This window comes from Mustela lutreola, chromosome 14, assembly GCF_030435805.1.
Source record: "Mustela lutreola isolate mMusLut2 chromosome 14, mMusLut2.pri, whole genome shotgun sequence".
NCBI classification, from domain to species: domain Eukaryota; kingdom Metazoa; phylum Chordata; class Mammalia; order Carnivora; family Mustelidae; genus Mustela; species Mustela lutreola.
Window position 1 is genome coordinate 2680839 of NC_081303.1, and position 54525 is coordinate 2735363.

Consider the following 54525-nt stretch of genomic DNA (forward strand, 5'->3'; position numbering starts at 1 on the left):
ACAATAAAGAGTAAAATCAGTAAAATAGAAAAGAGAAAATCAACAGAGAAAAAGTAAAACTCTAAAAATAACTTCTTTAAAATACCAAGGAAAATTATGAACACTTAGCTAGTTTGATTAGGAAGAAGAGGCATAAGAAGAAGAAGCAGCAGCAGCTTAGCCACATTGAGAAACCTGGCCTGTGATACTTATTTCAAGGTAGTGATTTGTTGTGAGACACATATGGTTAATTGGCTTCTTAGGAATTAGAGTAAGATATCAAGGAACAGGTAACAAAAGATAGTTGCAAAATGCCCATAGAAGGCCAGTTCTATTGCTGGTAGACCCTTTTCTTCACTCAGTCCCATAAGAATTCATCAACAAACATTGGTGGTAGGAGCTAGGGTGGACATGAATTGTTCCACTGAGTCCTCATGTTTCCCTCTCCTTGTTCCTTCAGTTATCTCTTAGATGTCTCTTTACCAGAGAGGTCTTCCTTAGCCTCCCTATGCAATTTAACAATCTTCCTGGATCATACACATACACACACACACTTTCTGTCTTATTAAGCCTTAGACTGATACATTTTTTCTTCTTGGCACTTACCATCACTGACATCTGCCATACATACCACCTCCACCACTTGGGAGAAAGTAAGCCCCACAAGGGTAGGGAGATCAGGGATTTTGTTTTGTTCACCATGATATCCCTATTGCCTGGAATGTATCTGTTCACAGTAGGCAAATGACAGCCTCACAGTAGGTCCTCAACTATTTGTTGAAAATTTGGAGAAATAATACAAGATTATTATTGAGTTTGAGAAGAAGAAACCAAACCAAAACAAAGCACACAATTCCTGGAGAAGAATTAAAATGTCTACAGGAGATATTTGTTAGCTAAGAGTTGTATTTAAATTTTTTTGCCATATATTTATGATAGAAACACAACGCCCACCTCACATTCTCTACAAAATCTTTAGTTAAATGTACAATGATTCGGTCTTGGATCAAATGTGAAATGGGATGAGGTATACTACAATTCTGACAAGGGAAATAAAACCAAACAGCAGATTTTTTAAAAGTACTTCCTGATTGCTTTGTTCTTAACCATAGATAAAGTTGTAAAGAATGATTCATGAGTGGTGAGGACAGTCTCTTCAATAAATGGTGATGGAAAATTGGACAGCTATATACAGAAAAATTAAACTTGACCATCTCATACACCATACACAAAGATAAACTCAAATGGATGAAAGACCTTAATGTGAGACAAGAATCCATCGAAATCCTAGAGGAGAACATAGGCAGTAACCTCTTTGACATGGGCCACTGTAGCTTCTTTCAAGACAAGTCTCCAAAGACAAGGGAAACAAAAGCAAAAATGAACTTTTGGGACTTCATCAGGGTACAAAGCTTCTGCACATTAAAGGAAATAGTCAGCAAAACAAAGAGACAACACACAGAATGGGAGAAAATATTTGCAAATGACACCACAGACAAAGATATCCAAGATCTATAAAGAATTTCTCAGACTTGGGCGCCTGGGTGGCTCAGTGGGTTAAGCCGCTGCCTTCGGCTCAGGTCATGATCTCAGGGTCCTGGGATCGAGTCCCGCATCGGGCTCTCTGCTCAGCAGGGAGCCTGCTTCCTTCTCTCTCTGCCTGCCTCTCAGTGTACTTGTAATTTCTCTCTGTCAAATAAATAAATAAAATCTTTTAAAAAAAAAAAAAAAAAGAATTTCTCAGACTCTTTCCACAGTTTGGTGACTGTGGCCATTGCTGCTATAAACACTGGGGTACAGATGGCCCTTCTTTTCACTACATCTGCATCTTTGGGGTAAATACCTAGTAGTGCAAATGCAGGGTTATAGGGAAGCTCTATTTTTAATTTCTTGAGGAATTTCCACACTGTTTTCCAAAGTGGCTGCACCAACTTGCATTCCCACCAACAGTGTAAGAAGGTTCCACTTTCTCCACATCCTCTCCAACACATGTTGTGTGGAAAGAACCAAGATGCCCTTCAACGGACGAATGGATAAAGAAGATGTGGTCCATATACACTATGGAGTATTATGCCTCCATCAGAAAGGATGAATCCCCAACTTTTGTAGCAACATGGACGGGACTGGAAGAGATTATGCTGAGTGAAATAAGTCAAGCAGAGAGATTCGATTATCATATGGTTTCTCTTATTTGTGGAGCATAACAAATAACATGGAGGACAATGGGAGATGGAGAAGAGAAGGGAGTTGAGGGAAATTGGAAGGGGAAGTGAACCATGGGAGACTATGGACTCTGAAAAACAATCTGAGGGTTTTGAAGGGGTAGGGGGTGGGAGGTTGGGGGAACCAGGTGGTGGGTATTAGAGAGGGCATGGATTGCATGGAGCACTGGGTGTGGTGTAAAAACAATGAATACTATTATGCTGAAAAGAAATAAAAAATTAAAAAAAAAAGAATTTCTCATACTCAGCGCGCGCGCGCACACACACACACACACACACACACACACACACAAAGTCAAGTCAAAAATGGAAAGACATTAACAGACACTTCTCCAGAGAAGACATACAAATGGCTAACAGACACATGAAAAATTGCTCATCATCATTAGCCATCAGGGAAATTCAAATCAAAGCCACACTGAGATACCACCTTACACCAGTTAGAATGGCAAAAATTAACAAGGCAAGAAACAGAAAATGTTAAAGAGGCTGTGGAGAAAGGGGAACCCTCTTACACTATTTGTGCGTATGCAAGGTGGTAGGTACAGCCACTCTGGAAAACAGCGTGGAGTTTCATCAAAAAATTAAAAATAGAGTTACCCTATGATCCAGCAATTGCAATACTGGGTATTTACCCCAAAGATACAGATGTAGTGAAAAGAAGGGGCACATGCACCTAAATGTTCATAACAGCAATGTCCACAATAACCAAACTGTGGAAAGATGCCCTTCAATAGAGGAATGGATAAAGAAGATCTGGTCCATACATACAATGGAACATCACTCAGCCATGAGAAAGGATGAATACCCAACTTTTGCATGAACATGGACCGGACTGGAGGAGATTATGCTGAGAGAAATAAGTCAAGCAGAGAAAGTCAATTATTATATGGTTTCACTTATTTGTGGTACATAAGGAATAGCATGGAAGACACTGGGAGAAGGAAGGGAAAAATGAATGGAGAAAATTGGAGGGGGAGATGAATCCTGAGAGACCATGGACTCTGGGAAACAAACTAAGGGTTTTACAGGGGAGGGGTAAGGGGATGGATAAGCCTGGTGAAGGTATTAAGGAGGGCATGTATTGTATGGAGCACTGGGTGTTACATGCAAACAATGAATCATGGAGCATTACATCAAAAACTAATGTACTGTATGGTGCGTAACATAATAATAAAACAAAAACAAAAACTAAGTTGGGATATGAAAAAAAAAAAGATCCACTACCCGTGATTAAGAGTACATGATTTTTCACTTACATACATTATAGACATAGTTACTATACTTTTCAGTGTCACACAAAAGATGTAAGAAGAAAATGAATTTTATCACAGCATACACTATAACTGTAAAAATAACCAAAGGTACTGAAAGTAACTGAATAATAACTTAGGGTCTTAAAACTCATAAACCATTCAAGTAGTAAGTCTACAAACCCTTGAAAACCATGTTGAAAATACTAAGCTAAACCCATGATTAATGAAGACAATTTGACATGATTGTATTTCCTATTTTTAAATTTTATATTAAAATCAATTCAGTTCCCAGACTAGGTAAGGCTGAGATCACCATAAAATGAGTATCTTTACAGTGAGTAATTTTTTTACAATTTTATCATAATAACACATTTTACAGATTCCTAGATTATGGTGGTAATAAAAATTCTAGTTGATTGCTTATTAGCTCAAGGTTGATGTCTAATAAAATCAATAACTACCATTTTTCTGAATTTTAAGATGCCTTGACTGTCATAGGCACCATTAATTTAATAGCAACTGTGGACAGAAAAACAAGTAAGCAAACTTACTAAATATTCACACTGAATATGAGATGCATTCCAACCATGAAAAAATAGTCAAATATGGGCAACACACATCTTAACATTGAGGAAATACTGTACTTTGAAAATAGAAGACTTGAATTCAGCAAGTTCATTGTTCACTGGTTTTGAAACCTGTATTTTGAAAACAATCTTTTGGCTCAGTTGTCCAACTCTAGAAGACCATTCTGGTCTTCCTCATGAGGCAGAGGAAGGGAAGGGCTGAAGAACGGAAGAGTAGAACGGAAGAGCAGACCAGATGACCTCTGAAGGAGTTTCTAGCCCTTGGGCTCTAAGGTTGTGGTTCCATGTTTCTTGATGATACAGTTATTGAAAAGAAGAAGATCCGAATTTGAGTAGTTCATGCAAACACTTGTGTTGATTTTCATTCTCTTCCAAATCTCAATCACAGTTCTCAGGAAATTCCTACCCTTGTAACCCTTGATTTTAAGAGGGTCCCTGAAGTTGTTGATTTTAGGAGTTGGTAAGTCATTCTTTCTACATAAAATCTTCGACGACAAGCTCCGATAGCTAAAGTAGACACAGCTTCCAATGAGCAGGACGGCAGCTCCACTTCTAATAAGTTAATCCAATGGTTTTTGTCATGAGCAAAACAAGAAATCATGTTTTTAATCATACTAAAAGGTCTCTGCATCTTGTTAACATCTGGAGTTCAATCACTTCTGTGCTAAAAACTGGGGACTGCTTCAGCAGGGCATAAATCTTGCCCCTCATTGTACATGTGATCCAGATGCTAGAGGAGAATTAATGTTCGTTTGTAACACATCTGGTGTCGGCAGCTTTGAGTAAACTCTAATAGAAAGAGTGCGGAACTAACGTGGCATTACACCTTCCCTCGGGCCAGGGGTTCTAGGCTGAAGGTAAAAGCCTGCAGGTGTCCCTTGGGGCTTAGCAATAAACCGCACTAATCAGCTCTGGCATTGTGTTAAGTGCAGGGTGTTTTGAATTTTCCACAGAAATTTCACAGCCCAGTAATTCTACATTCCACCTGTCTGCTTTTGACAACTCTTTAGATTTGCCGCCATCTTGGAACTCCAAATAAAGGGAAGGTCCAGAACCACCGTCAGGGTTGGGCTACCCCAAAAGCTGCAGGAGGGCAGATTATGACCAGAGCTGTCATGAGCAAATGACAAGACTAGCCTCACTGTAGTGTAAGTAGTGGCTGATATTCTGTGGAGAGAGGCAGTCTGGCGGGGTTGGGAGAGCATTCCCATTTGAATTGGGACATCTGAGCTTAAGTCCCATTTCAGGTGTGTGTGCAAAAGTCCAAAATTATCCGGGTCACAGTTTCTCACAAGGATAATTGAGAGGTGATGGCTTTCTGTAACAAAAAACTCAATCCTAAATTCTCAGAACAGCCTTTTCATTAACTTTGTAATACAGCTTTCCTTTCCAACCTCCTTTATCCTCAATATATACTTAAGATGTAAATTACCACAAATATCCTGCTTTTTAAAAACCTATTGCATACTTTTGTGCTTTGGGTTCTTTGTACTATACCCCAGGGTAGAGGTGGTGTCTAGTGGGAGCATTTAATAAACTCTGCGGGATACATCTCACGTCGTCACAGACGGGCCTCAGATTACATCACATGTCCATGAGCAAAGTATTGGTGATAGTCAATGATAAGGCATGCGAATGCTAGCGGGTAGCTGGAGGGTTTAACTTGGGATTTAGAAGAACATCTAGTAAACGATGACTGTGTTTGTATGATGGCATTGTGCTCTGTTGGGGATCAGGCTCCGAGGTCAGGGAAGTAGAATGCTCACCCCAAAAACATCTAAAGGAAGATCAGATTCACATCTCCCCATTCACGCTCTGCCTGGCTCCTGCACTCATTGAGGGGAAATTGTGGGTGAAACCTTTCACCTTATACTAAGTGTTCTTTATTTAAAGTTGGCACAGCCCGTATGGTTGAATTTTATGAGTTAAATGTGCATTTGATGCGACTTTGCCAATCATATGTTTCGAATTTGGTATTTGTAACTATAAGTAGAATGCCAGAAGAAGCTACTTTCCAATTTAAACTTGAAAACTGCCACACCACCAAATGAATCATATAGAATAAAAGAGATAAGACATGAACACTGATATACGTTTATAATCTCATTACAAGAAAAAATGTGAATGAAAAAAGTAGGGTTGACAAGAGTATTAATTTCTTAAAGAGACAGATCTCTCTCAGTGTTAAGATCCTGATAACTTCCCTTTGCTTTTTTTTTTTTAAATGTATTTTCTGAGTTCTTTTTTTTTTAAATATTTTATTTATTTATTTGAGAGGGAGAGAGAAAACATGAGCATGAGTAGAGGGGAGAAGACAGGGAGTAGACTCCCTGCTGAGCAGGGAGCCTGATGCGGGACTCGATCCCGGTATCCTGGGATCAGGACCTGAGCCAAAGGCAGACACTCAAAACTGACTGAGCCACCCAGGTGCCCAACTCACCTTTGCTTTTGGTTAGCATGCATGTTTTCTGCAGTACTTTCATATGTGTCATTCATTCACTCATTCATTCATTTTCTCTGCCTATCTGTGAAATCACACCCCACATCAAGCTTAGGGAAGAAGGAAAACCAAAAAAATGATCATATCCATCTAAAATAAAGCCAGACAGAGAATTCTTCAGTTGTTCAATGGAAAAGTTTTCTAATATTAACCCCTTATTGGATGTGCCATTTGCAGATATCTTCTCCCATTCCATAGGTTGCCTTTTAGTTCTGTTGATCACTTCCTTTGCTGTGCAGAAGCTTTACATTTTGATGTAGTTCCAATAGTTTTTTGTTTATTTGTTTGTTTTTGTTTTTGTTTTTGGCTTTTATTTCCTTACCTCAGGGGACATATCTAGAAAAACATTGCTATCGCCAATGTCAGAGAAATTAATGCCTGTTCTTTCTTCTAGGATTTTTCTGGTTCCAGGGCTCACATTTAGGTCTTTAATCCGGTTTGAGTTTATTTTTGTGTGTGGGGTAAGGAAATGGTCTAACTTCATTCTCTTGCATGTACCTGTCCAGTTTTCCCAACACTACTTGTTGAAGAGGATTCTTCTCATTGGATATTCTTTCCTGCTTTGTCAAAGATTAATTGGCTATTTAGCTGTAGGTTTATTTCTAGATTTTCTATTCTGTTCCATTGGTCTGTGTGTTTATTTTGTGCCAGTAGCACACTGTTTTGATTAATAGAACTTTGTAATAGAACTTAGAGTTTAGAATTATGAGACCTTTTTTATTTGTCTTGTTTAAGATTGCTTTGGCTGTTCAGGGTCTTTTGTGGTTCTTACAAATTTTAAACTGTTTGGTCTATTGTGAAAAAATGCTGGTGGTATTTTGAAAATGATTGCATTAAATCTGTAGATGCTTCGGGTGGTGGAAACATTTCAGCGATACTTGTTCTTCCAAACCATGAACATGGAATGTCTTTCCATTTCTTTGTGTTGACTTTAATTTCTTTCATCAGTATTTTAAACTTTTCAGAGTACATGTCTTTTACCTCCTTGGTTAAATATATTCCTAGGTATTTTATTATTTCTGGTGCAGTTGTAAATGGGTTTGTTTTCTTTCCCTTTCTGCTGCTTCATCATTACTGTATAGAAATGTGACAGATGTATGTACATTGATTTAATATCATGAAACTTGACTGAATTCATTTATCAATTCTAGTTGGGTTTTTTTTGTGTGTGTGTGGCATTTTTAGGGTTTTCTATATATAGTATCTTGCCATTTGCAAATTGTTTAAGTTTTGCTTCTTCCTTACCAATGTGGATGCATTTTATTTCTTTTCTTATCTGCTGTGGCTAGGAGTTCCAGTAATGCGCTGAATAAAAGTCGTGACAGTGCACGTCCTGTCTTGTTCCTGACCTTAGGGGCAAAGCTCTCAGGTTTTCTCCCTTGTTTGTGAAGTTCACTGAGGGTTTTTCATATTAGGCCTTTATTATGTTGAAGGATGTTCCCTCTACACCTACTTTGTTGAGGGTTTTTATCACGAATGGATGCTGTACTTTGCCAAATGCTTCCTCTGCAGCTACTGAGATGATCCTGCGGTTTTTATCCTTTCTCTTATTGATGTGATACACCATGTTGATTGATAAGCAAACATTGAACCATCCTCGCATCCTGAGAATAAATCCCCTTTGATCCTGGTGAATGATTTTTTTAAATGTATTTTTGAATTTAGTGTTTTTTAAAGTATTTTGTTGAGGATTTCTGCATCTATGTTCATCAGAGATATTGGCCTATAGTTCTCTTTTTTTGTCTGTTTAGCTTTGGTATCAGGGTAATACTGGCCTCATAAAATGAACATGGAAGTTTTCTTTCCTCTTTTTTTCTTTTTTGGCACAGTTTGAGAAGAATAGTTATTAACTCTTCTTTAAACATCTGGCAGGATTTGCCTGCAAAGCCATCTGGTCTAGAACTTTTTGTTTATTGGGAGTTTTTTGATTGCTGATTTAAGTTCATTGCTGGTAATCAGTCTGTTCAGATGTTCTATTTCTTCTAAAAGCATTAAATATACCAAGATGGACCATACTAAGCTGCTGTGTCTTGTAATTTTTAGGGTAACCACCAAAACGAGGACATTAAAAATTATAACAAAAGTCCAACTGAGGAGATAAAAAAAAGAATATTTTTTAAATTGATTTTTATAAAGGAAGGCAGGGAAGGAATAATTAAAAAAAAAAAAAACAGAAGAAGGGGAAAATAGAAAACCAATAGCAAAATGGCAGACAAAAACCCAGTTTTATCAGTAATTGCATCATATATAAAAATTGAATATACATATTTAATATATATGAGTATATATATGAATGAAATATTTCAATTAAGATTTTCAGACTCAATTTTAAAAAATGTAATTACAGCTAAGTAAGAAATAACACCATAAATATAAAAATATACAATGTTTCAAAGACTAGAAAAAAGACATACCAAGTAAACATGAAGTTAAAAAGCAGTTGATGGGGTGCCTGGGTGGCTCAGTGGGTTAAAGCCTCTGCTTTCAGCTCAGGTCATGGTCACAGGGTCCTGGGATCGAGCCCTTCATTAGGCTCTCTGCTCAGCAGGAAGCCTGCTTCCCCCTCTCTCTCTGCCTGCCTCTCTGCCTACTTGTGATCTGTCTGTCAAATAAATAAAATCTTAAAAAAAAAGCTGTTGCTATGACTATACTGATATCAAAGTAAACTTTAAGTAGAGAAGAATTAAGAGAGATAAAGAGGTGTATTTCATCATATTAAAGAAGCCAATTCATCATAGGAACACAGAAACCTGAACAATCACTATCAAGTTTGACTTAAAAAACAAAAAGGGAGGGGGAGGGAGGGAGAGAGACAGGTAGGAGGTAGGGCTGGCCAGGGACGGGACAAGCTAGGAAGAGAGAGGAAGGCAGAGAGAGAGACAGAAGTGCCCAACGTCAAAATAAAACAAGATATGTCATTACAAGCATTAAAAGATTGAGAAGTATTAGAACAACTTTGCATCAATAACTTAACAACTTAGTTTAAGTGGACAAATGTCTTTAAAAACATGGCATTAGTAAAGCCTGTGATCAGGCGGAAGAGAACCTTCTTGGCCATGCTATGCTCAGTACCTCCCAGCAGAGCTGAAGGAGCTGAAGGCAGCTTACATTCTTCCTACCCATACAGACCCTGGGACCTGCAGAGCCCCTGCTGCACCGAGGCTGCCTTGATGTAGGGTGACAACATTCTGGGTTGCCTAGGACTGAGGGATTTCCCAAGACAAGGGACATTAAGTTCTAAAACCAGGAAAGTCCCAAACAAACCAAAATGAATTCATCAGCCAGAGCCCTCGCTCCGGTGGAAGGGCCTAGTCTGTATCTCGTGGCAGCCTCGAGGGCTGAGCTGGGCAAATCTGCATCTCCTAGCACGACCACGACCAGCTGGTAGCACCAGCTTATCCTGTGGTGCAGCTTTGGGGAAGCGCTGCTGTGATAACACCTGTAAAATATTTCTCACCTAATTTACATAATAAGATGGTTTAATTATTGTTAATTGTCAGTAATGATGGTATTCTCTATATTAACTCAGAATATCAAGAATATTTTACCCTGCACCCATGCCTACATGTATTTTCTAAATGGAATTTTGTGTTCCTATTCTCGGTTACCTACAGCTACTCTAGTCTTCCTAACTTGCATCCTCTACCTCTCCTAAAATGGGTACCTCCAAGCTATATATTGTTGTTCTTAAATGTGAACACAAACAGCTGTAGCCCTATGCAGTAGCTACGCATTCTTGCATTAAATCAGATGAGAGAAGATAATGGTGAAATCCAAATTCCCATTTTTACGCAGGTGGCATTTTAAAAAATTTATATATAATGTAGTATTGGTTTCAGGGGTACTGGTTTGCGGTTCATGACTCTTACAGAATTCGCAGTGCTCACCCTAGCACATACCCTCCCCAGTGTCCATCACCAGCCACCCCATCCCCCCCAACATCCTCCCCTCCAGCGACTCTCAGTTTGTTTCCTGAGATTAAGAGTCTCTTATGGTTTGTCTCCTTCTCTGGTTTCATCTTGCTTCATTTTTCCTTCCCTTCCCTTATGACCCTGTCTGGTTTCTCAAATTCCTCATATCAGAGAGATCATATGATAGCTGTCTTTCTCTGATTGACTTATTTCATTAGCATAATACCCTCTAGTTCCATCCACATCATTGCAAAAGGCAAAATTTCATTTTCTTGATGGATGCACAATATTCCGATATATATATCTCACATCTTCTTTATCCATTCATCTGTTGATGGATATCTAGACTCTTCCCATAGTTCAGCTGTTGTGGCCATTGCTGCTAAAACACTGGGGTGCATGTGCCCCTTTGGATCACCACATCTGTATCTTTGGGGTAAATACCCAGTAGTGTGATTGCTGGGTCATAGGGTAGCTCTATTTTCAACATTTTGAGGAACCTCCATGCTGTTTTCCAGAGTGGCTGCACCAGCTTGCGTTCCCACCAACAGTGTAGGAGGGTTCCCCTTTCTCCGCATCCTTGCCGATATCTGCAAGCTTTTTTTTTTTTTTTTTTTTTTAAGGAAAAAACTCACAGCCCCTACACAGACCTTTCATTTCAGTTTACCCTAGCAATCTTTTTCTTCTGTTATCCATTTAATGTTTTCCTTTAAACAAGAAACTCAATAGCTAACCTCAGCATGATTGCATGAGAACTAATTTGGAAAACATTAATAAAAACATTAAGGTGTTTGGGCCCTCAATTCAGTGGTAGGTTTCTTTCCATTAAACAAGGACAGGACAGGAAAGGATGGGCTTAATCCTCTGGGCATTAAGTCATTTAAATTTCAAGAGTCCATGTCTTCTGCCAATATTTTGACTTGATTATTTGTATTTTGAGTGTTGAGTTTGAGAAGTTCCTTATAGATTTTGCATATCATCCCTTTATCTGTAGTGTCATTTGAAAATATCTTCTCCCATTCTGTGGGTTGCCTCTTTGTTTTGACTGTTTCCTTTGCTGTGAACAAGCTTTGTACTTTGATGAAGTCCCAAAAGCTCATTTTCGCTTTTGTTTCACTTGTCTTGGAGACATGTTTTGAAAGAAGCTGCTGTGGCCGATGTCGAAGAGGTCACTGTCTATGTTCTCTTCTAGGATTCTGATGGATTCCTGCCTCATATTGAGGTCTTTCATCCATTTTGAGTTTATCTTTGTGTACGGTGTGAGAGAATGGCCGAATGTCATTCTTCTGCATGTGACTGTCTGATTTTTCCCAGCATCATTTATTGAAGAGACCATCTTTTTTTCCATTGGATATTTTTTCCTGCTTTGTCAAAGATTAGTTGACTATGGAGTTGAGGGTCCATTTCTGAGCTCTTTATTCTGTTCCATTGATCTATGTGTCTGTTTTTGTGCCACTACCATGCTGTCTTGGTGATCACAGCTTTGGAATATAGCTTGAAATCAGGCAATATGATGCCCCCAGGTTTGTTTTTCTTTTTCAACATTTCCTTGGTGATTCAGACATGAATAGACACTTCTCCAAAGAAGACATGCAACTGGCTAACAGACACATGAAAAAATGTTCATCATCATTAGCCATCAGGGAAATTCAAATCAAACCACATTGAGATAACACCTTACACCAGTTAGAATGGCAAAGATTAACAAGACAGGACAATAAATGTTGGAGAGGATGTGGAGAAAGAGGAACCCTCTTACACTGTTGGCAGGAATGCAAGCTGGTACAGCCGCTCTGGAAAACAGTGTGGAGGTTCCTCAAAAAGTCAAAAACAGAGCTACCCTATGACCCAGGAATTGCACTACTGGGATTTCACCCCAAAGATATAGATGTAATGAAAAGAAGCAGCACATGCACCCCAAAGTTTGTAACAGCAATGTCTACAATAGCCAAACTGTGGAAAGAGCAGAGATGCTCTTTCATCGACAGATGAATGGATAAAGAAGATGTGGTCCATATATACAATGGAATATTACTCAACCATCAGAAAGGATGAATACCCAACTTTTGTATCAACATGGACAGGACTGAAGGAGATTATGCTGAGTGAAACAAGTCAAGCAGAGACAGTCAATTATCATATGGTTTCACTTGTTTGTGGAATGTAAGGAACAGCATGGAGGCATTAGGAGAAGGAAAGGAAAATGAAGGGGGGAATAATGGGAGAGACAAACATGAGAGACTACGAATTCTGGGAAACAAACTGAGGGTTTTAGAGGGGAGGTGGTGAGGGAATGGCTTAGCCCAGTGATGGGTATTAAGGAGGGCACGGTTGTGTGAAGCACTGGGCATCATACACAAATAATGATTCACGGGACCCTACATCAAAACCTAACGATGGACTGTATGGTGACTCACATAACATTAGAAAAAAAAAAAAAAAACACAAAAGCTTCAGGAGTCAAAAAACAAAAGGTAAGAATTGCCACTCAACGGGGAATCATCTCTGTTTCTGGAAATAAGGCGAGGATTCATTTGAACATAAGCAACACTTACTTCCCCTTTTGCTTCCTCTACAAATTAAATCCCTCTAGTGATAGCAAACCTTGATTTGCTTAGAAGCTGCGGAGGCATGGTCACACCCTAATAAACGCTCCGTCTCCCAATGCGTAGTTCAATACAGACACTTAAACTTGGATCTGAATACTTACTCAAATAAGTTGGGATTCCCTAACTGCTCCTTCAATGGGGCTTCAGAGACTTACGTTGTCTCCAGCCAAAAGGAAGAGCCTCGGTGTCACTGAAGGCTATTTCCTTGAGATAAAGGGCCATTTAATTTTGGAAATCACCAAAAGACCACGCCGAAATGGTGCAGAAAACATTGTCTTAACCCTGAAAGGAAAAACCTCCATGCTATTGTACCACATATCCTGGGTGAATGTTTTTTCAGTAAAAACAAAGTGGGAAGAGGCACCAGGGAGAGCTGAGCGGGCGGAGTGACTTCCGCGGGACGTGAGCTTTGAAAAAGTGACAAAGGTTCTCTTTAATCCAAAAAGGGGAAGACAAAAACAACAACAACAAAAACGGCCTAAGCTTACAAAAAATAAATAACTAAAAGTATACAGGATCCCCTCCTAACTTGAGAAAATTAGCTTGTAATCAATATTTAAAGGTTTTTTTTTTTTTAAATAATAGGTCAAAAGAGAAAAATTCCTCTAAATGCACATCCCTGGTTAAACGTAAAAAGTTGCTTAAGGAGCCCTTACATAAATTTATAGATGATGGATTCAATCATTTATTAAACAAAGTACATTTATTAAACAAAAAAATTAAATTTATTAAACAAAGTCGAGTCTGGGAAGTGTGGCATAGGGGCCACTTTACGTTTTCTTTGATGCGATGCAAGTACAGTTGTGCTCTCTGAGCTGGTGAATCTTGGCCTGGTGTACTTCTATCTCTGATTTTCAGACTTAAGTCAGTAGGTTCCATTTTGTAAACAGCATATCATTAAAAAACTCTTCTTTTTGAACTCATTTACCTTTTGCATTATATATTATAGATATGGTCAGTTTTATGCTAATTTATTTTGTTTTATTAATCATGAGCTTTTTCTCTGCTGCCTCCTTTCCTGGCTTCCATGGGCTACATCACATTTCTCTTCATTTTCACTATATACTTTATTATTTTACCCATGGTCCCTGTTATTTTTCCTTGAATGCATAAATTTTGCTTCAAAAAAGGGAGGAAGAACTAGCATTTGTATTTGTGCCTAAGTAAAATGAGATCAGTATTCCTAAAAACCTGAACGCCTCCCACCAGAGTAGAAAGTCAGTGTTCTCTAGGTTTAGATGTATGTTCTAAAAACCAAGAAGGACTGTAATGAAATGTTTACTTGGAGGGATCACCGTGTTTTACTGATGTTGACAGTTGCTTCTTGCATTCCACTCTCTACAAGAAGACACAGCAGAACAGGAGCCTACGGGGAACACAGGCTCTGCCGTCGCAAGCCGGCACTCCCACTCTTCTATAGGCATGACCTTGAGTGGATGATTTCATCTCTCGAAATTTCCACTTCTCATCTGTCATCGAGGGATCCTAATGGCACCGACTTCATCAAATTTTGGGGAAGATTAAATTCAGTGAGATATTGAAAACTAAAAACTAAAAATAGTGTATTAGGCATTAACATTGACTGTTGGTATGGTAACAGGCCTTTGCGTGGACCATTTCTTTCAGCAAAGGTATGGTGGAAGTAAAATTTCGGACACCTGATCTGTTTGAAATAACTCTATTTTGTCCTCACTCTTATAAATGTTTTTTTGAAGGAGTAATGCAAAGGACACAAAGTTCAAAAGGCAAAGAAGGAAACACTGTGAACAATGGCTCCGTGTTCTGCCTCTGTGTCCCACCCAGACAACCAGCTCTCCTCCGCAGAAGCAATCGCTGTGAACAGTCCCTAGCGGTCCTTACAGAAAGAACCTCTGTAGGTGCGAGCACACGGTGCATTCCCGTGCTCAGTGGAGCCTGTGCTCGTGCGTCTGCACATCTATTTTAAGAGTCTCATGCTCTACCGACTGAGCTAGCCGGGCTGCACATCTATTTTAACACTAAATCATAACGCACCACTCTTGCTCTTTAAACTTAAAAATGTACTTCAAAGATAATGATGTGTCGACACCTTACTCCTTTTAAGGGATTCCTATTATTACATTGTGTTTACCTGCATAACGTATTTCATTGGGGCCGTAGTATCAAACACGTAGACTGTTAAGAACTCTTCCATTATAAACAATACTGAAACAGATAACCTCAGAAATACACACATTAAGTGTGTTCATAGGGTAAATTTCTACAAAGTCCTATATGCACTTGTAATCCTGCTAGCGACCACACGTCGGGCTCCAGGGAGGTTTAATAACACACACGCTCACTAATTTTGTGTAAGTGTTCCTGTTTCACTCACCTTGACCAACATATCATGCTCTTAACCTTTACGATTTTTGCCAATCTGGTGGGTAAAAGGGATATTTTAGTATTTTGTGTACTTCTCTTGTATGGGTCAGGTTAAACATCATTCTTTTAATTATTATTTTTTATTATGTTAGTCACCATACAGAACATCGTTAGTTTTTGATGTAGTGTTCCAAGATTCATTGTTTACGTGTAACACCTAGATCACTTTAAAGGAGATATAAGGGTTTTTAAAAAATTAACTATTCATTTGAGCTCTTCCAGGACAACTATTTTCAGCATAACTCATACAAAACATAGAGTTGGGCTTTTTGTTTTGACCAAACGTGTTTTTTTTTTTTTTTTTTTTCCTGGTAGGTAATTTATCTACTTACATTTGTGGAAACTAGTCTTGATTAGTCTTAATTCTGTCATTTATGTCATGTTTTCTGTTCTTACTGCTTCTACTAAAACACATCATACTACATGATCTATTTTCTTCCTGTTGTTCTCTGTTTATGTGTTCTTGATTTTAAAAGCTCTTAATAAAATTAAAATGATAGTTATATTTTTTAATGCAAGGAAGCGTATATCTCAGACATTATCTGACTTAATGGGATATGTCTACCAAATCTTTAAAAAATTGAAAATTCCAAAACAAAATGGGGTCGGGAGGGAGCCAAACCATAAGAGACTTAATCTCAGGAAACAAACTGAGGGTTGCTGAGGGATGGGGGAGGAAGGATAGGTGGCTGGGTGATGGACACTGGGGAGGGTCTGTGCTGTGAAATATGTAAGCTTGATGATTCACAGCCCTGTAGCCCTGGGGCAAATAATATGTTATATGTTATTTAAAAAAATTGAAAATTCCAATGACATTTAAACTGTTCCAGGGGAATTTTTTTTAAGTCACAGATAAGACATAAATGTTTATTACCACTGCTTTCTACTTCACATTGTCCTAGAGGTATTAGCCAACACCATTAAATAAGAAAAATAAACTAGGGTAATAAAAAGGATGGAAAGTAAAATTATCATCATTTGCAGATGATATGATTGTATAATTGGGAAAACAAAGGAATTAATTTAAAATAGTATAACTCTGTAAGGTGTCTGGGTAAAAAAATTAACATACAATGTCGGTCCCTATACATACAAACAAATCCCACTTAGAAAACCTATAGGAGAAAAGATCCCACTTAGCAAAGTAATAACAGCCCCAAATCCTAGCAATGTGCTTAACTAGAAAAAAAAAATAGGATCAATGTGAAGAAAGTTTAAAAATTCTCTTGAGAATCACAAAACACACTCAGACACACATTCACATACATATATAGAGACACACATCCACATACATATATAGAGACACACATCCACATACATATATAGAGACACACATCCACATACATATATAGAGACACACACCCACATACACACACTTACACATAAAGAAAAGTAAAGAATGTGCTTGGAACAGAATATCCAAAAATATTTACAAAGTCAAAGTCACCTAAGCTAATTCATAAATTTGATGCATTTGTTCTAGAAGGTAGGTGTGGGACTAGGCTGACTTTAAAGATCATCTAGAAAAATAAACAAATAAAAGTAGTCAGAAATTTTCTGAAAAATTGAAGAGAGAAAGAAACTACTTCTACTGGGTTTTATAAATCTAATAAAAATTTAAAATTTGCAATTTGCACATGAATAGGCAGGCAGGCCTATAAAAGAAAAACGAAAATCCAGAAGTAGATCCAAATACGTACAAGATCCAAGAAACATTTCAAAACGGCATTGAAAATATGAATTATATAATAATTTGTGATGGAAATCTGGATAGCCTCCTGAAAAATACAAATTTGGATTTATAACTCTCACCAGATAAATTTAAAATTCATCAAAAATTTGAGTGTAAGAAATAAAATCATGAAAGTAGTAGAAACCATGAAAAAAATTTTACTCCTTTAAGTGTGAAAAGTTTAAGTACAAATGAAACCCAGAAGCTATACAAAATTGATAAATTTGACTATATGAAATTTACTTAATATTTTGAATAGCAATAGTCACAATAATCAAAGTCAGGGTCAAACAAAAAATTGAGAAAAATTGTTTGCATAAGACATAAAACTCTAATTTCTCTAATATATAAAGAATTCCTACTAATTAATAAGGAAAAATCCAACAATCTGTTAGCCTAATGAGCGTAGACTGTGAACAGACAGATCACAGAAAAGGAAATATAGACAACTCTCAAATACATGAGAAAATGATCAAGAATTGCCACTTTAAAGCACATTATAATGGAATTTTTTAGTCTAAAAGATTGGCAACATTCAGAAAGTGTGACACTTGGGTTTTGGCTGGTGTTCAGGGAAACACCCTTGTAAAGATGCTACGTGCACTGAAATCAATAAAACCCGTTTGTAGGGTATTTTGACCATAATAACCAAAATCATAAAAACACATACCCTTTAACTGGCAATTCCCCATTTAGGACTCTGTCCTAGAGATTTATTCACACATGTAGTAAAGGGATATATATATATATACGAGATTCCTCACTGCGGGCTGTCTGGAAAAGCAGACTATGGTAGCCACCTGCACACTTCACATAGAGAACTCCTCGTTCAACGGTAGCATTGCTCGTATACTCGTATATGATAACTAGTAGATAAAGGAAGAGTTTTATGTACAGATAGGGGATGATCTTCAATATTATTTTAATTAAAAAATTTTTTTATTATTATGTTCAATTTGCCAGCACAAGATGTGTTTTTAAAGGAAAAACGGGATAGAGGATGTTGCGTGTGATACATGAACATTTAAGTAAAAATTAACTGGTAGATTGGAAGGAACACATAAAATACATGTATCTGAACTCTGGCCACTATAGTCCACACTTCAGCAGTTCCAGACCTGCCGTCCTCCACACACAGCATTTTGTCCCAACCACACACACTTCCAGTAACGTTCTTCCCTGCGGAGGCGGTCCTTCATCTTTATTTTTCCTTGTCAAGGTTCAGCCCATCTTCAGATGCTCCTGTAAAATTAATCTTTTGCTTCTTTTCTTTCAACTTTACCATCTGAACCTGGGCTTTTCTCTAATAAATGTTGGTAAATTCTATTAACTCTACATCATGCTGGAAGAAGAGAAGGGGGGGGGGGAGGAACAGCTTAAATACCTGTCTGCCAGACACTTTAATGCCCCATGTCATTTAATTTTATAACAACCATAAAACTCAGGTTTTATTCCAGTTCCAAATGTTGAAACTAGCTTGAGGAGATTAAAGAACGTTCTCAATGTCACACATTAATAATTGGACATTCAGAGGTTCAAGTTCGGTATCTAGGATCCTAGGATTTCCCTTTTCCACCATAGAGACTTATCCTTGAGGGATTTTTGCCACTTTTCTGGAGAACCCAAACCTTTGAGATCATCTAGTTCCACACCCTGGATTTACAAATGAGTACAAGAAAGATGGAGGGTTAAGTGCTTTGCAAACTAGTTAGTGTCGTTGGGGTTGGATAGAAGGTCTATAAAAACACGTGTATGTAATTAGGACTAGGGATGTAAGGTCAGCCTAGTACTTTACACTTTTATACTGGAATTTAGAATTAACAGGATAATTGATGGACTTTAAAATTAAAATGTTGTCACATACCATGGACCGTGGAGGTTCAGGGGTGAAAGCATAAACATCTGAGAGCGAGTATCCACCTGTGAAAATTAATGTCTATGACATTTATAAATGTGCTTTAGTGTAATTAATTCTTTGCCAAGCATCTTTCTGTGCAAAGTGGGTTCTTGACATTCTGATACAAAGTCCATGTGCCCGACGATAAAATACCGAGGCCTCCAGTGTGTACTTGCCTCCTCCCTCTAATATCTGGCTCCTATCCCACGGCCTCTACCACTCTGGCTCAGGAAGTAGGCAATTTCCTGCCCTAGCTGAGCCGGATATTAAGACCTCTTTGTTCCTTATCTCTGAGAAATAACACCTCTCTGTAATATTTCAAACGGCTGGCTGACTCATGGTCATACCTACCGAGAAGGCTCTCTTCTGTTCTTTAACATTCATGTTGACTGGGGGAGAGCTCTTTGCCCACATTCTAAATGTAAGTGTTGCGGGGCGGTATGCAGCACGCTGGATTATTACAGTTTGTAGATTGTCTGATTTTAGGATAAACGAGATTTGTAAAAGGATGGTAAAACTAGAGCATCTTCCTTTCGGCCCCTCCGCTGCGCCCCAGCTCATCCACAAACAAACCTACCATTTTATGGCAATTTGCATCTGTGGAAGCATCCTCTCCCAGGAGACATAGTAAGTAAATTCATTCATATTGGTACAGACAAAACTGAAACTCCTCGGCGTGTAAGACGGGCAATTTGACTCTTCTCCTTGGAAGCAGTACACACAGAGATAACAACTGCTGACAACCTCTTGGTACATCCCGATGTGTAAAGACATGACGTATCGATCTGTACACGCGGGCTGTGTTCTCTGCTTCACTGATGGTTAGTGATACCATCTGCACATCCACAGCTTGTCCAGTCTCCAGGCTTCTTCCATTTGGTGGGATGTTCGTAATACAATATTCCTATTCAACACTTCAAAGCCCTTTCAAAACATTTCACTTTTCATGTAATGCATGCCCTACATTCCAGCTTCTTCTGTTGGGAGCTCTGATACGAGAAAAGCTAAAAACAGTTCATCATGACAACCGACCACAGAAAATACAATTCAGAAGTCAAAAGATAGGGAGCATAGTATAGTCTCTTCCTTCATTAGCAGGGTTACAGGAATCAAAATATCTTAAACCTGAAAAATCTTAAAGGTCATTTAGTCTCACCAGCTCGTTGTGAAATTATGCAACCTAAGCAGGATTAAGAGTGTTTTAAGTAGTGGTGTGAAGAAGTTCCAGGTAGAGGGAGTCACATCTACATGGACACAGCGGTGCTGAGTGGACCGCCAAGACACTCGGACTAGATGGGCCAGTCAGGAAGGAACAGAACCTAAGATTAAACAAGCAGCGTTGAACAAATTTACAAAGGATCTTGAAATGTCCACTTCCACATTTCCAATTTGGTGAATAATTTTCCACTTTTCTGGAGATTTAGACATTGAGTCATGTAGCTTAGATTTGGAAAGGAACTCAGGATCTCAGCTTTTATTTCTTTTCTTCACTACACTTAACTTCTTTAGTTGTATTTTTTAAATTTAATTTTAAATTAAATTGGCACAATTGGCAGGCATATAGTGAGTACGCCAGAGTTATCTGCTGAGTGGACGAGCTCTTTCATTCAAGTCCACACAGAAACGACATCCTCCTTAGAGCTTCGGGAATGGTTGGCTCCCTGACTCGGGTCTCTGTGACTCTCCTCGGTCACACGGAGCCCGGCCATCACCAAGGTATCCCAAACCCTTATCAAGCTGCCACGGTTGAGAAGGAACAACTTCTTCCGGAAGGAAGGGGTCAGACTTTGGATTATCGGGATATTGTAGGTCGGAGAACGAGGATGCTGAACGCTTCTCGTGTCTCGGGGCCAAGGGAATGCAACACACGGGCCTGTGCGCACTTCCCAGCCTTATGGGGCCGGACACTCCGATGCCCGATTTCCAGACGAAGCCGCCGAGCCTCGCCTTTGCGGACTTAATTAAGGACAACAGAGCAGGGACGTTGGTTCGAAACCGGGTCTGGCTCCGAAGTTCAGATGCTTTCTGGCTTGCGCCGCGGCCTCGACTGTAGGAAACAGAATTGGCGCCTGCGAACGCGTCGCTAGAGCCGAGGGACAGGTCTGCCCGCGGCCCCCGGACCGCTGTCCCCAGGGGCGGGACGCGCGGCGTCCGCAGCCACTCGTTGGCCGGAGCGCGCCGACGTCGGGGTCACCGCACCGTGCGGTCAAGGTCACCTTGAGGCGGAGGCCCGCGGACGCCGCAGGAAACGTCGCCCAGAAGAAGGCGTCGCGGAACAGGGCGGCCGGAAGGCTCCCTCAGGCCCGGCGCGCCGGGAGGCCGAGACGGGGACCTGCCGCGGGTCCTGCGCAGGTTCTGTTTCCTCGGCCGCGCCCGTCCGCCCGCGCACCAGCCCCGCGTCTGCGGTCGTGCCCGCGCGGGTCGCCCCAGCTTTCTGCACCCCGCCACCGCCTCGGGGCTCGGGACGGCGCGCCCGGGGTGGGCCGCGGGGGACCGGCCGCCGCCGACACGGAGGACTCGCCCGGTGCAGACGCGCGTGGGCACCACGTCGGGGCCGGGGGGTGGGGGGGGACGCGCACGAGCCCGGCCGAGGAATGCCCGGAACCAGAAACTGGGGCGCGTGCTCTGCAGTTTGCTTCTCGAAGCAGATGGAAGCGGCATCTCGCGGACACGGACCCCTTCCTGGACGTCCAGGGCACACTGAAAAGAAAACACAGCCGGAGCCTGGCCTGCAGGCAGCCGCACCGGCCGCCGCCTTCCCTCGCGGGGAGGAGACTCCGCAGGGAGCCCGGGAGTCCGGCCTGGGCATCACCGACACCGCGCGAGCCGGCTGGGAGCCCGCGGACCTGCCCGAGGTGCTGGACCGGCGAGCGGCTGCGCTGCGCCCCGCGTCGTCGGCAACCAGAGACACAACCTCGGAAGAAAACTCGGCTGCTCCTGAGCAACGCCCCCGGCCACCCCGTAAACTTGCAGCCTTTGGTGCAAACGATAAATTTTGACTTTCTTCCACTTGCCACAAGTCCACTCTGCAGCCGATGCGGCAGGGAGGGACTGTGAGGCCAGGATGGGCTGGGGTCACCCATTCCGTCGCTCAGCGGTGACAGCTGAGGCTGACGGTGGCCTTTGTCAGGGGCTGGGGCACATTCAGCTAAGCAGGTTAAGAAAAATATTGAAAAATTCTGGTGGGAGGGGCGCCTGGGTGGCTCAGTGGGTTAAGCCGCTGCCTTCAGCTCAGGTCATGATCTCAGGGTCCTGGGATCGAGCCCCGCATCGGGCTCTCTGCTCTGCAGGGAGCCTGCTTCCTCCTCTCTCTCTCTCTCTCTGCCTGCTTGTGATCTGTCTCTCTGTCAAATAAATAAATAAAATCTTTTTTTAAAAAAAGATAAAAGAAAAATGATGGTGGGAAATGGTATGAACAGTGTGTGGAAAGAAGTCTTAATTCAAGAGCGGACCTGATTTCCTTAGTCTTAAACCTGACATGCCTCAAATTCCCAACGCTCCACGGCTGGTGCAACTGGAGGGTCTTAATGAGGTCATGGGGATGAGGTGGAAGCGATGTTCAGTCCTTGCAGTGCGTCCCGTGAGAGCAAGTGCCACCGCCGGAGAGAACTCGGGGTTTTCCGATGCCCAGAGAGCTTTCCGCGTGTTCCGAGAAGCAGGATGCGCTTCTGAGAGAGACTCCTCGGGATGGGGAGCACAGCGGCCGGTCGTTAAAAAAGATGCCGGAAGCGCGGACCTAGAGTGAAGTGCATCAGGAAGGAAGGAGAAATGGCACATCTTCAGAAAAACTCAGTTCTCGCTGGCTTCCCAGAAAGAAATGAGACTATGAACCCAGGAAAAGAGAGTTGAGGAGGAAACTATGCCTCTAAACAGCATGACTTTGCCCCGGGTTGTCCCATTACTGTCCTTAGGGAAACCGCCTGGGATGTGTGGAGCTAGGAGGAGGATTAGAGGTCACCTGCCCCACCCCAGTTGTCGCACAGTATGGGACAGCGAAGGCCCGGAGGCTAGCGACTGACCCACGGCTGCACAGCTGGTAACTGGACGACCAGGACTAGACTCGTCCTCCAGACTCCTGCTTGCGATTTCTGTCCTCTGGTTTGGATCAGAAGAACCTGGATCTAGGATTGATTCCCACAACAACTGTTATATAATAAAATGATTCTACAAGTTCTCTGTGCTGAGTTTTCTCATCTGCCCTGTTTCATAGAATTATTAGAATAAAATGAAGATGAAGCATGTAGCATCCATTGTAAAAGGCGAATGGGACGATTCACAAATGGAGGGTTCCAACCAGATGGCATCTCCTGGGAGCTTAAGGATGGGGATGAACTGTGTATCTTTCCCAGGTCCTAACACACATGAATAACATTGAAATGAGCCTAAATACTTCCATTATAATAAAGTCAAAATAACTTAAGATTGTGTATAACAGGGATGCTCCCTAGTAGGGCTTCTTCCAGAAGGCTATAATATATTTTCAAAATAATAAATCTACCCTTTGGAAAAAAGCAATGTCCCTCTGCAACGTAGTATTAGATCTAGGAAGAATTTAGAAATATAGAGTTGGTTGGAAAAAATAATTTGATTACATTTCCAAATGTCAGAACTGAACAAATAACTTCTAATTAGTATTAAACTTATTTTCCTTATTCCTTTGTTCCCAATTTCTATAGGGAAAATCCTTCCTGAAACTAACCTTTCCTATATTAACAAACAAGATAAATGTGATTTAGAAATTTATACAGAATCACTCGGACCGTTACTTAATAATTCCATATAATTGACATCTACTTAAAAATATCATTAGCATTTATGAGCAAAATTACCTTAAATATTTCAGTTTAAACTTATAATTCAGTTTAAGCTTAGTATTTGAACTTTCTAAAAATAGAATTACTCCATTGATACAACCCAACATTCCATTTACTACCTAGTTTTAAGTGGAAGAACATGGATCAGATATTTGAATTCCTAAAATGCTGGCCCTTAAAAATTTATTGTTTCTGCATGGAGGTTCCTCAAAATGTTGAAAATAGAACTGCCCTATGACCCAGCAATTGCACTATTGGGTATTTACCCTAAAGATACAAATGTAGTGATCCAAAGGGACACATGCACCCGAATGTTTATAGCAGCAATGTCCACAATAGCCAAACTATGGAAAGAACCTAGATGTCCATCAACAGATGAATGGATCAAGAAGATGTGGTATATATACACAATGGAATACTATGCAGCCATCAAAAGAAATGAAATCTTGCCATTTGCAACAACGTGGATGGAACTAGAGCGTATCATGCTTAGCGAAATAAGTCAAGCAGAGAAAGACAACTATCATATGATCTCCCTGATATGAGGAAGTGGTGATGCAACATGGAGGCTTAAGTGGGTAGAAGAATAAATGAAACAAGATGGGATTGGGAGGGAGACAAACCATAAATGACTCTTAATCTCACAAAACAAACTGAGGGTTGCCGGGGGGAGGGGGTTGGGGAGAAGGGGGTGGGATTATGGACATTGGGGAGGGTATGTGATTTGGTGAGTGCTGTGAAGTGTGTAAACCTGGTGATTCACAGACCTGGGGATAAAAATATATGTATATAAAAAATATATGTTTATAAAAAATAAAAAATTAAAAAAAAAAAAAAAACTTTCACTCCGGAAAAACACTGTAAAAAAAAAAAAAATTTATTGTTTCTATTTGTCCCTGTATTTTCTTAAATACCTTTGTAAAAGTTTTTATTTAAATTCCAGTTAGTTAACTGTCAGTGTAATATTAGTTTCAGGTGTACGATATAGTGATTCAAAACTCGCGTACAGCACCTGGAGCTCATCACTGCAACGAACTCCTTAACCCCCATCACAGACTTCACTCATCCCCTCACAAACCTCCCCTCCGGGAACCATGAGTTTATTCTCCGTAGTTAAGACTCTGTTTCTTGATTCTCTCAATCTATTTCTTTCTCTTCACTTGTTTGTCTTGTTTCTTAAATTCCACATATGAGCGAAATCACACGGCATTTGTCTTTCTCTGACTGACTTCACTTAGCATAATATTCTGTAGCTCCATCCATGTGGTTGCAAATGGCAAGATTTCACTTTTTGGTGAGATATATGAAATATAAATGTCTCGTATCTTCTTTATCCATCTATCAGTCGACGGACACTTAGGTTGTTTCCATAATTTGGCTTTTATAGATAATAGAGCTGTAAACGTCATGGTGCAGGTCTCCCTTTGAATTAGAATTTTTACATCCTGGTAAATACCTAGCAGTGTAATTGCTGGGGGGTAGGGTGGCTCTATTTTTAACTTCTTGAGGAACCTCCATATGGTTTTCCAGAGTGGCCATACCACTTTGCATTCCCACCAACAGCACAAGAGGGTTCCCCTTTCTCCATGTCCTCATCAACACCTGTTGTTGATTTTAGCCATTCTGACGTGTGTGAGGTCGTCTCTCTCTGTAGTTTCTATTTGCATTTCCCTGATGATCAGTGATGTTGAGCATCTTTTCATATGTCTTTTGGCCATCTTTATGTCTTCTTTGGGAAATTTTCTTAAACTTCGCTGTTAACTAGGGTATCAGATTCTTTATGTTAACATTTTTTTATTCTGTCTGCATCTTTTCCAGAGGACATTCATCATTCAGTACATGAAAATGACACCCTCTCTCATTTCAGAAATGGCTGAATTTCAGTGGGCATATTTTGTGAAACTCAACTAACTTTCTGCCAGTACTGTGAGCAAAAAAAAAGTCCAGATTGCCACATGTAATTTTACTTTTTAGCTCTAGAGGATAGCAATGATAGCTATCTTCATCATCATAAAGTTCCAGGGCCAAATTTTATCAAGTGATCTGGTATTGTTGCCAAGGAATTAAGATATCTGAGAAACATGAAGTTGGTCCTCAAATTTGGTTGCCCTCACTGAAGAAACTCCAAATAGTGTATTTTAATATATGGAACTTTCACGGCCATCAATACTTTCTTGGGTTCCAAAATTCCTGTGTACATTTCTCAATTTGCAGAGATGGAAACGTGCTCTCAGGGCCTGGTCACCATTCTCACATCTTGTGACATCAGTGCCTCTCGCACGCGAAATCTGAATTGTCAAAATGTAGTCTTGGGGAAACTTTGCTAGCCCAGGAAAGAAAGCAGTATTTTAATGTCCATTGACAACTTCTTGAATTTTCAAGTTTAGAAAAAACTTTAGCCTATTCCTATTCTCCTAATTCAAAGGAGAAGTTCCACAAGGGGGGAAAAATGACTGTACAGGATAAAAGAAGACATCCATAGCATTTGGTCTGAGCAAACTATACCAACAGGGACTTGCTTAGCAATAGTCTAGCTCAGGGTCCTCAAAGGAAACCAGAAGACTGGGAACGTCGGCAAGTGACCTGCATATTGTCCAAGTTGGTATGAGATATTTATCAAAAGTTCAGACAAGACAGATCAAATAAAGCAACTGGCTCCAGAAGTCATTCAGTGAAGATCCAAAGAATGCTGGGAGAAGGGTCACGTATCACATCTGAAAACTAGATGCAGTCACACTGCAGACCACAGGCTGTGGACTCAGACAGATCTGGGTTTGAATTCTGGCTCTATTGCTTACTAACTGGTTGACCTTGTGAAAGTTACTTAGTCTCTCTGAATCTCGGTCTCTTCATCTAGAAAATGGGGATACCACTGACTATCTTAATAGACCACTGTGCGTTAGGGAGGCACAGGGGGATGAATGCCTAACGGTTTTTGGCTCATAGAAAAAAAAATGAGAAAAAAAAGTAGCTTCAGGGGATCACAGATGTAACCAAAAGATTTTACAAAAAATTATGTGGACTACACGGAAAGGAGCAGTGTCCTATCATCGGAAGTCAGACAGCATGACCAGTGCAGAAGCGCCATTTAAATCTTCTAGTTTTCTAAGTAAAATGGCTGATTATTAGTAACCTTGTAATTCAAATTCAGAACTAGACTAAAAGTAGATTTTGCTAATAATAGATGATTTGATACGGGTAAAAGATATCTAGATGTATTCTCATCAGACAACTGAAAAATTTACCAACAAAGACAAAAAGTGCTAAAAGCACAATACTCATCAGAATATTACTTGTTGGTGATTACTAACAGTTTGAAGATGTCCCCTAAGAATTCCTTCATTTGGCTGGATAAGTGTAAAATGACACGATAGTGTTTTCATTGTTCTCTGAAATTGGTTGTTGTCTATCTTGTACTAAAACCATTGGCTAAAGAACTAAAAAAATAGATTATAATTTTGAGGTATACATAAACCAGATTCATATTTTTATCCTCAGAGGGGCTAAAAACATATCCTGTGCTTCAAAATTTTAGTTTTAGCTTGACATTTTGAGAAACAATACTATTTCCATTTATTAGAGCACGTTGCTAGAGTCTTGCATATCCAGAGAAGGGTAATAGAACTGAGGTGTGGAGCATACATGGACTGGATAAAACGTGTTCAATATCATATCTTTCCGTATCTAAAAACAAGTAAACAAAAAGATTTTTCAAAAGCTGCAGGAGGAAGTTTGATGTAATCTTTGTGGCCGGTAAAGAAAACAGAAAACAAGTGGAAGCACCCCTCCCCCCACCCGTTCCCGTCTTCCCCATGAACAGGCAGGGCATGAAATAATTTCCAGAGAAACATGAGATTTTTCTTTATCAAAGAGGGGCAGAGGTTATAAAAAGGTTGAGAAACACCTTTAGAAACCCAGCAGCTGGAGAACTCTTTAAACATCACGAGGGACAACATACTCTCCCCGTGAGGCATGCTACAGGAAAGAGATGAATTGAAGCCTTTAATCTCCTCTGTGGTAAATGAAGCCCAAAAAATCAGATTATAAACATTGGGTTACTAGCTCAAGGGGTTCCACCAGAGATTTTATTGCAGTGACTATGTCCGACCTTTGTTGCTATCTGGTCTCTTGGGAATAAACTTAAGTCAGAGGAACAAGATCCCCGGGTGAGGATTCACTCTTCACACGCCGCCAATCCTACACTCATTTAAAGAGGAAAATGGCAAAACAAATATTATTTTTACCGTTGTCAGTTTTATACGAAGTTTTATGCATTGCTTTTGAAAATGACCTTTCGCTTAGCTGAGACAACACTGACACACATTTTCTTCTGTCAGAGCAGGGGCACTGTCGCCTACAGTCGGAGTCTGAGCGCACTCCGCCGCTCTCAGCCTCACTGGGATTTCTGCTCAGCATGTTTTCAACCCTGTTTCTTCAGTGTGGCTCCTCATAAAGGTCAGATTTTTTTGAGTTGAATAATATTTTACACAAAAGATAAACAGTTCCTCTCTCTCTCTGGGCAATAGTGAGTAGTTCAAGATGATCTGCGTAGCACTGAACAACCCCAGTCCTGGCAGGTCCCAATATCATACCTGCTGCTGAATTTCCGAATGTTTCAGGGAAGTTTGTTATTAATGACAGTTTGTGGTAATGAGTGCCTGTTTATATTGCCAAAATTACCAGCTGACACTTGAGCTTACATGAACAGAACAACGGCTGAGCTCACATTAAAGAGGGAGTAAGCAAGCTAGAGGTGACAGAACCGTGACAACAGTGGGCTGGGGGTGACTATTACGTGGGTTAAGACTCCCCGGGTCTTGCTCAGGGACTGGGCGATGATAATGCGGTAGAATAAGGACGGGCTCAAGCTGAGATCTCAGACAGCAGTGAGGTTGTTTGTGGCGTTGTGTAACAGAAACGTCTGAGCAGCTCAATAAACGTGTCACAACTCCTGCTTGAAGGGTGCTTCAAGACCACGTTCATTGGCCGAAGCAGCAGAGCAGGGCCACTATGCAGATGAAGGGCTGACAAAACAGTTGAGCTCATCCAGGGATGGGATGAAATAGGGTCATAAAATCAGTCACGAAAAACACAGAGCTTTTTGGATCATCTGTAGCAGCTGGGTCGATCCTCCCCCTCATGTCCAGATGGGCAACCCCAAACTCTCCTGCTGTACGCGCACGTGTTATCCCAGGGGACAGCTTTGGACGAACCAACTACTGTGCTAGGTGGCCTTAATGCCCGAGATTCTCCATGGGCAGTGGGTCCCTGACATCAAACTCAGAAGACCTCTTTGAAAACCAGCTGTGGAACCATGGGCAATGTGTATAAGCCATTGCTTTCGTAAGACTGACCACTGGATGTGTTCGTCCCTTCAGTGTCTTGCCAGCTGAAACAGGTCACTATGAGCCAGTTGGAGGGACAAAGAGAAATAGACACCAAATGTTAGAGGCCGTTGGTGACTGGATACGGATGAAGGAAGAAATCAGGACATGGACCTATACCACTAGCACTGCCCTTCAATGGAGGGTTAATTCCAAAGGACTCACTTTAGTTAGTCTGGTCAAGGAAACAAAATCCCAGTAGACCCTCTGAAGGTTCTAATCAAAACTCGGTTATTTGCTTCAGAATAATAAATTCAAAAAAATTACTCTTGGGTTTAAAACGATGATGTCTACATTTACTTTGGGACTTAATGAATCATTTGGGGTTGTCTGAGTCTGCATATAACACAAAAGTGACATAACAATTTGGAGATCAGAGAAACAAACACGCATATGTAGGTTCACTCTCAGTTAACATGTGCCGGATATATCTGACAGTATTTTAAGGATTTTGCTATCAACTTCCATACCCCTGATATGACTAAGACTGATAAGCCATTTTCTCAACCCTTAAGATGTCTTGATTTCAAGAATGTAAGTTCTATTTAACATCTGAACATCCAATACGTACCAGAGGCAATGCCTGCATACGAATGCCAGTTAACCTCAAACGGAAGTGGAGCTGCTCACCTGGGGCACACTTTCTTACCGACAGATACAGAGTTGTGCAAGGTTGGAGGCAAAATGTAGGGTTAATATGCATCTTTCTGGTGTTTCCATCAGACTAAAAATTGGTCAAGATTATTGTTTTGTAGCTTGAGTTGTAGATTTTATTTCTACATAACACAAGATGCCTATCACTTCTGAGATAAGGGGGTTTATAGTTTATGAGAATTATATTTCAGAGAGAGACTGCCTGAAGGAATTTGAAGTAATATGTAGTGATTTTAGTTTGAAAAATGGTTTCTCCTGGAGCAACTGGCCATAAACCTACCATTTGATGGATCTGATCTTTTGCTTGGAAAATGCAAGAGAGGGAAAGGGGCAATGTCTTAGAAAAACTTAGGGGTAAAAGAAAAATCTTAAAATACTGAAAAGCAATTAGAAATGTGAAGCCATGAGTAGCAGAGTATAATTCTTAACACAAACAATTGAAGTAAACTCAAATTCTCAACAAACTTAGGACTAACAATAGTTTTTAAACTATTTTTTGCCAAAGTCAAACCTCTTAAGACACTAGGTGATCTGTTTTAGGCTAAATATAGGCAGACAGACAGACAGATCATAGTTAGCAGATCACCTAAAATTCAAAGTCATGGACTAGCCTTAATTTAGTAGCTGTCTTTGGACAGCAGAACAGGCAATCTTAGCAGTATAAGTTTAAAAATGTTGTGAACAATCTGAAATAGCAGAAGTCAATATAAAATAAAAGTCACCAGAGCAAGTAGGGGAATTGAATAATGTTTGCCTACCAATTTTCAAGCAAGCCAGAATTCACTATTTGAAGTATCAAGTATATCATTTGGGACCCCCAGCACTGGAAAGGAGGAGCTATCTTGTTGAACATCATAACCCTAGAGTCCGCTGCAAGTACACAGTTGATAAATATTTGTTAAATGAATGGAGTATGAAGATTCCAGAAACTTGGCATCCTCAGGCCAACAGTATTGACATCCCTGCCATCACAAAACCTGTAGCACTTTTAAGTTTTATGTCTGGGTTCTGAGATGAATCCACAGGACAGAAAGCTTTTCGCAATATTAAAAATGTGGGACTCATTTTTCAGAGCTGAGCACTAAGGTAAGAATGACCTGAAGAACAAAGCATGCAGAGAGGGAAGACTTTGAAATGAAGTATATACATCACACTTATTAGAACACCCAGACCAGCTTACACATAAACTAGTATATGACCAGTAAAGAGGGTAGAGGTTCATTCACTCGTATAAAGAACTGTAGTGGTTCCTATCATATATCAGCAACTCTTGGCTTCCATGACTTAATAAATGCCCAAACATGGATTTCTCTTGCATAGACGTGCACGCTCAGTAAGGTGTGGCAGGCATAAATCAGAATCCAATCCAAAATTCTACTCACGAATAACAGATTTTCAGCAGTCTGACCTTAACCTTCAGTCAATAAAAGCACTTTTGTGTTTGAAATATACCTATTCATGATGTGCGACTCATTTTATCTTGTTTCCATACGGATGGGACTGGCAATGGAGGAAACAATGACAAATCTGTCTGCACTGGAAACGGTCTACCAATCCTCCCTCCTCTCCAATCTACTTCCTGCTCCCTTGCCCCCAGCTCCAAGAGAAGCTTGGCTCCAAGAGAAGGACAGCATGAAGAGGCTAACAGGGGTGACCAGCCGCATCTTCGTACTCTGGCACATACCTGTCTAGCAGCGGAAATGAAAGTCTCTGCCACCCCACTACCTAGTGCTGTGCTGCTCCTGTCTCCGGCATTCATCAGTGAGGCAACAGAAGGGCAAAACCTTCCATTCCTGTCTTCAGTCCCCTCCCCCAGCTGAGCCTGGGATAGGCATTAAGTAAGGCCGCCTTTGCGCAGAGCATTTCCCCCCTCGAACATGCTCTCACAAGCCCCCTTTGTTCCCTGCCCTCCGCCCCACTATACGCTACAGCAGCAGTCGCCCAGATGTTCTCTATCACAGCCTGAGCCGTGCCAGCAAACTTTGGCACACACGAAAGTGCACTGAGTACTGGCCTCCAGAAATACCTTATTCCCCCTCTGATTTCTGCAAATATTTTTAAATGTTAATGGGTTCCACTCACCCACAACCTAAGGAGAGGTTACAGAACAGGGCTCTGTGTGTCCAGCAAATTAGCAGCCCGAGGACACTGCTTGGCGCCTGGGTTCTGTCCCGCCCTCGGGCGTTGGCTGGGGTTCTCCAACCTTGAACTGCGGAGGCCAGTTTGCCAGCACATAGCTTTCTAGTGACAGAGGTTAGATGGGCGGTTGGCAGGAAAGTTACTCCAAGCTACAAAAAACAAAGGACCCTATCTTGCTCTGAAAGTTTTGAAAGCAGAGAGATCCTTTGAGTATCCCTGAAATAAGATTTTGAAAATTTTTTTTCCTCTTACTCAGCCTCTTCCCTCCCTCCCCCACCCCAAATTCAGTACCTTGGCACAAAATAGTCTGATGGGTGCTCTGGAACTTTGGCTATCATGCACCTTTGGAAGTACCTTAAAGACAGAAAATAGTACATTAACAGGAGTCTCCGTGCAAAATGTAATAGAATGGACATTTGGATCTCACATGCCAGGTAGGAAGGTGATAGGTATTTGGAGGAAGAAGAGTAGGAAGACTGTGTTTGTCACAGGAGAGACTTACTCATCTTACTCACATTGTGACAGCTGTTTAGGGCTGTAGCTGGGGCCTTGACAAAGTCTGTGGAACTGAAGCGATAACTGAAAGCCACCCTTAAAGAGCCTTTGTTTTTATTCCCATCCTGGTAATCTCACTGGTCACTCTGGAAACAAACTGCTTATATGTTACCACCGCTAGGCCCTCGTTTCTCCGTAGCTAAAGCTCTCTTGCTGCTTACAAAGTCACACATGTCCTGCCCCTGCCCACGCTGGGGAGGGGATGAACTGAACCTTGGGTCTTCTGTCTCTTGGATGTGGGCTTTGGAGAATCACGCTGTCTCATGCCATGATCCAAAGACTTCAGAATGTGCCAGGCACACCACTGGTATTCCTGCTTTAGGTGAAATTGAGGAGTAGAGAATCAGGAGGACCCTGAAAAGATCTGACCGCAGAGCAAATGCAGGGCTGTACAACCCAGATAAATCTTGAGAATCTTGAGAAGTAAAATCATCTACCCACATATCAGCTTGGGCACTGAGGAAGGAAATCACATCTTAATGCTTACATTCATGTGATTTTTCTATTCCTCAGTCTTCATTAGCACTTTTTTAAACTTTCATAGGACTGTCCTGCCCAACCAAGAAATGGTATGAATGTTCACTACAGGAATTTCCCCCAAGGACCCACCAATTCTTCCGTGGAAACCACCGACTGACAGGTATAGCCCCTGGATTCTTTGAATCCTTTGCTTCAAAACCTTCCTCTTGATCTTTTTACCAATTCTGGACTGCTTGCCTGATCTTAGTCAATTCCCCACATTGAAAGATCAGATTTAAGCAAAACTTACAATCCTCAATAAATTTTGACCTTTCCCCCAGCCCTTTCTTGACACGCCCAAAGCTCTGTAAGGCCATGCTCATTTCCCTACTGCACCAAGCAATGACCTCCGCCCTATCTTGCCCACAATCATATTGCATATTTAGGGATCCAACCTGAGATGGAACTAATCTTTTGAGATTCTGAGTTTTATACTTAAAACTGAGGGAGGTGGGATGATTTTTTTCAATTCTCTATCTTCTCAAAATTATTCTTCTCCATTATTTAAAAAGTTCTGATGTGATTTAAAAACTGAAATTATGAAGAATTTCCATTATGAGCTAATTCTAAAATGAAATTAAATAAGTTTAAGAAGTAAAACTTCACTTAATAAGCTAAAAATATAGGCAGGAACCATGACTTCCATCTCTAAATTTGAGTGATGACAAATTATTTTGGTGCAAACTGAAATATCCCTAAATGTTTATGTCAGTATCAACACTTGGATTTTTCTGATGTGGGAAAACCTAGCATACAGAATTTTATCGTTGGCAGTCCCCGCAAGTGGGATTTGCCCTGGGTCTGTACTGGTAAGTCTCCAACACAGAAGACACCTGCAGAAGAACAAGAGTGTAACCAGGATCAAAGCACACATAAGATTTTGCTACATTTGTTTCTAGTCAGCAGCCCAACAAAGAACAGTTATAAATGTCTGATATAGGTATCTCAGCAAAAAATGTGATTTTAACTACAGAGACCACTAAAACCTCTGGATGAGAGGTGTGCTGGGTCAGAAAAAAGAACTATAGGATGATCACTGCCCAATTTACAAGGATCTTTGGGGTTGTTTTTGTTTTTGTTTTTAAAAAGGAAGTACAAACCCAGTGAAGATTCAAGGTGCAACACTGTTTCTAAAGCAAAGTCAGTAAATTCTAGCTAGGATCCTGCAAAAACTTCGGCTTTCCTTTAAAAGAGGTCTGCCAGTTTGAGGTTTGAGGACCATTGCTATACACTCTAAATCCTATCTTAGGCCAACATAAAGAAGACAAGACTTTTGGTTCAAAAAAAGCCACTATATATAATTGTTCATCTGTTCTACCTCCCCCAAATCAGAGAAAGCATGAAAGTCAAAATAAATCCACAGTAAGACTGAAGTGCCAGGAAAGATATCACCAGTGTCCATGAACTGGCAGATGAAATCAGATTGAGTGCAAATTCCAAAAGATACACACCCACACACCCACACACCCCTTAAATCCACACAAATAAAGGAGACACTCTCCTGAAAATCTAAGTTTACTTAGTAGAATCCTAGATTAAATTTGTGAATCAGAGACAGCAGGGGCTGGGAGGAATAAACCTGAGTGAACAAGTAATTAAGGGCATAGAGCAGCTGACCCCAGCTCCACACACAGAGCCACTTTGGTGTTGCCCAAAGCAGAAAGCACAAATACTGGTCTTCCATAAAAATGGGAGCTCTCATCCAGGATAGGTAGAATGGGCTGTGGGAGAGGTATGTGCCCTTGGCTATGCTATCGTAAGGGTTAGGTGATCTCATAGAAGAAAACAAGTATCTCCTACCCCCAAGCCTGCCTATGTCATGCCCGTCCTTTGCACAGCCAACAGAGTCAGGGCTCATGGGCTAATTAGCAGGGGACAAGTATCATTCCCCAGGCTGGTGAAATGCGTCCCAGCAGGCAGCAGTGATCGGCCTAGCCTGGGGGTTTCAGCTTCCTTTATGGCATGTGGACTTCTTTGTCAGATGAAGCCTAGGGAGTCCTTCTCAGAATAATATTTTGAAATGTATAAGGTTTTGAAAATTTATACTATTATAAGTGAAACCAATTACATTGAAAGAAAAGTATCAAAATATTTTTAAATTATAAAAATATACTTGCATCTTTATTAACACATAAAATGATAGGATCTACCAGCAGGCCGAACACAGCCAAAGTTTCAAAGCAGTGATGATTATAATTCACACTTACAAACTACTGTGATGTGGAAATGTGTGTGGTGTCTATCAGTGACAAAGTCACAACATCCTGAATTCTATTTGCATTGGTCTGTGGTCTTCAAGTTAAAAACCTCCGACCGCAGACTCACCAGCAAGCATGAGCAGGAACCAAGTATCAACGGCATGAGAAGGCCAACCACTTGTTTTAAGACTGCAATGTTGTGTGGAGAGTCCTCAAGAAATCAAAAATAGAGCTACACTATGACCCTGCCATTGCACTGCTGGGTATTTACCCCAAAGATACAGATGTCGTGAAAAGAAGGGCCATCTGTACCCCAATGTTCATAGCAGCAATGGTCCCAATCGCCAAACTGTGGAAAGAACCACGATGTCCTTCAAAGGACGAACAGATAAAGAAGATATGGTCCATATATACAGTGGAGTATTACTCCGCCATCAGAAAGGACGAATACCCAACTTTTGTTTCAACATGGACAGACTGGAAGAGATTATGCTGAGTGAAATAAGTCAAGCAGGGAGAGTCAATCATCATATGGTTTCACTTATTTGTGGAGCATAAGGAATAACATGGAGGACGCGGGGAGATGGAGAGAAGAGAGTTGGGGGAAATCGGAGGGGGAGACGAACCATGAGAGACTGTGGACTCTGAGGAACAAACTGAGGGTTTGGAGGGGAGGGGGATGGGGGGATGGGTGAGCCTGGTGGTGGGGATTAAGGAGGGCACGGATCGCATGGAGCACTGGGTGTGGCGCATTAACCATGAATCTTGGAACACTGAAAAAATAAAATAAAATAAAAAAATTTAAAAACCTGCAATATTCCACAAGAGAGCTAATTTCTAAAGAAGAAAAAATGCAGGAATTGGAAAGAATCATCAGAAAAACACAGTTTGTAAACTATAGATAGTTTCATAAGGAAAATATGTCAAATTAAAAAAAATACTTTGAAAAAGGATGCGATGAAAAAGAAGCAGAGTTTTTGGAAATTATTACGATTATTAAAATGCAGCTGAACTGCAGAATGACTGAGACCTCAGATTCAAATAGTAAGCTGGAGGAATAAGCCAAAGGACAGTATCAGGGGCGCCCGGGGGGCTCAGGGATTGAACCCTCTGCCTTCGGCTCAGGTCATGATCTCAAGGTCCTGGGATCGAGCCCCGCATCAGGCTCTCTGCTCAGCGGGGAGCCTGATTCCCTTACTCTCTCTCTGCCTGCCTCTCTGCCTACTTGTGATCTCTGTCAAATAAATAAATAAAATCTTTATTTAACAAAAAGATAGTATCAGAATTCAGTGACAAGAATAGAGATTAAAAGGAAGAGAGAAAAGGTGAGATATATATATCTAAACGTTCTGCCATTCATCTAGTAAGTCCATCTATTAAGTATTCAAGAAAGCTAAAGTAAAAAAAAAAAAAAAAGAGGAAGAAGGAAAAAATAAAATAAGTAGCAGAAACAAGAACAGCAAGACAAAATTTCTGCCAGATGAACAAAGTCTCTTCAGTAGGGCAAGCAGTAACATCTAGACATACTGTATTAAAATGAGTTGCCTCCAACATTAAGTAGGAAGTTGTAATAGACTATGAAAGAAATAGAATATAACCAGGTGGAAAGAAAAATTAAAACATCATTGGACCTCTCACCTGTAACAACAGATGCCAGGAGACAACAGAACAATACTTTGAATTAACCAGGAACAATCAGAATTCACATGAAAAATTAAACCATCCTTTAAAAACCAGGAAAATTTTAAAAATTTTTTAAAAATGTAAACCAGAACAAATAATCATATGCAAAGTCTGAGTTGAACACATACAGCCTTTATGAAAAAATACAAAATAATGTACTATAACAAACTAAAAAACTGAATTTAAGAAAGAAGATAATATAAGAAAAAAATTGTAACCAAAGGTAAAGTCTGCAGTTAAATTCAAATAACAACTGATGACTGAACCTAAAGTTAAGTCAATTGCTAATGTTTTAGCAATTGATTCCTAAGGAATCAGGAATCAAAACCACAATGATAGGAGAGTATACAAATACACCCAATCAATGAAAAGGATTCTAAAAGATCTTAAAATGGAAGTTGATGGTGTGGTGTTGAAAAATTCTGCTAAGGGATGTGTGTGCTCTGCGAGATGGCAGAGATTCTTAGATGCAGATTAATTCTGGATGTTAACAGTAAGGTTGTTATCACTATGTGATTATAAATGTATATAAATAATTTTCAATCGGGATAACATAGGCACCCCATATTATTTTCCTCCCCTGCTTTGGCCCTAAAATGTTTCAGACCCAAAATCATAATGCAGCTCTAGAAAGTATAATATCTTGAAATGTGGTTTCCATGTCCTGTCAGCATTCTTGGCTCCATTTTATTTTTCCTATCCTTATGTTCCCTCAATTTGGATTTCTTTATTTCTTTTAAAAAGATCATGTATATATTTGCACATGTGTGTGTATGTCCATGTTCACATATATGTGTGTGTATATATGTTGAATTTTAGGTTATATATATATGATATATATATATATATATATCCCAGGCAGGGATAGAAAGAATATACATTTATAGTCTGATGGGTGATTTCAATTAACTAAAGACAAGGATACGGTTTAACTCATTACTATTTAATCTCCATCTTATTAATGTAATCCAAAGATTACTAGCCCAGAACTGTCCTAACCTTAAGATGGTTTTCAGACTGACTACTCTTCTGAAAATCAATGATAGCTTCACCGTAGCTCTTAAGCACATATGTGGAAAGAAAGCAGAACTTGAAACATTCAAAGTGACCAGCTAACTATAGTAATGAGTAGGCTTCTTTCAAGCAAAACAAAGCAAAACCAACACCTGGCTTGTAAGAGTGCGTTACTAAGAGCACAAACCCGTGAGGCCGACCGCCTGGGTTGATCCCAGCGAGCAGGTGTGGCAACCTGGACGAGTGACTACAATTGTTTGTGTTCAGTTTTCTCACCTGTGAAATGGGAGTGGGGGGAATAAAAAAGGTTGTTGTGAGGCTTCAGTAAGATAATGCACGAGAATCTCTTGGAATAGAGGCTTCCACAATAAATGTTAGCTACGACCATTTTAATAAAATAATTCCCTGGAAGACATCTTTCTCAGAATTCTATTAGCATCCTATCCTACAAATGATGATGGTTGTTTTGCTCATTCAGCTCAAAGCTCATTCAGAACAGAACAGTCAGATCCTTTATGAATAACAGATGACATAAATAAAAAAACTACTTCTTTGACTTTTTCTATTTCCATTCCTTTCATCAGACCATATAACAGATAGTTTATTAGTAGGCATTTTCTCAGAATGATCCATCTGAAAAATTACTAAGTCCTGTTGAAACCTGGGCCCAGGTGTCTATGCCCACAGCAATTTACTAGTCCATCTTACCCAGTTAAACCGATTTTTACCATTAACAAAGGCTTTTATAACTGATAGCTTCCATACTGCTTGTTTAGCAAATACAAAGGAACCCATCATCAATGGTTTGCTGCAGGAGGCTGGCGTGGACTGGCAAGAGGTGATTTACACACCTGTTCTTACCTCCATGTTTCACACTTACACTATTAGAAATCATCCAATGGAGGTGGTTGTTGACTTTTTTTTTTTTTTTTCCTGGAGAGCTTTTTGTTAAAAATTACCAGCTCATCACTACCTCTTGTCCAAAAGAACCAGCCTCTTTGCAAAGTCCCAAAGTTAAGAGTACCCATCTTACTCTTTTAAGATGCAGCTTTTACAAAGTAAAAAGCAAGTATAAGATACACTGATTTGCATATATAAAAGAAATGTGGTATAAAAAAGAACAAATATATTTCTATCTGGAATATCATAGTCATGATATTTCTGTTCTGGGTTAAAAGTCTGAGCACAAATCTTTTCAGATGCAACAGTAACTATTGTGGAAATGATGTGGTTTGGTTCCACATACTAAATTAACTTGGAAATGTTGATACATGATGTAAGTACTCTTCGAAATCCAGTCTGTTTTATTCAAAGAAGTTTAAATTCAGAATATTTTATTTTGTTCTGGAAATTTTATAAAGGGGTTTTGCCAAAAGCATTAAATATTTGATTCTACTTGTTAAGATTTGCAGGAACTGCTTTAAATTTATTATAAAAAATAACAGCAACAGCAACACATTTTCCCCTTTCATTAAGGTAGTGAAAAAACGAACTTTAAGAGCTTTTCCATAAAAATGCTCTAAAATATTCCATTAAAATTAAAAGGCAACTGCCATTTCACACGTGGTCAGATTTAACTATTCGAAGTTATTTTAGGTATACCAGCCCCCAAAGACCAAACTACCTGAGAGTCCAGCTGTGTTCAAAGATCTCCAGAACCCAGCCTCCAAAGCTGGATAGGGCTGGTGCAAAGGGTTGTTAGGTCTGAGAAGGAAAGTATAGTTCTGGTAGTATTCCATGTAGTTAGTATTCGAGCCCCTAAAAACCCTCACTTGATTAGTGGCTCCTTAATGAAGCAGCCACCCTGCAGTGGTCAGGGAGAAATCTACACTAAAGCTTGCTTAGAACCCAAGCCCAACCCAATATTGGGAGCTTAACGGCCACCCCTCCCCACCATCAGAGATGGTGAATTGAGAATCTTAATAGCAAGCAATCTTCCAGGGTTGTGAGAAATAATGGCATTTCAGTTGAAATCTTAAGCATTTCTGATTATAAAAAGTGTATTTAAACTGCTACAATAATATGCATATTTGCCATTAAATATTATACTCCTGCTGGTATGGTTCTCCTTGCCCAGTTTTATTTTATGGCAATATTTATGCATTTTAAATGTGGTCCAAACATTAGTTTGCCATAGAGATACGTACTTTCCTGCATGAGTAATTTTATGTATTTCTTAGGGTGGCCCATTTTACATATGTTTAATTAGCCTTAGAATCAGATTGTTAAATAGTTGTTTAAATGTCCCAGATATCAAGAAATAAGAGTACCCTATATTTTTCAGGAATTTATTATTGACTTTTGCACTTAAACCTTAACAACGTTTCACCAGTATCCTTGTTAGGGTCTCCCAGAACCCCAACAAAATTTGACATAACTTACTTTTACCATAGTACCAGATGCTTAAGTCTTTGGAATTTCATTTTTTTGGTATAAGAGAAAGTTATCCAAGAAAAGTAAACTAATGACTACAAGATAAAAAAAAAAACAACAACAACAAAACTATGGACACAAATGATACAGTAACTCATTTAAAAGCCAACAGACTTGTCAGAAAGTGTTAACATCTCACTTCCTGCACCAGTGTTAGAAAAAGGATATGGAGGTAGGAGTGTTTTTGTTTGGCTTGCTTAGCCGCAAGTGAAAAGTACAGGGCTTGAAACCATCCATACTTGGGGTATAATTCTGACTCTTCCAATTACTCATTTGTTTGATCCTGAGAAAGTTGCTCAACTTCAAGTGACTTCTAGATTTTATCAGATTTCCCCTGAGATCTACCCAAAAATGAGAAAACAAAAATAATGAACACTGCTTTAATGATCTTATTTACACAAATTTGATGTTAATACTGAGAGACGCTAGAACAACAGTAACTGTCAGATTAGGCCTTAACCTTGCTTCAAAATATCCCTCTAAGAACCTCTCAGCCTTGGCCTTAGATGATTTCTTTTTCTTTTTAAAGATTTTATTTATTTCAGAGAGAGAGAGAGCATGAGAGGGGAGGTCAGAGGGAGAAGCAGACTCTCCATGGAGCTGGGAGCCTGATGCGGGACTCCATCCCAGGACTCTGGGATCATGACCTGAGCTGAAGGCAGACGCTCAACCAACTGAGCCACCCAGGCACCCCCTTAGATGATTTCTTGTTGTCAAGTATGGCTAAATGTCATTTCTCCTGTCGAGTATGGAAAGTGAAGGATTTCTTCAACTTCCCACATACTCAGTACTTGCTTTTCAAGCCAGGCCACTGGCTCCTCTTCCACCTCAATCAAGGAAGGGGCAATTTCCAGTCTCCTCGCCTGCACGCTTACCATGAGTGTAATTGTTTGTTGGAAAGCCGCCAAATGTCTACGAGCGCCGAAGCGACACGGGTGGTTGTCATCTTTCTCTTGTTCCCTCCTGCCACACCAAGCGCCCTGGCAAGGTTACTGCCCCTGGACACTGCATTCCCTCCAGAGCCCCTCGTTCCCCAGATTGTAGAATATTTGGACCAAGTTCAGAGAAGAGTTACTAAAAGGATTAAGGGGCCGAGGGGACCAATTTATGAGGAACTCAGAAATGTTTGGTAAGTGGCAATTACCTTTAAAAAGGTGTGGTGGCTCTGACATTAAGTTTGGATTTCAAGCCTTAGTTGGCAAAAAGGCCTCTTTTCAGGCTTCCACATCCAGAAATACCCTGAGGAAGGGGTAGAGTCTCCCTCTGGCTTGGCCCTCCAACTGCTGCTCAGGCCACCTGGGTGGTACACAGGGTCCAGTGCAGTGGCCTCCACGCACCCACGCAGGCGGCAGCGCCGTGACGCAGACAGAGCCCGTCCGAGGTGCCTGGAGGATGCTTCCAGATGGTCTGCTCAGACAAGCCCGGGCTCCCCCTTCCCAGTAAAGCACGTGTCCGCATCCGGTCCCCACCATCGGCTTGATGGGGGGCGCCACTTAGTAGGAGCCGCGGACCGAGTCCCAGTGTGCAAGTCTGGATAACACAGTCCCCACTTGGCCACAGGGGAAAGCCTGAGAACGCAGATGACAGTTAAGGAGGCTGAGAGAGAGAATTCCTCGTAGCAGCATGGCCCCAAATGTTCCAGGTGATGTTACTCCGTGTTACACACATTGAAAAAGAAAAGAGCTAAAAACTGGAATAAATGAAGTCAGCCTGGGTGTGTGTGATGCGCGTGTTTTCAGACAGCAGCATCTCTCAGAGCCATTTACATATCGAAGTCTGGTGTCTCACTAAGGCGAGGAGAGTAGGGTGCATACTATCTCCTAAATTCCGACTGGGCTTGGGATACTTTACTCCCAAAGCACAGATCCTCTGTGCTCACAGCTACTTCCGTAGCGTCTTCTACCCTGCTGCACCCAGCGCAGGAGAAACGGGGCGTGCGCCGCAGCCTGGGCTAGAACGCAGCTTTTCAATCGAACCCACTCCTCTTTCCACCACCCTGACCTTCTAGCTGCTCTTCACTTACAAGAAGCTTTTCATCCTACATAAAAGAAATGAAATTTGTCGACTAGAAGCATCAACTTGAAGCTACAAAAGATCAAACTCGAAGGCCTTCTGCTTTCTCGAGGGATGCGGGTAAGTGTGGATTTATTATTTTTTTCCTAAGGAAGCCCTCCCCCCCCCCCACACACACAAACCCTGTACAGGCTTTGTGTCTTGCAAAACTCGCTGCTGCCATAGCCGATGAAAACAGCCCAGTGGGTTCTCACCAAATTAGTAAGTTGGGATTGAAACAGTTGAACTTAACATGCTAATGATGTGACAGACTAAAATGCACTTTGAATTACTCTGGGGTCACCTTTGAGAGAGAGAGATTCATCCTCCTCTGAGGCTAAAATGTATATCCAAATAAGAACTAAATCTAGATCCATTATTTCTATACTCTTCATAATTGCATGAACTTCAACCATCTCACTTCTTAGCATTCCTCGTTAGACATTTCCCGTATCTACTATCTGGGTAAATAAGCACCTTACCTGATAGTCTTACTTCCGCCCTCCCGCCTCTCCGCATTTCCCACTGTGAACCCACTCTGAACGCAACACGCTGTACATATTGCCACGGATGGAATTCCTTCTGAGGACCATGTGAAGTTTCTGTATCGATTTTTTTTTTCCCATGAGTGGGGCTGCCACAGTTAAACTTGAACGTGCAGTACTGCGATCTGACATTCTACCTCATTCTTCACAAGCTTCATTTATATTGGTCTTGTCTCTTGGAATTTCCCATAGGCTGAGTAATTTCCAGCCTGATCTTCCTCTCGTCTGATCTCTAGTTTGACATTATGCCTTCACAATCAAATCTTATCATTGAATCCAAAACAAAAACTTTATTGTGACTATTAAATTGGTAATATTCACAGACTGACTTTGGTAATTCATTTTTACCATGAATGAGAAGCCAACATTTAAGCTTTGACTACTGATGCTCAAAACTGCACATTTCTTCCAGACTATTCATATTTAACAAGATACGCTAACAACCACACCCACACAAATCACTATCCAACCACTGTGTCTTCGACCAAATAAAGCCTTACCCTCTCATTTTTCAAGTAAACTTATAGTCCAGATTATAAAACCAGGACTGAGTGTAAAAACCAAACATTTTACCTTCCTGTGTTTTCTTCCCAGGATCTTCCTGAGCTGGTGACTATGAAAATATGCTAAGCCCAAAATAGCAGTTGTGTACTGCTGGCTTGGCCTCAGTCATTTCCAAGCCAAAGGGGAATTGACAGACACCCCCTTTACAAGTCCAATGTTTGTAAATATCCTATGAAATGACTTCATTCAGTCAATGATTTCTGGAGGAAGCTGGCAAAATAACGTAGTAATTAAACTGAGGACTGATGGAAACTCTTAAACAGGAGAGCTATTTTGCACAGCAATTCACATCAATGCTTTTAATGCATTTTCACTTTTAAAAATTGCTTGAAATACTAGGGCAGTTAAAAGGAACTGCCTCTTCACTGAGACACATATTTAAAGTTCCAGTAGAGATGGCCTATGGAAAAGAAGGAGAAACTCAGTTTCCCGGTATCATCTTAGAATCAGTATGATTTAAGTATGATGAATTGTGAAATCAAAACACAACTGTATTCAAATGTAAGTAGAAAAGACATCCCAAAGCCAGAACATCATGTACTCAAGACTCACTGCCTGTGCGCCAGGTACGCACTCCGCACTCCGCGGTGAGTATGCGGTCTGCCGCTGTTGTCGCTCTGCCCAGATCCCTTTTGTTCCTCCAGCTGGTCGCAGCGTGCCCTGATCCCTCCACGTGGTCACTCATCTATTCAACAACACCTGAGCCACCACCTCAGGCACTGCTCTAGTTGTCATGTAGCTGTAAACAAAAATACTTTCCCACATACCTCTCCTAACGGCCTAATAGTTATGTACTTGGAGACAGACAAAAAATTCTAATATAAAGTAATAAATTGGAATCCAAAAGCAGATAGGAGCTCTGAATGCTTCCCAAAGGAAAATGCAAGGTGTGAAATTACTCATGTCACTTCATTTTTTATTAAGTTTTTTAAATTCCTGATTAGTTAGCACACAGTGTTATGCTAGTTTCAATTATACTATAGTGATTCAATGATTCTATACACTACTCAGTGCTTATCACGGTAAGTGCACTCTTAATCCCCACCACCTGCTTCACCCAGACCCCGCCTACCTCCCTTCCGATAACCATCATTTTGTTCTCTATAGTTAAGCGTCTGTTTCTTGGTTTGTCTCTCTTTTGATCTTTGCTCATTTGTTTTGTTTCTTACATGCCACATATGAGTGAGATCATGTGGTATTTGTCTTTCTCTGAATGATTGTTTCACTTAGCATTATACTCTCTAGCTCCATCCATGTTGTTGAAAATGGCAAGATTCCATTCTTTTATGGCTGAATAATATTCCATTGTATATATATATACCACCTTTCCTTTATCCATTCATCTACTGATGGACCCTTGGGCTGCTTCCATAACTAGGCTATTGTAAAAAAATAAATGCTGGCAAAAACATAGGGGTGCATGTATCCCTCTAAATTAATGTGTTTTTTGTGTTTTTAGGGTAAATACCCACTAGTGTGATTATTGGACTGTACGGTAGTTCTATTTTTTAACTTTGTGAGGAATTTCATACTGTTTTCCACAGTGGCTACACCAGCTTGCATTCACACTAACAGTGCATGAGGCTGTCTTTTTCTTCACGTCATTGCCAACACTTGTTTCTTGTGGTTTTGATTTTAGCCATTCTGACAAGTGTGAGGTGATCTCACTGCAGTTTTGATTTGCATTTCCCTGATGATGTGTGATGTTGAGCATCTTTTCATGTGTCTGTTGGCCATCTGGATGTTTTCATTGGAGACATATCTGTTTATATCTTCTGCCCACTTTTTTAATGGAATTATTTGTTTTTCGGGGGGCATTGAGTCATTCAGTTTTTTATATATTTTGGATACTAAGCCTTTATCAAATATGTCATTTGCCAATATCTTCTCCCATTCAGTAGGTTGCCTTTAAGTTTTGTTCATTATTTCCCTCGTTGTACAGAATTTTCTAATTTTGACGTAGTTTCAATAGTTTACTTTTGTTTTTATTTCCCTTGCCTCAGGAGATATATCTAGAAAAAGGCTGCTACAGCCATTGCCGAAATATAGGACTTCATTTTTAAAAGACTCTAACATACAAATAACCGCCATCTTTCCTAGTACCTGATGGCATAGATACAAAGCCTAGAAAAAAAGGAAAACTTTTAGGCCATTCGTAACAATTTAAAGAATGGAGTAAGACAAGTTGGCAAAAATCAGGACCGACTTAGGGAGACCACGCCAGAAAATTCCAAGGTAGAGTGAAATTGGATGAGTTAGCGACTAAAAAGAATTTGTTACACTTCAGAAATATTTCTCATTTCTCTTTGTCAGTATTTAACTTAGTAAATATTCTTCTGGATGAATAATCATATTCCTTTGAAAATACAAATAACATGTGGGTGTGAGGTAAAGGGCTGTCAATCATTCACATTCTGCTTGTATGAGCTACATAAAAATTTAATGAAATGTTTGGCACAGTTCTTTGTAAATTAAGGAATGCTGTAAAATCAGAATGGCAGTGTAGTTAAGACCACAGATTCTGGGTCCATACCACCTGAATTTGAAATCTAGCTCTACTAATAACAAGCTATGCAAGTTTAGGAACTAATTTAATCTCTCGATGCCTCAGTTTGCTCATCCACAAAATGGGAATAATAGTTGAAACTATTCCACAAGGTTGTTGAAAGGTTTAAACAGTTAATATACGCAAAGTACTTAAAACAGTGCTGGGACTTGCCCTTTTGTCCAAAACGGAACAACAGAGACTGGTTTTATGCTCCCTCCTAAAACTACCAAAAACAAACAAATAGGATATGAAATAAAATATGAAAGAATGGTTATCAAGACACAGTACATCAGGCAATGAAGGATAGTGATCCCCGAGACATGGGAAACAAATGAAGCAATCCCGAATGACTGCCCTAATTTATTGCTTTGAGAGAGTTCCCAGACCACAGTATAGAAGGGAGTTAAGGGGAGGATCTAAGCAAAGCTTTCAGGGCTCCCTAAGTTGAAGAGATGGAGTTCAGAGTGGGAGCAGGGGGCTAGAAAGTGCAAGACAAAGTCCCAGTGAGGAGAGAGTTAAAAAAAATTAAAAAGCTGGTGCAAAAACAAGGAATACTGTTATGCTGAAAATAAAAAATAAAAAAAATAAAAAATAAAAATAAAAAAGCAAAACAAAAACAAAAAAACAAAAAAACCCAAAAAACAAACAATGGGGATCAGCAGAGAAGTGACAAGCAAATGCCATGTGAGCAAACTATGTAAGACCAGGGAAAGAACTATCCAAAAGCACCAGAGAGTATAGCACGCAGCACTCACATAGGACCAGGAATAGTGGGTATTGTCACCGGACTGAAAAACCTCAAAATTCATGGAACATTTGGTTAAATACTCAGAAGATTCTTATCCCAGTAATAGGAAGTAATTAGTCTTGACTAAATATTTCTCTGGTCCGATCTACCACATTTTAAAATTATTCCCAAAGGGGTGCCTGGGTAGCTCGGGGGGTTAGGTGTCCAACTATTTATTTAGGCTAAGGTCATGATCCTGGGGTAATGGGCTTGAGCCTTGTGTCAGGCCCTGCACTCAGCATGAAGTCTGCTTGAGATTCCCTCTCTCCCCCTGCCTGTGTGCTCTCTTTGGCTTTGTCTCTCTCTCAAATAAATAAATAATCTTTTTTTCAAAAATAATTCTCAAAAAAGAAAAGACTATTTCCAAGTAGGAACTGCATCTCAGAACAAAGTTCAAAAATATTTATAGGAAAACAAAAATAGCAAGCCAAATTCACAAGGTAAAATTCACCATGTGTATCAAATCAAAGGTTACCAGGTATGAAAAGAAGGAGAAAAATATGAATCAAAATGGGGGAAATTAGTCAGCTGAAACTGACTCAGAACTAATACAGATGTTAGAATCACCAGAAATGCCATTAATCTTAATTAATAATGACATCACTATTATATTCCACATGTCCAAAGAGTATGGACAGACATTAAAGATATAAAAAAGACCCACACTGAACATCTATAGATGAAAACTATAATGTTTGTGATGAAAAAGACACACCAGATGGAATTAGTAGAAATTAGACATTAGACAAGAAAATATTAGTGAACTTGAAGAAGCAATGGAAGCTATACAAAATGAAGCAAAAAAATATTAAAATACAGAAAGAGCTTCAGTGAACTATAGGAAAATGTCAAGTGGTCAACAGACATGTAATGGAATCCCCCAGAGAGTGGGGAAGATGGAAAATATATTTTAAGAAACAATGGCAAGAAAATTTTCAAATTTGATGAAAACTAGAAATCTACAGACCCAAGAATCTCATTTAACCTTAACATAAAACATATGAAGAAAAGTACACTATGGAACATCATACTGAAATTGCTCAAGAACATGATAAGGTGCAAATCTGACATGCAGACAGAATAAAAAAATAAAATTGTATATGAAGAAACAAAGTTAATGATCATAGATTTCTCATCATAAAGAACACAAACAAAAAGACATGGAGCAGCATCTGTAAGGCATTAAAAGAAAAAAATCAAACCAGAATTTTATACTCAGTAAAATACCCTGAAGAAACAAAAGTAAAATAAAGACCTTTTTCATTTAGGCAGAAGGAAAATTATACCCAATGGAAATATGGATCTGCACAAAGGACAAAAGAGTACCAGAGATTTTACCTATATGAGTAAATATATGACTTTCTTATTTATTTATATCTTTGAAAAAGACCACTGTTTCAATGAAAATAATAATACATTGTGAGGTTTGTAACACATATAAGTAAAATGTATAAAAATAAAAATACAAAGGCCAGGAGGGAAGAAGTAAAAATATATATTTATGAGTTTCTTTTTTTTTTTATTTTTTTTTTATTTTTTTTTTTTTTTATTTTTTATAAACATATATTTTTTATATACATATATTTTTATCCCCAGGTCTGTGAATCACCAGGTTTACACACTTCACAGCACTCACCAAATTACATACCCTCCCCAATGTCCATAATCCCACCCCCTTCTCCCCAACCCCCTCCCCCCGGCAACCCTCAGTTTGTTTTGTGAGATTAAGAGTCACTTATGGTTTGTCTCCCTCCCAATCCCATCTTGTTTCATTTATTCTTCTACCCACTTAAGCCTCCATGTTGCATCACCACTTCCTCATATCAGGGAGATCATATGATAGTTGTCTTTCTCTGCTTGACTTATTTCGCTAAGCATGATACGCTCTAGTTCCATCCATGTTGTTGCAAATGGCAAGATTTCATTTCTTTTGATGGCTGCATAGTATTCCATTGTGTATATATACCACATCTTCTTGATCCATTCATCTGTTGATGGACATCTAGGTTCTTTCCATAGTTTGGCTATTGTGGACATTGCTGCTATAAACATTCGGGTGCATGTGTCCCTTTGGATCACTACATTTGTATCTTTAGGGTAAATACCCAATAGTGCAATTGCTGGGTCATAGGGCAGTTCTATTTTCAACATTTTGAGGAACCTCCATGCTGTTTTCCAGAGTGGCTGCACCAGCTTGCATTCCCACCAACAGTGTAGGAGGGTTCCCCTTTCTCCGCATCCTCGCCAGCATCTGTCATTTCCTGACTTGTTGATTTTAGCCATTCTGACTGGTGTGAGGTGATATCTCATTGTGGTTTTGATTTGTATTTCCCTGATGCCAAGTGATATGGAGCACTTTTTCATGTGTCTGTTGGCCATCTGGATGTCTTCTTTGCAGAAATGTCTGTTCATGTCTTCTGCCCATTTCTTGATTGGATTATTTGTTCTTTGGGTGTTGAGTTTGCTAAGTTCTTTATAGATTCTGGACACTAGTCCTTTATCTGATATGTCGTTTGCAAATATCTTCTCCCATTCTGTCAGTTGTCTTTTGATTTTGTTAACTGTTTCCTTTGCTGTGCAAAAGCTTTTGATCTTGATGAAATCCCAGTAGTTCATTTTTTCCCTTGCTTCCCTTGCCTTTTGCGTTGTTCCTAGGAAGATGTTGCTGCGGCAGAGGTCGAAGAGGTTGCTGCCCGTGTTCTCCTCAAGGATTTTGATGGATTCCTTTCGTACATTGAGGTCCTTCATCCATTTTGAGTCTATTTTTGTGTGTGGTGTAAGGAAATGGTCCAATTTCATTTTTCTGCATGTGGCTGTCCAATTTTCCCAGCACCATTTATTGAAAAGGCTGTCTTTTTTCCATTGGACATTCTTTCCTGCTTTGTCGAAGATTAGTTGACCATAGAGTTGAGGGTCTATTTCTGGGCTCTCTATTCTGTTCCATTGATCTATGTGTCTGTTTTTGTGCCAGTACCATGCTGTCTTGATGATGACAGCTTTGTAATAGAGCTTGAAGTCCGGAATTGTGATGCCACCAACGTTGGCTTTCTTTTTCAATATCCCTTTGGCTATTCGAGGTCTTTTCTGGTTCCATATAAATTTTAGAATTATTTGTTCCATTTCTTTGAAAAAGATGGATGGTACTTTGATAGGAATTGCATTAAATGTGTAGATTGCTTTAGGTAGCATAGACATTTTCACAATATTTATTCTTCCAATCCAGGAGCATGGAACATTTTTCCATTTCTTTGTGTCTTCCTCAATTTCTTTCATGAGTACTTTATAGTTTTCTGAGTATAGATTCTGTGTCTCTTTGGTTAGGTTTATTCCTAGGTATCTTATGGTTTTGGATGCAATTGTAAATGGGATTGACTCCTTAATATCTCTTTCTTCTGTCTTGCTTTTGGTGTAGAGAAATGCAACTGATTTCTGTGCATTGATTTTATATCCTGACACTTTACTGAATTCCTGTATAAGTTCTAGCAGTTTTGGAGTGGAGTCTTTTGGGTTTTCCACATATAGTATCATATCATCTGCGAAGAGTGATAATTTGACTTCTTCTTTGCCGATTTGGATGCCTTTAATTTCCTTTTGTTGTCTGATTGCTGAGGCTAGGACCTCTAGTACGATGTTGAATAGCAGTGGTGATAATGGACATCCCTGCCGTGTTCCTGACCTTAGCGGAAAAGCTTTCAGTTTTTCTCCATTGAGAATGATATTTGCGGTGGGTTTTTCATAGATGGCTTTGATGATATTGAGGTATGTGCCCTCTATCCCTACACTTTGAAGAGTTTTGATCAGGAAGGGATGTTGTACTTTGTCAAATGCTTTTTCAGCATCTATTGAGAGTATCATATGGTTCTTGTTCTTACTTTTATTGATGTGTTGTATCACATTGACTGATTTGCGGATGTTGAACCAACCTTGCAGCCCTGGAATAAATCCCACTTGGTCGTGGTGAATAATCTTTTTAATGTACTGTTGAATCCGATTGGCTAGTATTTTGTTGAGTATTTTCGCATCTGTGTTCATCAAGGATATCGGTCTATAGCTCTCTTTTTTGGTGGGATCCTTGTCTGGTTTTGGGATCAAGGTGATGCTGGCCTCATAAAATGAGTTTGGAAGTTTTCCTTCCATTTCTATTTTTTGGAACAGTTTCAGGAGAATAGGAATTAGTTCTTCTTTAAATGTTTGGTAGAATTCCCCCGGGAAGCCATCTGGCCCTGGGCTTTTGTTTGTTTGGAGATTTTTAATGACTGTTTCAATCTCCTTACTGGTTATGGGTCTGTTCAGGCTTTCTATTTCTTCATGGTTCAGTTGTGGTAGTTTATATGTTTCTAGGAATGCATCCATTTCTTCCAGATTGTCAAATTTATTGCCGTAGAGTTGCTCATAGTATGTTCTTATAATAGTTTGTATTTCCTTGGTGTTAGTTGTGATCTCTCCTCTTTCATTCATTATTTTATTTATTTGGGTCCTTTCTCTTTTCTTTTTGATAAGTCGGGCCAGGGGTTTATCAATTTTATTAATTCTTTCAAAGAACCAGCTCCTAGTTTCGTTGATTTGTTCTATTGTTTTTTTGGTTTCTATTTCATTGATTTCTGCTCTGATCTTTATGATTTCTCTTCTCCTGCTGGGCTTAGGGTTTCTTTCTTGTTCCTTCTCCAGCTCCTTTAGGTGTAGGGTTAGGTTGTGTACCTGAGACCTTTCTTGTTTCTTGAGAAAGGCTTGTACCGCTATATATTTTCCTCTCAGGACTGCCTTTGTTGTGTCCCACAGATTTTGAACCGTTGTATTTTCATTATCATTTGTTTCCATGATTTTTTTCAATTCTTCTTTAATTTCCCGGTTGACCCATTCATTCTTTAGAAGGATACTGTTTAGTCTCCATGTATTTGGGTTCTTTCCAAACTTCCTTTTGTGGTTGAGTTCTAGCTTTAGAGCATTGTGGTCTGAAAATATGCAGGGAATGATCCCAATCTTTTGATACCGGTTGAGTCCTGATTTAGGACCGAGGATGTGATCTATTCTGGAGAATGTACCATGTGCACTAGAGAAGAATGTGTATTCTGTTGCTTTGGGATGAAATATTCTGAATATATCTGTGATGTCCATCTGGTCCAGTGTGTCGTTTAAGGCCTTTATTTCCTTGCTGATCTTTTGCTTGGATGACCTGTCCATTTCAGTGAGGGGAATATTAAAGTCCCCTACTATTATTGTATTGTTGTTTATGTGTTTCTTTGATTTTGTTATTAATTGGTTTATATAGTTGGCTGCTCCCACGTTGGGGGCATAGATATTTAAAATTGTTAAATCTTCTTGTTGGACAGACCCTTTGAGTATGATATAGTGTCCTTCCTCATCTCTTATTACAGTCTTTGGCTTAAAATCTAATTGATCTGATATAAGGATTGCCACTCCTGCTTTCTTCTGATGTCCATTAGCATGGTAAATTCTTTTCCACCCCCTCACTTTAAATCTGGAGGTGTCTTCGGGCTTAAAATGTGTTTCTTGGAGGCAACATATAGATGGGTTTTGTTTTTTTATCCATTCTGATACCCTGTGTCTTTTGACAGGGGCATTTAGCCCATTCACATTCAGGGTAACTATTGAGAGATATGAATTTAGTGCCATTGTATTGCCTGTAAGGTGACTGTTACTGTATATGGTCTCTGTTCCTTTCTGATCTACCACTTGTAGGCTCTCTCTTTGCTTAGAGGACCCCTTTCAATATTTCCTGTAGAGCTGGTTTGGTATTTGCAAATTCTTTCAGTTGTTGTTTGTCCTGGAAGCTTTTAATCTCTCCTTCTATTTTCAATGATAGCCTAGCTGGATATAGTATTCTTGGCTGCATGTTTTTCTCGTTTAGTGCTCTGAAAATATCATGCCAGCTCTTTCTGGCCTGCCAGGTCTCTGTGGATAAGTCAGCTGCCAATCTAATATTTTTACCATTGTATGTTACAGACTTCTTTTCCCGGGCTGCTTTCAGGATTTTCTCTTTGTCATTGAGACTTGTAAATTTTACTATTATGTGACGGGGTGTGGGCCTATTCTTATTTATTTTGAGGGGCATTCTCTGAACCTCCTGAATTTTGATGCTTGTTCCCTTTGCCATATTGGGGAAATTCTCCCCAATAATTCTCTCCAGTATACCTTCTGCTCCCCTCTCACTTTCTTCTTCTTCTGGAATCCCAATTATTCTAATGTTGTTTCGTCTTATGGTGTCACTTATTTCTCGAATTCTCCCCTCGTGGTCCAGTAGCTGTTTGTCCCTCTTTTGATCAGCTTCTTTATTCTCTGTCATTTGGTCTTCTATATCACTAATTCTTTCTTCTGCCTCATTTATCCTAGCAGTGAGAGCCTCCATTTTTGATTGCACCTCATTAATAGCTTTTTTGATTTCAACTTGGTTAGATTTTAGTTCTTTTATTTCTCCAGAAAGGGCTTTTATATCTCTCGAGAGGGTTTCTCTAATATCTTCCATGCCTTTTTCGAGCCCGGCTAGAACCTTGAGAATTGTCATTCTGAACTCTAGATCTGACATATTACCGATGTCTGTATTGATTAGGTCCCTAGCCTTCGGTACTGCCTCTTGTTCTTTTTTTTGTGGTGAATTTTTACGTCTTGTCATTTTGTCCAGATAAGAGTAAATGAAGGGGCAAGTAAAATACTAAAAGGGTGGCAACAACCCCAGGAAAATATGCTTTAGCCAAATTAGAAGAGATCCAAAATCGTGAGTGGGGAGAAAGGGGATAAAAAGAGGTTCAAAAAGGAAGAAAGAAAAAAGAAAAAAAAAAAAAAAAAAAAGAATTTTTTTTTTTAAAAAAGAAAACACCTAAGAAAAATGTAAAAAAATATATATATATATTAGATAAACTAGTAAAAAATCGTTAAAAAAGAAAAAGGTAACAGTTAAAAAAAAAAAAATTTTACCCGAAGGCGAGAAAAAAAAAAAAAAAATGAAAAAGAAAAAATTAAATTAACTGCAAGACTAAAAAAAATCACAGGAAAAAAGCCATGAGTTCCGTGCTTGGCTTTCTCCTCCTCTGGAATTCTGCTGCTCTCCTTGGTATTGAAACCGCACTCCTTGGTAGGTGAGCTTGGTCTCGGCTGGATTTCTTGTTGATCTTCTGGGGGAGGGGCCTGTTGTAGTGATTTTCAAGTGTCTTTGCCCCAGGCGGAATTACACCGCCCTTACCCGGGGCCGGGGTGAGTAATCCGCTCGGGTTTGCTTTCAGGAGCTTTTGTTCCCTGAGCGCTTTCCGTAGAGTTCCAGAGGACGGGAATACAAATGGCGGCCTCCTGGTCTCCGGCCCGGAGGAGCCGAGAGCCCAGGGCCCCACTCCTCAGTGCGCCCTCAGAGAACAGCGCCCAGTTACTCCCGTCTGCCTGACCTCCGGCCGCGCTCCGAGCTCACCGAGCCTGCGACCGGTTCAAGGTAACACGGAGCTGCGAGCTTACTGTCGGCTCTGTCTCTGTAGCCGGCTTTCCCGTTCCAATACCCGCAAGCTCTGCGACACTCAGACACCCCCGATCCTTC

General features: G+C 40.0%; 1 protein-coding gene across 1 annotated transcript; it reads right to left on the reverse strand.

Moving 5' to 3' along the window:
• Positions 1 to 21393: 21393 nt before the first annotated feature.
• On the reverse strand, positions 21394 to 32093 carry LOC131815204 (uncharacterized). Its single transcript, XM_059146897.1, has 2 exons — positions 32031 to 32093; positions 21394 to 22832 (listed from the first exon to the last, which is right to left on the reverse strand). Exon 2 carries the CDS (start codon positions 22177 to 22179, stop codon positions 21394 to 21396), a length of 786 nt encoding a protein of 261 aa, XP_059002880.1. The 5' UTR covers positions 22180 to 22832; positions 32031 to 32093.
• Positions 32094 to 54525: the final 22432 nt, after the last annotated feature.

Bases quoted from the DNA above. Each gene is read 5' to 3' on its own strand.
- LOC131815204 (XM_059146897.1), bottom strand. From the start codon at position 22,179: ATGGGTGACCCCAGCCCATCCTGGCCTCACAGTCCCTCCCTGCCGCAT.